Source organism: Chiloscyllium plagiosum, unplaced genomic scaffold (genome assembly GCF_037043375.1).
Source record: "Chiloscyllium plagiosum isolate Xiang-an unplaced genomic scaffold, Cpla_swu_hap1 HiC_scaffold_15, whole genome shotgun sequence".
Taxonomy (NCBI): domain Eukaryota; kingdom Metazoa; phylum Chordata; class Chondrichthyes; order Orectolobiformes; family Hemiscylliidae; genus Chiloscyllium; species Chiloscyllium plagiosum.
Window position 1 is genome coordinate 24732829 of NW_028270153.1, and position 72089 is coordinate 24804917.

Here is a 72089-nt window from a genome sequence, read left to right on the forward strand (position 1 = left end):
ACCTGATCCAATCTATGAGCTGGGTGCATGCAAGTATCCTTGCTGCTATTTGTCAATGGTAGTTACCAGTGTGCCTTGCAATGCAAGTCTGTGCTTGCTAAGCAGCTTGCAAGTAGATTGGAGATGGTTTGGCAGGTGTTGGATTTCATTGTGCCTGGTGCCCATGGATTGTGCCTAAGATGCTAGTTGGTGCTGAGCAACATGGAGGCTGGTTGCAGCCAGTGACAAGCTGAAGTCGCCAGGAAGTTGCTGTGACTTTGTCGAGAATTTGCAATGTCTCGCTTGTTTGGCACATTTAGTAAGATAGGAGGTTGAATATTAATGAGGCAAGTTGTGACATTAATAAGGCATTAAACAAGGGATAATCCCTCTACATTTGCAACACACTGATGACTAGTGAAAAAACCTCACCTGTCCACTTGTCAAATGCATAAGAAGTGCAACCATTTGCTCCCAATGTTGAAATAGGCCGTGCCAGATTTCTTGCACAGTTCGACCACAGGTATCGATTCTGCCTGATATAAATACTAGTCTTTTGTTCCATTTTTAGTCATGCATTTAGGAGCGAGGAAGGCATGATATTGATCAGAGTGTGGACTGAGGAGCAAATGAGATGTTATCTCCAGAGCTAGGTGACGGTTTTTCCTTAAAGTTGGAAAACCAGCTTGTCACAGGGTGATGTGAATTGTCGTGGAGGTGGGGATGGAGGTTGTGTGGGGAAGGGGGATATTGGAACTTAACTATGTTAGGGAGGAGATTTGTCCTCTGAGGTCCACAGAAACAACTGCTTAAATGTGAAGCCCACCTCAAGCAATTACAAGCAGCTTCCAGCAACCCATTTTGAGGTCACTAGCTTGTCTTCACTACATCAGTTTCCTCCAGCCTGAGATTGTAAGTTTGCTCACCGAGCTTGGAGGTTTGTTCCAGTAGAAAGACTGACAGAGTAAAGGTGCCAGGATTCATCAGAAAAGCCCCGAAGCAACTGTAACTTCACACATTAAAGTGTCATAAAACTGGAAACTATTTTACAACTCAATGTTGCATTAACATTGAGTTGATCCCATTATCTTCAACAATTAGTGAGGTTGTCCATAGTTTCAGGTGGAATTCCAGGATGCTTATTTTCCAGTCTGCTCCAAAATCATAGTAAATATAAAAGTGACAGCATAAGTACTGCAATGAGACTTCAGTACTGAGCTCAAAATTAACATCACTATTTTATAAGGTAATTATGTAATGCATGATATATTATTCTCTTGTAAAGGTCTCTTAAAATCAGAAACATTTGTGTCTCCTTTGAATGGAAAACATGTATTTTAAGATTTTGAAATATCATAGGGGGTGAACTTTCACTTTTCACAAAAATTAATGGTCTGCAAAATTGACATCTAACTGATAATGCTTTTTCTGTCCAGCAGTTAAAGTGACCCCCATGGACATATTCATAAAAAGCTAAAATGAAAAGACTATATCAAGAGGTGAACTGAGTGCTCTTTTTACATGTTTAACCTTGCTTTTATTTTCATTGTTTTAGCATTTAAAGAGTAGAAAGGCTAAGGTTGTACGTTTGCTCACCGAGCTGGAAGGTTTGTTCCAGTAGAACGGCTGACAGAATAAAGGTGCCAGGATTCATCAGAAAAGCCCCACAGCAAGTGTAACTTCACAAACCATTTCTGCACACATTAAAGTGTCATAAAACTGGAAACTATTTTACAACTCAATATTTGTGCTTGCACGCAAGTCTCTTCATGGTAATTGTTCAGCAACACTTTACAACAGTAAGATAAGACAAATACAGTTGAGACAAAACCATAATGGGAGCCCTAAATATTGAATGTGCAGATTCCTGGATTTTATATTTTTATGGCTAAGTTTTCTAAATGTATGTGCAAGAGTTTCCTGATTGGTTTGCTTCTTTCCTCTGCAAGATCATATTTACCTTTCCTGCTCCAAATTGGTAGCTTGAAAAATATTCCAAAAGTGAAATCTGGCTTTTGAAAAAAAATACTTGGAGGAAATAAAAACGTGTCTGTGCTTGCCAACCCTTTAAATTTTTTTTTAATAAGATCTCCAGTAATTTATACTCTGACCCAATTTTTCAAGGCTCGAAACAAAACTTCCAGATTTTTAAATATATTTTCAACTGCAGGAAGGAAAGATTTGGTTAGTGTTTTTTTTTAATGATGCCAGTCCATCTGCTCACAGTTGCAAATCATAAATCTACGACAACATGGATGAAAAAAATAAAGCTGGACATTGAACTGAAGGATTATGAATCACTTTGTTTTTGGCCTTGATAAAAGGCTTTCAGAATCATCTGTCTTTATGTGGTCAGATCCTCAGAAAAGAAGAAAAATGCAATGAAATGAGTGTTTCCGTAGGAACACATGTTGCACAGAATTAGCAGGAAACACAATTAGGTTAAAAAGTTAAAATGCAAAACAGTTCCGTTTAGAATAAATGGACTTAAATTTCTAAACTTTTAATTTGTTTCTCGGATTTTGCGGCTAGAAAGGAGAAATGAAGTTTTTCATATATAAACATACGTAAAGAGCATTCTCCCAACCATTCGGAAATCCCAAAGTGTTTTAAAGTCAACAAAGTACAATTTGAATACAGCAAACTGCCACAAACTAAAATGTGATAATGACTTGATCAAATAAAAAGAGGAAGTTTTGGAGTACTCAGTAGATCTAGCAGCGCAAACAGCTAGATTTTCCTAAGCCCAAAACAATATGAGCAGTGGTGAGGTAGCTGGAAAGTTATGGCAAGATCATGAAAATGAGATTCTCAACATTGAGAAATCAAAATCTGATTAGCAACCAAGTTTTGAATGGCACACTAATAACTGCTCAGAAAGAGGCCTATTTTTGTACACTAATATCTCATTCATCTATAAGACCATAAGATCATAAGAAATAGGGGTGGGGGTAGGATATTGGGCCCCTTCAGCCTATTCCACTATTCAATAGGATCATGGCTGATCCAACTTTTCCAGCACCGCACTCTTGACCCCCAGCACTCCTCATGTTCACTTTCCTACATTTCCCCCATAACCCTTGACTCACCTACTGATCAAGAATCTATTTCAACCTTAAATATACACTGGACTGTGCTCCCACAGCTCTGTTTGCCAAACGTTAAAGAAATCAGATATGATCATATGGCATGATATATTGTTTTTAAGACCATAACATTGCTCACTGTCTTACCTCCACTTATGGCATTTTCTGGAATATTTTCATTGATTTTAAGTTGATAGATCTTTAACTTTGTAAAACAAAATTAGGGCTTCATCATTGGAAATAAATGATTATAAAATGTTAAGGCATCTGTGAATGGCAATATTTCCTTAATTTCCTGAAAAGCATTCTTTTGATGAGGATACTAACACCATACTCATTTTTTTTGTGAAGTTGGCTGTATTAGGGTCAGCAGACCCAAAATATTAAATCTTACTTCTGTCCATAAACACCACCTGACCTGCTAATTTTTTCCAGCAATTTCTGATTTTATTTTTGTATTGGTCACTAGGTTAGGCAAAAATTGTGCCAACTGATTTTCTGTACCCAAAGATCTTTGAAAATCCTTGGAATTGGGAATTCTGAGATGGCTTTAGTTTTCTGAGGATCCACCATGGTGTCTTCATAGTGGCTCAGTGGTTATCATTGCTGCCTCACAGTGCTGGGACCTAGGTTTGATTCCACCCTTGCATGACTGTGTGTGGAATTTGCATATTCTCCCAACATCTGTGTGGATTTCCTCTGGGTTCTATGGTCTCCTCCCACAGTCCAAAGATGTGCAGGATAGGTGGATTAGCCATGCCAAATGCAAGGTTATAGGATAGAGGGGTGGGTCTGGTTGGGATGCTCTTTGGAGGGTTGATATGGACTAAATGGCCTGCTTTCACACTGTAGGGATTCTATGATTCACTATTCACAATGTATCCCAAGAAACAAATGGATTCTTTGGAGAATTCACACTGATCATTAAGTGTGAGGCATTACTCTTATAAACATTTTAATATTATGTCCTCTCTTTAGTCATGCTGTCATCTGTTTCCCCATCTAGTACATGATTCCAAGAAGAACTGGTCAGTGTGCAGGAGACTTCAGTAGAGTGAGACAAAGGCCAAGTGAATAGACTGTTGAAAATTTGGCTGAAAATGGGAATTTAGTGCAAAGGAAGACAAATGTGCTGAAATTAAGGTTTGCTGCTTGTTGTAAACTCTCCAGAGAGGATAAAACATGTGCATTGAGAGGTTACCAGCAGCAGACTGATGTCACAAATTATAGTGTGAAACAAGTGCAAAAATATTATTACAGTAAAGTGTAAAGAACAAGGAATATAAAGTTAATTAATTTATAAATTAAATCAAAGATGACAGTGTTGTCAAGATGGATAAAACTGTGGATGCTGTCATTCAGAAATGGACAAGATGGATGATGTGTTGCTGCTGCAATATGTGGAAGCTGCTGGATACCAATATGATCAAGAGCAAACACATGAAGTGTTTGTAGTTCGAGGAGTGTTGAATCCATAGTTCCCTTTATTCAACTGAAATATTGTCACTGCCGATTGTACCCTCTCCCTTTCAAATTGCAGATTGAAGCTTATTGTATTATGGTTACTACCTCCTAATGGCTCCTTCACTGGGTGCGAATGCATACCAGCGAGTGACCACCCTCCTCAATACGGAGACTCAGGACCTGCGCAGTGACCCAGTGCATCTTTTTGTCCCAGAAGAAGTAAACGTTCTCTGGATGTCAGCGACACAACCCGGAGGAGGGACCAAAGGGACCAGCCGGTACCACAGGATGGCAGCTACCAGCTGGTTTATGACCAGCACTTGACTCCTGTAAGACAGCACTCAGAGCATCCTGTCCAGCAGCTGAGACTTTGGCCTCCAGCTCCTGCTAATCTGCCAGCCAGGATTCCTCAGCCGGGCTGAGGTAGACCCCCAGGTAGAGGAGATGGGTGGTACTCCAGCTGAACCACCGTAACTCCTCCGGCAGAGAGTCCACCTGCCACGGACTGACCAGTAGTCTGGAACATTTGGTCCAGTTGATCCTGGTGGACGACGCTGCCGAGTACACGGCCTGGCACTCTCGCATCCTCACCAGGTCAGCCGGATCGGCGAAAGTGAGGAGCTCATCGTCAGCGTAAGCTGAGTACCACCCCCATGCCACGCAGAACCAGCCCCGACAACCTCCTTCGCAAGAGGCACAGGAAAGGCTCCACGCACAGGGAATACAGCTGACCAGACAGGGAGTAGCTTTGATGTATTCCTCTCCTGAAGTGAAGGGGCGCCCTCAGGGACCCGTTAACTTTTGCCAGACACTCTGCGGCGGCGTACAAAAGTCGAATCCAGGCAACGAACTGCACCCGAACCCAAATGCCCACAGAAAGCCGAGCAGATACTTGTGATCGACCGTGTCGAACGCCCTCTCCTGATCGAGAGACAGGAAGGCGCTGGGCAGACCAGCCCCTCGACAAAAATGGATCAGGTCCTGGAACAGGTGGATGTTGTCATGTATCCTCTGGCCCGGGATCGTGTAGGACTGGTCCGGGTGAATCATGTGGGCCAGCACGGAAGCCAGACAAGAAGCCAACACCCTGGCGAAGATTTTGTAATCTGTCTGAGGAGGGAGACCAGACGCCAGTACTTCAAGGAACAAAGGACGATGACCGCCCTGCACCAAGAAAGGGGCAGCTCTCCGGCATTTAAATACTCCCCCAGGACCTGTGCATAGTCGATCCCCAGAACGTCCCAGAATGCCCTGATGAACTCCACAGTCAGCCCATCCAGTCCCGGGGACTTGCACCTCATACACCGGTAGAGGGCGCTGGTCAGCTCCTCTAAGGTGACGGGAGCGTCGAGCCTTCCGGCATCCTCCGGGCTGAGCTGCGGCGTCCTCCCACAGAACTCTGCGAGCATCCTTGCTGGATGGATCTGGAAAGAATAGGGCCATGTAATAGGAGTGAATTTGGGCCCTGATACCCTCCGGATCTGAGGCAAGGGACCCATCGTCGGCCAGCAGCACAAGGAACTGCTGATGGGTGCCCCGACTTTTTCTAGTGAGAAGAAGGGGGAGCCGCGGTCCAGGTCCTGGAGGAGCTGGATCTGCGACCTCACGTATGCACCTCCCGGACCTGACAAGCTGCAGGTCTCGGGGAGTGGCCTTCTTAGCTTCGTACAACCCCCGCAAGTCCAGGTCCACATCAGGCTGACAGAGACGTGACTCCAGATCAAACACCGCCTTCTCCAACTCCTCGATCCTGGATTACGCCTCTTTGTTGACCCCCTCGCGTACTCCTGACAGAAAACACGGAGTGTTGCCCATGTCCCACCATAGCCTCAGGGAGGGGAAGCTTCCCTCTTCCTTCTTCAGCCAGCCCAGAACCGGCAAAACGAGTCCCGGAACTACTCGCCCCCCAACAGCAGGTTGTTAAAGTGCCAGACATGGACCTGAGCCAGACGCCGAGGGGAAGGAGTTCCGCCCACACCAGGTGATGGACCCTGCATAACACCTGCCTCATGGAGGCCATCGGAAAACAGGAGGCGTACGCCCGTGAAATGTACAGGCGGTCGATTCTGGACGGTCTGACCTCAGGCCTCACAAAGGTGAAGGCGATGGAGATTCCACCAGACGTCCACCAGATCGAAGGACTTGACCAAGTCCTCCAACCTCCTCCTTGATGCCCAACCAGTCCGGGCACAGCCGTGGTCCCTGTCCTTGAGGATGCAGTTAAAATCTCCCCCAAGGACAATGCACTGGCCTTCATCGATGGTGGCAAGATGAGCGGACACTTCACCATAGAAGCGTGTTTGCCTCGGTCTGACTACAGGAGCGTAAACGTTCACAAATTGAAGCATTACGCCCCCTCCAGTTGAACCGTCAGATGAAGCAAACAGCCTGGCACAGGCTCCCTGACCCCCAAGATCTCTGGCTGAAAATGCAGAAACAACAAGATGGCCACCCTGCCAGATTATGGGCGGCACGGTGGCACAATGGTTAGCACTGCTACCTCACAGCGCCAGAGACCCGGGTTCAATTCCCGCCTCAGGCAACTGACTGTGTGGATTTTGCACATTCTCCCCGTGTCTGCGTGGGTTTCCTCTGAGTGCTCCGGTTTCCTCCCACAGTCCAAAAATGGCAGGTTGACAGGTTAGATGAATTGGCCATGCTAAATTTCCCGTAGTGTTAGGTGAAGGGGTAACTGTAGGGGAATGGGTCTGGGTGGGTGCGCTTCGGCGGGTTGGTGTGGACTTGTTGGGCTGAAGGGCCTGTTTCCACACTGTAAGTAATCTAATCTGTGGGTGAAGTGACTCATGTAGATCCCACCTTGTCACTCCAGGAGCCAGGTGGTTTCATCTTCCGGGGTGGTGTGGGTTTCTTGCAGGAAACACACCACATACTTCCTGTCCCACAGGGCTTAGAAGGTCTGGAATCTGCACTATGATTCCCTGCTGCCATTGATGTTGAGGCTGGGGTTCTTCGTACGTGGGGGTCAGGGGATTGGGACTCATGGTTCCCGTGCTAGGGTAACGCAGGTGTGACCATCAGGGCATTTCCACGCCGGGGTGGTGGAGGCAGAGGACCTGATTCCTGGGGGGGGGATGGGGTTACTTCTACGGGGCGGGCTCAGTATGTTTGGCCTTTTCTCGCGTCTTCTGTCCAGCTATACGCTCACCTCCCTCCCTGCCAGGGGCTGGGACACTAGTAGCCCCACTGATGGGCCTTTTCGTGGTATCTTGGGCAGAGGGGAAGGGGGAGTGGGTGCGGAAGTGCGACCCACAGCTGCTAGTATGGGCTGGGCAGCCTTCTGGGTGGGGCAGTTCATCTGTATGTGCCCCACCTTGTGGCACAAGTGGTACTGCACGCCGTTTGCCGTCCAGAAGACGCGCTAGGCTGTGCCCTCGTGGAGGAGGGTAAAGGAGCCCTCTGTGACTTCCTCCTAGGCCAGGCAAATAAACACCAGGTGCCAGAAGGAGTACACATGTCTGAGAGCAGGGTCCTTCAGACCGAGCAGGAGCGGTTGGACACCCAACCGGATCTCCTCCAGTGTTTGAAGGTGGGGGAGAGGGAGCTCGCTGGCAATAGAGGGAGGGACATCAGAGATTATGACCCTCTGGGTTGTGATCTCCAATGAGTCGATGGGTAGGAATGTCCTGCCCATAGTAAGCCCCTTCTCCACGGTCAGTTGGACCACCTACTCAGTCTTTCGGAAAAACATGGCCTTCCTATACCTGTGGGTTGCAACGACGATGGCCAGTGGGCCAGCACGGCTTTACTGCAGGCCTCAATGGTCATGCTCAGATGGGAATAGGCCTTAACCCCCAGGGCGTTTAGTGAGGTGCCTGAAGGTGGTTGGGGTTGTAGCTTGGCCCGGAGCAGCCGAGCCTAAGGCAGCGGCTACCCTGGCATAGGTGTGGCTGAGGCCTGCTGCTTTTGGGGTCGCCATAGTGTGCTGCTGGGCGAGCCTGGTATTCCTCCTCCTGTGTGGGCCTCAGGTGATGGTGGTCACAGCAAAGAGGCTGGGGCTGTAGCAGCAACAGTGCTCTGGGTGACCTGGCAACAGCAGAAGGGTTAGGCCCAGCAGCAACCGTCCCAGGTGTTGGCAGGACTCAGGCAGCTGCCGTGGAGGCAGGCCCAGGGGCAGCAATCCTGAGTGCAGGTGGGGTCCAGGCAGTTGCAGTAGAGGCAGGCCTCAGGCAGCAGCGACAGTCTTCAGTAGCTCTCAGCAAGTCCCAGGCAGCAACGGTAGAGGCCGGCCCCAGGCAACAGCAGCAGCAGCAGCAGTAGTCCCAGGTGTCGATGGGACCTAAGCAGCAGCAGTTGAGGTAAGCCCCAGGCACCAGCAACAGTGTTCTGTTGTAGGCACGTCCCAGGCTGCAGTGATAGGAGCAGGCCCAGGCAGCAGCAGCAGCAATAGTGGTGGTGGTGGTGGTGGCTGCCTGTGCAGCTGAGCACAACTCAAAATAAAGAAAGAAAACAAACATGAGAAACAATAAAGAAACCCATAAAAGAAACAAATATCTTCCCTAAACAAGGGGGAAAAGAAAAAGAAACTCTCCTCCTCGGTACTAGCAGGAACATGCTGACTGTGGCCCCAGCCGGAACAGAATCAGTCCCCTAAATTAAGGAGACTCTTAATCTTCTGGTTAAAATGGTTTTTTTTTTACTTTTTTTTCTCTGAGCAGACTGTGAATCTCCTGGTTGTATTTTTTTTATTTATTACCCCACACTACCGACTAACTGCAGTAGTGCTTATATTTTCCCCTGCACATGATGTTTGTGTGCAGGTGTGAAACACAGTGAAAAACAAAACAGGTGTATAAGTCTTTATTCATTTTCCACCACCAGGAAGAAAGGAAACACCAGAGTGGCCAGTGTCTCCTGGTTAGTTCTTTTCCCCCAGTCTGAGGGGATTCTAAGTCTTGTATCCCCTGCCTCAATCACTGCATTTCGAGACTAATATAAATTAATTCATTGCACAAATGCAGGATAATGGGTATGATCTTAAGGCTACAGGGAAATCAAAGCTGGGAATTTAATACTCAGAGCAATGTGACTTGTCAAAAGTACAGCCAAAGATGGATCGAATACTCTCTTGCTCCATTTGAGTACAGTAATCCTGCATTTATCTGTCAAGATCCTGAATACAGGTCACATAGGAAGCCTGAGCCTTTCTCTGAGGTAAAGGTAATATGTATATAAATAAAGGTGGCACGTTGGCTCAGTGGCTAGCACTGGTGCCTCACAGTGCTAGGGACCTGGGTTTGATTCCAGCCTCGGGTGACTGTCTGTGCAGAGTTTTCACAACCTCCCCCTCTTTGCGTGGGTTCCCTCTAGGTGCTTTGGTTTCCTTTTGCGGTCCAAAGGTGTGCAGGTCATGTGGATTGGCCAGGGGAAATTGCCTTAGTATTCAGGGATGTTTAGGTTAAGTGCATTCGTAAGGGGTAAAGATAGGGTAATAGGGTTATCGAATGGGTCTGGGTGGGTTACTCTTTGGGGGGTCAGTATGGCTTTGTTTGGCCAAAGGGCCTGCTTCCACACTGTAGGGATTCTCAAAAAAGAGCAAAAATAGGAAGAATTATTGGCTAATGCATTGAGTATAGGAGTTGGGAAAACATGTTGCAGCTATACAGGACATTGGTTAGAATACTGCATGCAATTCTGGTCTCCCTGCTATAGGAAGGATGTTGTGAAACTTGAAAGGGTGCAGAAAAGATTTACCAGGATGTAGCCAGGGTTGGAGGGTCTAAGCTGTAGGGAGAGGCTAATTAGGCTGGGGCTTTTTTCCCTAGAGGTGATCTTATAAGCTCATGAGGGCATGGATAGGGTAAATAGACAAGGTCTTATCCCTGGGTTGTGAGGAATCCAAAACTAGAGGGCATAGGTTTAAGATGAGAGGGGGAAAATTTAAAAGGGATCTAAGGGGCAACTTTTCCATGCAGAGGGTGGTGTGTGTATGAAATGATTTGCCAGGAGAAGTGCTCGAGGCCAGTACAATTACAACATTTAAAATGCATTTGGATGGGTATATGAATAGGACAGTTTTAGAGGGATATGAGCCAAGTGCTGGCAAATGGAACTAGATTTACTTAGGATATCTGGTCAGCGTGGACAGGTTGGACTGAAGAGTCTGTATCTGTGCTGTAGATCTCTTTCACTATATGACTCTGAAAATCTGAGGGCTTAGGCATTTATATACCATCTTTCACAACCATAAAACATTTCAAAGTAATTTACAACTGATGAATACCTTCTTGAAGTGTCGTCATTTTTGCAAAGTGAGGAGCACAACAGCCAATTTGTATGCAGCAAACTCACACAAGCAGTAAGTAGGTGATGAACAGATAGTCTGTTTTAGTGTGGCACATTGAGGGATGAATGACACCACAATAACTCCCCTTCTCTTCAACACAATAATTCCCCTTCTCTGCAAAACTTTGCCATACTGTTCGGGTGGAGGGGCCTCTGTTTAACATCTCATCTGAAAGATGCTACCCACTTCTCATTAGTGCATCACTGTGTTCGAGTGTCAGGTTCATTCATGCAGAATTCTCTGGAGTGAGACTTGACCCCATGACATCCTAATAGGGGTAAAAGCACCACCAACTGAATCACAGAAGACTCAGGCCACACTCTTGATTTAGACAGTTACTTTTTAACGTATAGGCTGTAGAGTAGACAAAAACAAGTGATAATAGATCACACAGTGAATACTTGCTTATTAAAAGCATACAGCATTCTAAGTGTAAATAGTCTTATTGTGCAATCATATTGCCAATTACAACAATGAGATGTTTATGAGTCTCAGTGAAGTAACCCTATCAAACTAATTAGGTTTCTGTATACATTTATATGAAAGTCTAGGCATACATTGAATAGGTTAATTAAGAGGTTTTGTGATTTGATTCACCAGTTGTATAGAAATGCCACAAAGTGAAACTAAGAAAGAAGGATCTTTGTTCGTAAAGCACTTATTCTTAATCTGAACAGTATAATTTAGGCAGTCAGACTCGACATTAATTCATTCATGCATTAGTCTCAATAGCAAGTAAGTTGTAATAAGGGGATTTTTGTTTTGCATTATTTGTTATTTTAATATTATCACAACTTCTGAATTCTGCGTTTCCAAGCAACCAGCATCTGAAACAAATCACGGGAAAAGCATGTGCCCCCACACAAAACCCTGCAAACAGATTGCAAACAAGAATGCACCTCGTACAACCAAGCATAAAAGGAATCAGTCTTTCACAAAAGTAATTCTTAAATCCTTTAAGTAGTGCTTTTTGGCATTTTGGCTTGCTCAGCTGGTATGGTTTAGATGCAAGCCAATGTGCTAATTGTTCAATCTAAATTGCAAACATATTTTGTTCCAGTTGTTCTTTGATTTTTTTTCTTTCAAATTGGCCATCTCTGTTGGAACAATGACTGTAGCCAATTGTGCACAAAACTGTTTTCGACTTCCTTTTGTTTAATTTACAGACCAACTAGGTCATGCAAGTAAAAAATATAAGCTTCGAGTGAAGAAACAGCTTAGCCAACTTTAATATCACCAAATTAGCTGGTTAGATTTTAATGAAGATCTTTACATCAGTAACACTTCAAAGAATTAATTTAATGACTAATGACTTTGTATTTTACTAAACTTTAATGTAATAGCAATTAAATCCCAACATTTTTCAGAAGCTCTAACAAAAGGTAAACCACATTACAGTCGTGGTCAAATGTCAACCTCCCTACTGTTCTGCATAGTCAAACATGTAGTCAATCATGTTTCCATTCAACCAGTCGTTCAAGGCAGTCTGTCATCCATCAAGAACCCTTTCTTTCACCCACTGATCACTCATCAACGTAGTGATGTGTATGCTAATAGACAGAGTGAAGTGCCAGCGTTTGAAGTAGAATTTATATGTATAGATTTAGAAAGAATAGACCTTTTATACTGACCTCTTCCGCTCAAACATCTGCAAGACAGTACCACAATGTATGATCCTCACATACTGGCTAATAATAAACATATTTTGAAAGGTAGCATTGATCTTTGGAATGAAGTGAGTTAAAATAAAGGATCCTTCCAAATGAAAAAAAAATTCTGCATGGTTTTATGGAAGCAACATACGAATTCAGCCAGTAGGAATCTAGCTATGAAAGCCCTGTCTTGTAAAATTGGACCCTCACCAAAGGTTTGGTGATCCTCAGGTTAAATTCACTGCTAGTCAACTCCCTCTCACAAGAGAGCAATCTGGGGCACTCTTTATCTTCACTAATAAATCCCCATCTTAAAATTTCATTTTTTCTTTCAGTCCATAATATTTATTAAGGTACAACCTCCAGATAAGCAAGTTCACATAAAACCTGCTTCCCCTGCTTGTGACATTCCTGAATATACAATCTTCCTGCAGAGGTGTATCCAATTAAAACATTTTCTGTATGATCCTTACACTTAGATGTCAAAAGTTTAATTGATTTAACCTCGTTCAATAATAGAACATGATCACTTTAAATGCAGTAAAATAAAACAGAGTGTCAGATATCCTGTTCACTCTGAGAGCTGGCTAAAAAAAGAAGAAATGCAAAGAACAGTGAATAGTTGTGGGAGAGGCAGGCAGGTCATGATTCAGGATATTAGGCAGGCAGGTGGTTAGAGACATGGCCTGCCCCTTTCAGGGAAGGTGGTGCTGAGCCATTCGCCAACAATGACAAAGCCACTGGCCACAGCTGTTCTGTATGCCGCGTACAGTGACAGACTCATTTGCATTTGGGGTAATCTCAGCAGTGGGGGCTGGGGCCCTTAATTGGTCTTTAATTCGACACTTCAGGGCTTCAATTAGTGGTCAGGCCGGAACGCTGACCTTGGGCCACCCTACCTGGAACCTGGCAAAAGTGGATAGGTGACAGCATGCAGGTACACCACTGCACTTCTTAATTAAGTGTCCTTCCCAAACTCTGGCAAATAAGTCACATTTAAGCAACTGTCTGTAAAATATCCCCAAACACTTCCCTTACTCCTGTACTGACAACGTTAAATTGATGATCATTTATGACTGATTCTTGAATCAGTATGAACAAGTTTTCCTACTCACTCCGTAAAACACTTTATAATGTTAAAAATTTCTAATAAATCTTTTATCCTTCTCTACTCCAAAGGAAATAAGCTCAGTATTTAAAATATTTCATCGCTGGCATCATGCTGGTTAACCCAGGCAATACGCCTGCTAAAACCTTTATGATCCCTTTAATATGGAAAGTCCAAAACTGGACATTGTATTCAAACTATGATCCAATTAATTTCTTGTTCAAATTTTGCATTTTGTCGATACTCCTTTCTCTATTTAAATCCTTAGATATCATCTTGTAGTATCTTGCCATTGAATGTATCATCCAATTATTCTCATCTGTTGCAAATATATTACCATCATAAATTCCCTATTAAGGAGTCTACCTATTCTGCTAACCTGTCGACAGAACTCTCAGCTGTGAAAAAAAGCACTTTGTGGCATCCTCAAATATATATATTTGACAGCAAAAGATGACATGGTGCTAATAACTGGAATGCACCACTTCAAACATTCCTGCACTCTAATGAACACTCATCAAGTCATATTTCCCAACATTCTTTCTCTGCTTGCTATTGTATTAATTTAATCTGAGACCATATTTGCTACAGGGTCCCAAGTGACTGGGTTTATATGAAGAAAAATAAATACTTGTATGCACACAGTCTCTTTTCCAACATCAGAATGTCTGAGAGTGCATACAGACAATAGATGGTTTCACATGCAGTATAGGAAACATTGCGTAGTGATTGGAACCAGGTGGATCTCATGGACTATGCAATTCTTGATTAGGTTTGTTAACTTGGACCAATCAGGGAGCTCTGGATAACAAACACTGCTTGTCACTGGCCACTTGGGTGCTTCCTTTCTTCGTCATGGTGGAAACTGAATATAGATTTGTGCACCTGTTGTCTTTCACTGTGTCTCACACTTGCACAAACACAACACAGATGCTGGGGAAAATATAAGCACTACTGCAGTTAGGAGGTAGTGTGGGGGTAAAGAAAAAAGAAAAAAAAGAGAAAAAATAAACAGGGGATTCAGAGAGTCTTCCGACTTCAGGGATTAACTCCAAACTGGCCTGGTCACAGCTAATACATGGTGCACTTGTAAATAAATGGTGACTTATGATGGGATATTGGCCTCTGTGCAGTTATTTCACAGTGCGAACAAATTGCTGACAGCAATCTCTCACAATTAGCAAAGAGTTAATGACAAGATAATATACTTTTGTGATATTTGTTGTGGAATAATCAGTAGCTAGGATGACATGGAGAACTAGGTGAAAATGAGGACTGCAGATGCTGGAGATTAGAGTCAAGGGTATGGTGCTGGAAAAGTACAGCAGGTCAGGCAGCATCTGAGCAGCAGGAAAATCGACATTTCAGGCAAATACCCTTCATCAGGAATGAGGCTGGGAGCCTCATGGATGGAGAGATAAATGGGAGGGGTGGAGATGGGGACAAATTAACCGAGAGTGCACTAGATGGATGGAAGTGGAGGTAAAGGTGATAGGTCAGATGGGAGGATGGAGTGGATAGGTGGGAAGGAAGATGGACAGGTGGGACAGATCATGAGGGCGGTGCTGAGCTGGAAGGTTGATACTGGGATAAGATTGGGGGGAGGGGAAATGAGGAAACTGGTGAAATCCACATTGATGCCATGGGGTTGGAGGGTCCGAAGGCAGAAGGTGAGGTGTTCTTCCTCCAGGCTTCGGGTGGAAAGGGAGTGGCGATAGAGGAGGCCCAGGACCTGCATGTCCTCAGTGAAGCGGGAGGGGGAATTGAAAATTTCAGCCACAGGGCGGTGGGGTCGGTTGGTGTTGGTGTCCCGGAGGATGTTCTCTGAAGTGCTCTGTGAGTAGGTATCCTGTCTCCCCAATGTAGAGGAGACAGTATCAGGAGCAAAGTATACAGATCCTGCAAAGAGAGGGAAAATGCCAGGAGGGCAGAGTGGGTTGTTGGGGAACATGGACCTGACGAGATTGTCGCAGAGGGAATGGTTTTTATGGAAAGCGGATACGTGTGGGGAGGGAAATGTATCTTTGGTGGTGGGTTCTGTGTGTAGGTGGCGGAAATGGCGCAGGATGCTGTGATGTATACGGAGATTGGTGGGGTGGGAAGTGAGGACTGGAGAGGTTCTGTCCTTGTTATGGTTGGAGGGGTGGGGTTCGAGTGCGGAGGTGCGGAAAGTGGATGTGATGTGCTGGAGGGCACCATCAACCATGTGGGAGGGGAAACTGCAATCTTTAAAGAAGGTGGCCATCTGGTGTACTCTGTGGTGGAACCGGTCCTCCTGGGAACAGATGCAGCGGAGGCAGAGGAATTAGGACTAAGAGATAGCAAGAGAACTCCCTTGTTCTTCATTCAAATAGTGTTATGGAATATTAAACATTCATTTGATGAGACCAGACCGGGACTCAGTTTAATGTCTCGTGTGAAAGACAGATCCTCTGCTAATGCAGAGTCAAAGAGGGTGGAGATGGAAAAGCACAGCAGATCCAGCAGCATCCAAGGAACAAGAGAGTTGCTGAAGGGCTTATGCCCTAAATGTTGACTCTCCTGCTCCTCGGATGCTGCCTGACCTGCTGTGCTTTTCCATCTCCACTCTTTTTGGCTCTGACTCTCCAGCATCTGCAGTCCTCACTTTCTTCTCTGCTAATGAACAGCACTGCACTGGAATTTTGGTCTGGATCATGCAGACAATGGTACATGTATGGAATGAGCTGCCAAAGGAAGTGGTGGAGGCAGGTACAATTGCAACATTTAAAAGGCATCTAGATGGGTATATGTACAGGAAGGGTTTAGAGGAATATGGGCCTGGTGCTGGTAAGTAGTACTAGATTAGGTTGGGATATCTGGTCGGCATGGATGAGTTGGACTGAAGGGTCTATTTCCATGCTGTACATCTCTATGACTCTATGACTCCATGGATCTTGTGCTTAAGTCTCTGGAGCAAGACTAAGCGCATCAGTGTAATACATATTAAAGAATAAGTTGGCATCTTTCCAAATCTGGTGGCTTTTTCATTATTTTGTCATGTACTACTGCTGTTATCAAGGCTTACAGACTTTGGATGCTGATACCGAGTTCAAGGATTAGCTTATCCACTTTTTCAAGACGTTGTCTCTATCACCACTGCAAATATTCAACTGTTGAAAATGATAAGGTAACTTAACCACTGCCTGACATTCAGAGTTGACCAGTCACTGGTAGTACTCTCTGCTATGATTATGATTATCTAACACCTGCCCTGAAACTAATTTATATTATAATTACATGATTTGGGTTGAAGCATCATTGTCTCATCTGTATGTCACAATAGTTTAGCAAAAATAGCAGCTGGAGAAAAGGAGAAAAAATATTTCTGTCCACATTGAAAACATAAGTTAGTTTGTGTTAACCCTTAGGTTTTTTTGACAAAAGGTAAAACAACTTTACATTTTGTGGCTTAACAAGCTGAAGGATGGCACTGCTGGGAAATTCAGTCAACTACTATTACTTGAACCACTCACAGACCAGCTGAAGCACAGACACTGCAGTGTACATTTTTGTCCACTCTGTCTCTTATTACAGTTTCAACTTTTACTGCTTCATGTGGCATTTTCTTATTTCCTGACACCAATCAACCCAAGGTTCATCTGTCAGACATCACCAATTACCGCAAATTGGGAAAGGTTCTGTGCTGTGGGCTGCTACTCAGTAAAACAAAACTGGAAGGCGACTTCCCAAATTTAATCCATATAGATCTCATGCAGCTGAAACCACAATAAGTCAGTCTGGGCTGAATTTGAACACAGGTCCCAGAGATGGAAGGGCCTTCTGGATGATTTCTTTTCCAACAAAATAGGCTGTTGATACATATTTTTTGAGGAAGAAATTATTTTGCCACATGGATTTTGATCTTGTTCTAGGAATTGCAAACATAATTATCTTCAAAACATTTTTTGGCATTATCTCCTTCATTTTGACTAGCACACGCCATCAAAAATATAAAACTAGATGTATTCCAATGTTTCTGTAAGAACTTCAACCACTTGAAGAAAATCTTCAGAAATACAACTATGTACAATGAGATTCTTATTATAAATTATAAACTGCCTTAGACTTGGTTGAGGTCTTATTATGAAGTCCATGATACATTTGAAAACCCTGATTTTAGAACTGGTCTTTACAGCTTGCCAAACACATGTTGTGACTCGCACAACCTTATGGTGTAATATCTGTCACATATGGTACTTTTAATAAACTTTTACAAATAACAAATAAATGCCTAGAATGAATCTTTTCAATGTTGTTTGTAATACTTGATGGAACAGGGTGGATTGTTGCTTTTGAAGTAACAGAACACCATTCCATCATCTCGTCAGTTATACTCAATGGAATGTTGGATAACCGCCACATATGGATATGTTAAGCAGCTCAGTCACTTATTTGAACTACACTGCATGTATCTACACAATCTGTCCATTTTCACATTTATAAACAAGTCTGGAGACCATCATTTTATGACACAGTAACTTATAGTCACCTCCTTGCCCTCTCACACAAATAGATACACTGTTAACCATCAGCCTCTCATAATGAATTGCTCACTATACAGAAACTGGAATTTGGTAACATTTTTTCCACAAAAAATAAATAAATAAAAATCACACATGGAGCTCCCATGGCCTCAAAACATTCTTTCCTGTGCATGCTTCTCCCCAGGTTATTTATCTTAAATTATGGTCATTGCAGTATAATGTGAAAATCAAGCAAATGTTTGGAGCCAACTGTTCCGATTTGAACAGCTAACTGAGTTTCAGCAGTGGTTGGTTAGCCAATATGAGTTAGCCATTTGGATTTACATTTCAAACATGTCTCTGTGGTTCACAGCTGTCCCCCTAACCCAGCTGGAAAACAAAAAATAAACTTCTCACAGTGTAAATGTCAAACTTCTCACAGTGTAAATGTCAAACTTCTAACAGGATGGGGAAAAAGTTGCCAAACAAACTATTTCCCTTTAACTTGAAACGTAGTTTGTGTACAAAAAAAAAATTGAAGTAGAAAGAAAAGCGAGAAGGTGAAAGTAGAATTTCATAAAATCTGACCTTTTTGAATTGTGTAAACACACATAGCATTCTTTCCTTCCAATAAGGGCCATAGAAATTTGAAAATCAAGTGTTTTCTGGAACAAAGTGCCAAATGGAAAAAGAAATAGCAATGTTGGCAATTGTCATAGCTTCTAGAAAGGGTGTACCTATTGTTAATGGTAAAGGTCAAAGTAATTGAGATCAGTAACTAGCTTTCCATTTGTCTCCAGTGCAGCCAATGCTGCTAAACAGTGCCATAGGTCTTGATATATATCATCTACAGATTGTCATTTTCCTGTAATTCTTGAACATGGTGGCAAACTCTGTGCAGCTGTGTATGATAGTCTGTTTGCTATTGCATTTGTAACATATTGCAGCAAGCCACATGTGTTAGTGGTAAATGCTTTCAAGTTAACATTGCTTGGGGCATAAAATATTGTTTACAGTGTAGTTTACAGTCTAATCTTTATGTGCGTGTTCCCACAGTGCATTACAGAAGAATGGAATGCGATAACTTCAAGTTGCTGGCCAATATTTTCCTCTGCTTTTGTTGCTGGGTGCATATGCCCATGAGTCAAGGCAGGCCAGAGGAGGTGGTCATAATACCAGCTGCTATAAAGCTGGAGTAGGGTGAGTCTATGCGGATGGTAAGTCAGATTCAAGCCTAGATTTTGGTTACAGCAACAGCTGCAGTTACAGAATGGCCAATATCTTGGGTACACAGACAAACAGGGGCTATTACATTAATTTTATGACAACATAAAACTGATTATGTGGTTGTTTGTTATATTTGGAAGGAATGCTAGTTGACGAGCTCCATGAAATGTTCATATTTTCTTACCTCAAGAAGTATCAGTCCTTGAATAGTGTTTACAAAACAATGTTGATCACAATATTAAGATTAACTGTGATTACTCATAATCAACATTTCCAGCATATTTGAAAGCAGTTAATTCATTTTTGTTAAAAATAACTGGTATTCAGACATTTTATCAATTAAAGTTGTGGAGTAGTTCATAAAGCAAGAATAAAGCATTATTAATTTGCTTAAAGTGCATTTTCTTTAACTAATCTGTTATCAGGATAAGTTGTTCATTGTTTTCAATTAGAGTGGATTTAACACACAATGTATGAATTACACTTTAAATGTCTGACTAAAATCTGACAATTAAATGGTAAGTTAATGTAGACTAATGAAATAATTTGTATATTGTGAGATGTTTGAAAAGTTTATTACAAAACATAAATTGTAGATTGATCACCAAAGTTGTAATCTTCTTCATTCTTTGAATAGTGGACAATCTTCACAGGCAAATAAGAGAAAACCATCTAACATTGGCAGAAAGAAAAGGTCATGCAAGGACATCATTCATTGAAGAAGTTCATTCACAATTTGCAAATTCTCACTACTCGACCCAGTAAGCAATTGTTGTATGAATTACAGTCCTGATGTGAAACATTGCATGTCAGGAACCCAAGTCAGGAATTCAGGTACACGTTATTAGTTTAATATTACTTTTAATAAACAAATAATACTGTTGGGGTTAACTGATCTTTATGCCAGAAATACCAACACATGCTTTCAGCAAACAAAGCTCCAGATCAGGAGTGCAAATTTATCGAATTTACTTCATAGTCTCAATTTGAACACTGTCAGCACCTTCAGTCAGAGCTGAGAAAGCTCTTCACACTACAAATAAAAACACACTTTCCTCATTCCTGAAGAAGGGTTTATGCCCGAAACGTCGATTCTCCTGTTCCTTGGTTGCTGCCTGACCTGCTGCGCTTTTCCAGCAACACATTTTCAGCTCTGATCTCCAGCATCTGCAGCCCTCACTTTCTCCTCCTACAAATAAAAATAGTCAATTTATAAATTGTTCAAACAATTACATCCAGATTCAGTTGGTAATAAACATCGAGGCAGAGAATGAAGTTCTGTACATTTTTTGAGAACTACATTGATGAAGTGAGGAACAACAAATTTACACTGAGAAATCTACATTATCTTTCATCCCTCAATCTCTATATACAAATAGGCATTCATTAATGAAGTATTAAAGGTGGTTTCCCTAATTCCTAGCTGGTCTAAAATAGAGATGTCATAGATAATTAAATAGGAAGTAAACAAAAATCTCATCCTGATCATTTCTTTTTTTAAGGAAAATTAAACTGAACATCTCCCCTCTATCCAGGAAATAAGAAACAAAGGTACAGATTAAAAACTGGAATACAGTAGATACGTATCTCTACATCGAAACAATCTGTAAAATTCTTAAAATGTCTGGAAAGTCTGTTCTGCAATACTTTCCATACCCAAGCTACTTGGTGGCATGATAAAAAGAGCGCACTAGGTAAAATGACTCCTGTGTGAACACAATCCACATTAAGAGTTATGTCCCAGTATGTTTTCAGATGGAGTGAGAAAATTCAGGAACATTTCCCTTATATCTTCCCTGACATTCTCATTGCTTAGCTCCCCTGATTGAGGAACAAATTCCCTCTCAGTTGAGAGAGATATTGTTTTGGCATGTTAGGCCCTTTGTGAAAGGTATGTTGAGCTTTCTGGACTAGGTCATCAGTTGTCACATTAGGAGTGACAAGTAAATTCTCCCCATAGTCTTTACGGGTGTACTTTGTTTGCATATACACTTGCAGGATGTAGACATTGCTTACTGGGCCAGCATCTGTTACCTGTCCCTAGTTGCCCTTGAGAAGGTCGTGGTGACCTGCCTTCTTGAACTGCTATAGTTCATGTGCTAGAGATAGACCCAGAATGTCATTAGGAAGAGAATTCAGGACTTTGACCCAGCAACAATGAAAGAACGATGATGTATTTCCAAAGTAGGATGGCAAGTGACTTGGAGGGAGATTTGCAGGTGGTGTTCCCAAGTATCTGCTTCCCTTGTCTTTCTAGATGGTAGCAGTTGTGGGATGGAAGGTGCTGTTTAAGGGTCTTTGGCAAATTTCTGCAGTCCATCTTGTAGAAAGTACACACTGTTGCTATTAAGCGTCGATGGTGGAGGGAGTGAATGTTTGTGGATCTGGTGCCAGTCATTGAGCTGCTTTGTCCTGGATAGTGTCAAGCTTCTTGAATGTTTTTGGAGATACATTCATTTAGGTAAGTGGGAAGTATTCCATTACACTCCTGACTTGAGGTTTGTAGATGGTTTAAAAATATACTTTATTCATGAAAAATGTTTATATACATACATAGTCAATAAAACAGTTTAGTTCTGTACAGTCTTAGCATAAGGAGAACAAACATTGGTGTTTGACTTGCCCTACAGTTCCAATAAATAAATCCAAGACATTTCTTTATTTACATATATTTGAGGCACCAGGAGGGGCTGAGAACTGAATGGATCCCCATTTTACTTTACCAGAAAGACCTTAGATGGTGATCTTTCCCCACTGCTCCTTGGTGGCAGCTGCCCCAAGCTATAACTCAGCACATAGTCCTGGAACTTAGAATGTGCCAGTCTTCAACACTCAGGTGAGGTCAACCCCTTGCACTGGTGGACCAATAAGTTTTGGGAAGACCAAAGAGCATCTTTCGCAAAGTTGATGTTTTAGATTAGATTAGATTACTTACAGTGTGGAAACAGGCCCTTCGGCCCAACAAGTCCACACCGCCTCGCTGAAGCGCAACCCACCCATACCCCCTACATTTACCCTTTACCTAACACTACGGGCAATTTAGCATGGCCAATTCACCTGACCTGCACATCTTTGGACTGTGGGAGGAAACCAGAGCACCCGGAGGAAACCCACACAGACACGGGAAGAATGTGCAAACTCCACACAGTCAGTCGCCTGAGGTGGGAATTGAACCCAGGTCTCTGGAGCTGTGAGGCAGCAGTGTTAACCACTGTGCCACCGTGCCGCCCATACTCTGGCAGGGTGGCCATCTTGTTGGTTCTGCATTTTCAGCCAGAGATCTTGGGGGTCAGGGAGCCTGATGTTTATCGCGGCGTGCTTCCCAGGGAACAGCCAATAGAGCACAAAACCCTGTGTCACAGAGCTGCTCTGAAGGAACCACAACAAAAACTATTGCATTTCTCTCCAGACTTCCTTTGCGAAGGCATATTCCGGCAGGAGATGTGTGACAGTATCATCTCTTCCCCAGCTGCTTCAAGGGCAATATGTGATGAATTTGGTTATACATGAACGATCTCACAGCTAGTGCCCTTCTCACCAGCAGCCAAGCTCTGTCTTGGTGCTTGTTGGAAAATTCAGGCATGAAGGCATTTTGACAAATGACTTTGATGATCTGTTCAGGGAACCATTTGACAGAATCCACCTTTTTTTTCCCTCAGGGTCTCAAGGATGCTTTGTGCTGACCATTGTTTGATGACCTGTGGTCAAAGGTGTATTTCTTCACCAATTTCTCCTTGTAGGACAGGTGGTATGGAATAGTCTAGCTACTTGGAGCTTTCACCAGCACCAAGGCCTGGCCTATCTTTCACAACACTGGGGACAGATGAAACCTCAGTACACAGTGATACTTGATGTTTGAGTACTCAGAATCTACATACATTTTGATGCAGCAACACACAAAGGTGGCCATCAGGATGAGGGCAGCATTAGGTACATACCTCCTCCTCCGCCTTATTCCTGGGGACACGGTCCATCTTGGACCTCCAGCCCAAGTGGAAGATGGCTCAGGTGACTGCTGAGGCACAGGCTCGGGGATTAGGCCAGATCTGCACCATATACAACAACAGAGAGAACTCCTCACACCTGATGAGCAGGTTTTTACCTGCAATGGAGAGGGAGCTGTGTTAATAAAACCCCAGTTTCTGCCTCACCTTCCTCCCAAGTTGTTTGCAAATTCTGGCCCCTTCAAACTCTACTCCTAGCACCTTCAGGTAACCTGAGCTAACGGTGAAAGGGATAAAGGGTCAGTCAGCCAAGTTCCCAAGGAACGTGGCCTCGCTCTTGACTTGATTTACCTTGGCTCCCAAGGCCAGTTTGAGCTGATTGCAGCTGCTCAGTCGCCTGCTCTCTGACAGTGGATCCAAGCAGAAAATGGCAACATCATCCATGTATAGGGAGGGATTGAGCTGCTGCCTGGAATAGTCACCCTTCCGAGGCTCACATCCTTCCTGGTGGATTCAGCAAAAGGCTCTATACTACGCACAAACAGGATAGAAGAAAGCATGCAGGCCTGCCTGACTCCAGATCTGTTTGGGAAGCTTTCTGATTCCAACCCACTGATTGAGATTACAATACTGATATTGGTGTAGAGTAGTCGGATCCAATTGTGGGTTCCCTCCCCAAAGCCCATTTTGGACATCATGTCCCACACGTAGGTATGTGATATCCTGTCAAAGGCCTTCTTCTCGTCCAGGCTGATGAGGCAGGTTCCACCGCCCACCATGTCCTGCACATAGGTGTTTGTATCCTTGAGGAGCATGAGGCTCGCAGAGATTGTCCTGCCCGGTACAGCACAGGTTTGGTTGGGGTGAATCACCAAACCAAACCTGTGCTGTTGACGATGTTGGGTATTTTATTCAAAATATATTTTATTCATAGAAATATCTTTATGTCACAAACGCAGTTCAGATATGTACAGCAGCGTACCAAGGAAAGAAACGAACATTGGAGTCTGACTCTATCCAAACAAACCAATGACATCTCTTACTTGAAAAATACTATATTTACACGTATTAGAGGCACCAGGACGGTCTGATAACTGAGCACATTCCCACTTAACTCCTATTATCTTTATTTCAAAAATATACTTTGTTCATAAAAAAAATCTTTTTACACATAGTCACAAAAGATTGGTGATGATGGTGGACCGGCTTTGTGGAGTCAGGAGGTGAATTACTTGCCACAGTATTCCTAGCCTCTGACCTGCTCTTGTAGCCACTGTATTTAAATGGTGCTTAATAATGAATTGGAAATAGTTCGCCAGATAATTTTGTGTCTCTCCAAATATGCACGCAGCAATTACTTGAACTGTTGGTCTGGCTTCTCCATCCAGGACAATCATAGCAACCCAAATATTATTTTCTGAAAGAAAGCTACCCATTTAAATGTTAATCAATCATGCATTTTAATTTAGAGAAAGGCAGTGTCATCAGCAGAGATGAAGTCTGAAAACAAACATTTTTAGTAATCAATTGCCTGTAGTAACTGATCTCTTTAATGCGATATCGTATATGTTAATTTTCTGGAACATACAGGAATTGTATATCACGACATTCTAAACCTATAGTCAGCATTAATTTGCTAAATCAGTAGTGCTTTTATAAAGAGCTGAAAATGTGTTGCTGGAAAAGCGCAGCAGGTCAGGCAGCATCCAAAGAGCAGGAGAATCGACGTTTCGGGCATGACCCCTTCTTCGGGCTCATGCCCGAAACGTTGATTCTCCTGTTCCTTGGATAGTGCCTGACCTGCTGCGCTTTTCCAGCAACACATTTTCAGCTCTGATCTCCAGCATCTGCAGTCCTCACTTTCTCTTAGTGCTTTTATAATGTCTTATATTAATCACTATGCTCAGTTATCAATTACACTGAGGAAAATTTAATTAGAGTCATAGAGATGTACAGCACAGAAATAAACCTTTTGGTCCAATTCGTCTACGTCGACCAGATATCCTAAACTGATCTAGTCCCATTTGTCAGCATTTGGCCTGTATTCCTCCAAACCCTTCCTATTCGTATACCCAGCCTTTGAAATGGTGTAATTACATCATTGTTGATGTAGCTCATTCCGTACACACACCACCCTCTGTGTGAAAAAATTGCCCCTTAGGTCCCTTTTAAATCTTTCCCTCTCAACTTAAACCTATATCCTCTAGTTATGGAGTCCTCCACCCAAGGGCAAAGACTTTGTCTATTTACTTTATTCATGCCCCTCATGATTTTATAAATCTCTATAATGCCACCCCTCAGCCTCCGACACCACAGGGAAAATAGCCCCAGCCTATTCAGCCTCTCCCTTTAGCTCAAACTCTCCAACCCTGGTAACATCCTTGTAAATCTTTTCTGAACCCTTTCATGTTTCACAACATCCTTCGTATCGCAGACAGACCAGAATTGCATGCAATGTTCTAAAAGTGGCCTAACCAATTTCTTGTCCAGTCACACATAAGACCCCCCCCCCCCGCCAACTCCTATATTCAATGCACTGATCAATAAAGGCAAGCAGACCACATGCCTTCTTCACCACCCTGTCTACCTGCAACACCACTTGAAAAGGAATGCAATATTAAAACAATTTTTGTTGTTAATATTGTCTCGTGCCAAATGTCTTAACTCAAATATTATCATGTTGCAAGAGATCCAGATGAAAAATGTTTGAATATTTCCAACCATAAATAAACCCAACTGCCTGGCCCTTTTGTGATATGTTTTGGGCGGGACTAACAGCATCTTCATCATTGGAACATCTAAGCTTCTCATGAGAAAATAACACTTGCATTTATAATTTACACAAAACCTTATCTCGAATTATTCTAAAATATGAAAATACAGTCATATTCTTTATTGTTGGTATAATGTATTAAATTGTAATCAATAATTAAATCAAAGCTAGGTTTTGAGAATAATTGATTAAGAATGTATGACAAGTTTAATTTGCTGGTAATCTGTTGCTTAAATTTGTCATTTTAAATTTTAAACCAATACTGCTAAAGTTAAGTCACCAACATATTGTTCACCTGAAACTGTTCCTTTTCAGACTTCATTGTGACACTTGCCCTTCTCTACATTAAGAAATAAATTGTGCACGATTCATTGAAGTGTATGTTTTTTTTCACAATATATGACTTTGATTAATTAATGTTAAGATAGACAAAGACACCATGTGGCATACGGAGTGGAATTTAATCCCCTCCCCAAGGTAGGTGTGGCAGTGGCCATTTAATTCGCGTGGTAAATGGCAGATGAGTGCCACCCCAAGCGGGGTCATAAAAGGTCTTCCTGCTCAGCCATCAATTGAGGCCTTTAACTAAGCAACTAATGTCCACTTAAAGGTCCCACCTGTCAATGTGACTATTCACCCAGGTCGTACAATATGGGAAACCTAAAAAGCAAAACCTCTAAATGTTTGGTTTCCGGAAGTCCCTTGATCAAGGGTGCACCCTTGATTGCTTCATAAATGCCACCACTGTGCCTTGACAGCCATCACCAGCACACGCCTTCCCCCACCCAAGTGGCCCTAATCTTGCCATCAGTAATTGTGGCCTGGCTCCCTTCCTCATCCTGGGCATTGGCTGGGTACATTGTCAGCACCTACCACTGCCCCCGTTGGCACGACTGAGCAATGCTGCAAGTCCGATTCAGTTTTTTTGTTCCAGATTTCAAGAATCAGCAGTACCCTGCTTTTCAGTGTGGTTACGTAAATAATCCCAATATCTGCCTCCACTCGGAAAGTTAATCAGGGTGAATGGAAGCTATTGTCAGGTACTGTATTTGATTACTGCAACTTATATATTAGCATTCACTCTAAAGTGAAACCAGTTTGCTTTTTCATCAAATGGCATGCAGCAGCATAAGGTTGAATGCTCACTGTTTATTTTTAAACCTCCAAAGCAGCTTGGAACATTTTTCCTATATTTAGAGCTTATAGAAATCACAGTTATTACAGTAAAAGCTGGAACTAAGTAAGAATACTTGTATTTAACTTGTAGTTTAACTGCACCATACAAAACCATAAGACCATAAGATATGGGAGCATGAAATTTCTAAATATGATGCTTACAGAGACTCGGGTGTACTTATACATGGCATACAGGAGTTAGCAAGCAGATACAATGAGCAATCAAGAAAGCAAAAAGTATGTTAGCCTTTATTGTAAAAAGATTGAAGTACAAGAATTCGGAAATCTTGCTACAACTGGCATTTGATTTGGTGAGGCAGCTAGTATTATATGTAAATCTAAGGAAGGATGTACTTGCATTGGAGACAGCATAGCAAAAAAATCACTAGATTACTGGGGATTAAAGGATTAAAGGCTGGGACACTGAGTGAATTGGGTCTGTATTCTCTGACATTTAGAAGAGCGAGAGGTGATCTGTTTGAAACATTCAAGATTCTGTAATACCTTGTCAGAGTGGATACAGTACGGAGACTGCTTCTCCTAGCTGATGTGTGTTTTAACACAAGGGTACAGTCTCAAGATAAGAAAAGAAGAGAAATTTCAATACTTAGAACTTTGTGGATTAGAAATTTGTATCCCAGTGCGACTGGAGATGCTCAATGATTTTGTCTATTTAAGACTGAAGCAAACAGATTGTAGGTCTGTCAGGGAGTCAAGTGACATAGGGACCAGGCAGAAAAGCAGAATTGAGGTAAAATATCAGTCATGAATGAATTGAGTGGCAGAACAGGCAGGAGGGCTATCTGGTCTACTCTTGTGTGCATTGATCTACACCACATGAATCACCATTACTTCTTGCAGCAATTCAAGAAGGAAGATCAACTTCACCTTCTCAGGAGCAATAGGAATGAGCAACAAATACCAGTGACACTCAGATTGCATAAGCAAACCAACAAAAAAAGTTCCCTTTGAAATTTTCCCTTGACTCCATTTCTGCCACGCTTTCAAGGCAACATATTCAAAAATATTCTTTGTATCATCATTAGTTCTTTTGCTAGTCTCCTTAATTGTGTGCCATTAGGTTACTGCTCCTGCCACTAGAAGTATTTTCTCTTTATTTACTTTATCAAAACTATTCACAATTTGCAATATCATCATTAAATCTTCACTGTCCTTCATTTACTTTAAGGAAAATAACTCAGTTTCTCTGCTTTTTTTCCACATAATTGAAACCCCTCATCCTAGGTACGATACTAATAAATCTCTTTCCTAAGGTTAATATTTGTCCTAATGTGACCAGATTAAATACAATAGTGCATGCAGCTGAGGGATTAGCCAATGCTTTTTAAATGTTGAACACAACTGCATTCCTATTGTGTTCTGTGGGCTGAATATTCACATGTTTTGGCAAAGTTTCTTGGAATGAGATTCTTGGTAGCCGATCCGCCACAAATCATGGTGACATTTTTTCACACAAGATTCTCTTCTTCCATCTCACTAATTATAGAAACGGCATCCTTTCATGGAATCATGCAACAGGAGAAAAGGAAATGCTCGTCGCTGGCAGGATTTTGCAACATTCATGTCACGGCTGAAAGTTGAGAGACATCCACTGAATTTCCACAAGAATCATTTTGCATCATTTACACTTGGTTGGTTACTCCTAGTAGGGTTTCCATTCACAGTGGATAATCCATTCCTAACCCCTGCACAAATGTTAATTCTAAATTAATTCCCTATCGAATGAATATTGCATTAATCAGCTTTGCCATTTTATTCAGTCTGTCAGTCCAACCTTAACAATTTGAATACAAATCTGGTCAATTTTCTTTGAGTGTCATTGCTCACAGACTCTGAGGTATTCTGGCTTAACAAGCTAGTCATTATGTTTGTTTATGATCCAACTTCCTGACTGGATTTTGATATGACTCTAGTCAAAAGTATTACATTCAATGCAGCAATATCAGAGCACAATAAATGATACGTGTAACATAAACAGCTCTGCCTCACAGCTGAATGTGGCTTCTGTTCTCAATTACATTTATAGATTAGTTATCAGAGAAAATTATGAGTTGCCTTTTCAATTTAGGAAGGAGAATGTTATTCTCCGGCCCAAAAATAAAGCACATCTAACTTCATGTTTTACTATTTGCCTGTCAATAGATAGAAACTCAAACAAGATTCTGATATGCCACTGTGGTGTCATTAGACTGTGGGAACTGCTAAATAAAGGGTTGTCATATTTGAAGAATATTTTGTCATGACAGTGAATCTTATTTCCTCTGCTATTACACTGACAGGAGCTCATTGTACTCCTAGATCATTAATGAAATACAGACTGCCCTGACTTCCATCTCATTGTTAACATCATAGCTGATGCAAAATTGTATGTGTGCTTAATCTGTCTAAGCAGATTAATCTGAATGAATAAACATTGGTTTAAGTTAACAAAGAGCAGATACTATTTTTATATCGATACTCAACGTGTCCTCTCAATACCTATCATGACCAAATACAGTGGGTGAATATTTGCCACTCTTTTCGCTCCTGACATTGGTATAATGTTTGGTCATGTTTAAAACATGTTTTTGTTTTCTCAGTCCAATATGAAAAAGACCAGGGGTACAGCTGTGAAGGACCAAAGCACTCACTCAATAATGTACAAAATTATTTGAATGATTAAAACCCCTCCTGAACTCAACAAAGAGCATACATGTATACACACACACACACACACACACACACAGCCACAAACGGTAGAAATTATGATGGGGAGGTGGAATTTTTTGTAAAAATTAATATTCATAACTGAAGGAATTGCAATGATTTGGAGATGCCGGTGTTGGACTGGGGTGTACAAAGTTAAAAATCACACAACACCAAGTTATAGTCCAACAGGTTTAATTGGAAGCACACTAGCTTTCGGGGCGTCGCTCCTTCATCAGATGGTAGTGGAGGCTCAATCCTAACACACAGAATTTATAGCAAAAATTTACAGTGTGATGTAACTGAAATTATACATTGAAAAATTGATTGTCTGTTAAGCCTTTCGTCTGTTAGAATACCATGATAGTTTCACTTCTTTCATGTGTAAATCACAAAACCTTTTTTTTAAAAAAGTTGCATTCTCAGGTTAGCTGTTAACAATGGTGATAGCTAAACAATATGTTGAAGGTGTTAGCCCCCCGTGTTCTCTGTCAATGCCATGATGTTTAGATTGATTCTAATCTAAAAAGTGAGATAACGGAGTTTTACGTGAATTCATGTAAATGTACATTCTGATGTCAAGATCTTGAAGCTTCTGTGAGGGTTGTTGCTGAGTTCACTGTTCTGGAGAAAATCTTCTAAATTGCAATCAGTCCTTCTCCTCTAGGAAACAATATTAAAGATGAAGTAATGTTCCTTGGGACATTTCTTGTTGGAGAAAGCTGTATTCAGGTTGAAATACTATAATGTGCATTTTTGGCTAAAATAATGTGTATATAAAAGAAAGCACCAAATATACCAGAAATACAAATTTACTTGAAAACATTATTTGTAACAGAATAGTTCTCTTTTCCTTCTCCCATTGGATGTCTCTGAAATAGTTAATGCTATCATTAATTATTCTGTTAACTTTATTACGGCATCCTTTGTTTGAGTTCAACCGCATGAAAATTATTGCAATTGCTTCAGTCTTTACTTTTACGCTGATGGGCTGCGTTCCCCCAGCTTTGAGGATAGGGATATCTGTGGAACCTTCTCCTCCTCCAATGAGTTGTTTAACATGAGTTGAATGGTGACCATTCACAATTGAACATGGGACGGCTGCAAAACTAAGATCTGTTTGTACATAACTGTGTCATACAATTGAGTGACTTGCCAGGCCATTTCAGAAAGCATTTAAGAGTCAACCACATTACTTTTGGTCTGGGGATAGTGTGGATCAGGTAAGACTGCAGATTTCCTTCTTTAAAGGACATCAGTGAACCAGAGTAGGAGTTGACTACAATCAGCAATGTTTGCTTAGCGTTTGTTAGACTTTCAGTTCCAGATTTTTAAAAATTTGATTTCAGATTTCACCATCTGCGTTGATGGCATTCGATCTGTAGCTCCAGACTATTACATTGGTCTCTGAATTACTTATCCAGTGATGTTACCTCTCTGCCACTAACTCCCCATTCTACCCTATGCCTCTCTGCGCAGTATGTTTGGCCTTTCTTAGCCCATATGATAATTCAAAGCCTATTTATGTCACCCCATAGTAGCACTCACACTCATTCCCCCTTGACCCACCATGTCGTCTCATCTAGTATGAAATATAACCCATGCACACAGGTGACATAACGTTCTGTAATTTAAAGTTTTATATTGTAGACTATAGAGCAAAGCACTCTCATTCACAAAAAAAAAACATTTTGAATTTCTTGTCAGGTTAAACATCTCTTTGATAGCTTGACACTTCTTGACAAGTTTGACACATTTTGGTCACTCGGCTGTTCCCCCAAGAATCTTGAGCAGACCTCCATAGATACCTTCTTATGATTTCACAGAAGGTGCATGTCGCTGGAGTGGAAATCTAGTAGTGGATTCGTACTCCTGTTGATCTGCGGCTGCTTGGATAAATGTAGTCCATGATGCCCTGCACATGTGGGAAATCAGTAAGGATGCAACATTGAATGTCTGCTCATTCCACCTGGCATTGTCACAGATGACTTTGACGTAATTGTAGGTCCTGACAAACAACACCTCTCTTATGCATTTGTGAGTTGTGATCTTACAGATAACTGTGGCCAATAGCTAGCAGAATTGAATCTCAACAAGCATGATGGGACATTATCTTAACTTTACAAAAACACCAGATCAGCTTGCTGTGAAAGGAGAGAAGAAAAACTAGGGTGCTGATTATGCAAATGGCTGATGCTAAAATGTATTCAAATCCCTGTGATTGCAAAAAGGGATAGCATAAGACATCTCCTGTTTACACAACACTTGGACAGATGAGCTCAGAACTATGAGACATCGACAGTGACACCTTGAGTGCCAATTTGAGACCAACCATTGTGAAGAGAAAAACCTAAGTTAGGAATTCAGAACACTATGACACTTCAGAGTGGATCTGGCAGTTGATCACACATGGGTAGTGTCTCGATTCTGGTCAATAGTTAGATAATGTGTTGCTTGTGTGGTTCCTAAGAACTAAAGAGTTGATAATAAAGAGTTAGTTGCATTAGATTCTAATCTGATTGTCAGTCCTTTATCTGTCATGAAAGTCAAGATCCTTATGGAATAAGAGGTAAACGGAGCCATAAGCTGCAGGTACCTGGATATCTCCCTGGCAGAGCCTTGGAAGAATACATGGATGAACTATTCAGGATAATAGGAATATTGACAGCTCTTGATAATGCACTGCCACCAGGTCCAGTAAGAAACAAATCTTCCATGAGGCTGCTTGTCACCACCTGACATGGCAACCAGAGCCTCCTGAGATACTGCTATTCCAATATGTCCAGTAAACTCAATTTCTGTCTGTATCACCTGGGTCACAGTTAGTGTCTCCTGTAAGCTGTACTGTGCTGCTTCCCTCTGCAGTGTGCTGTTAGACATTTCAGAAAAGCAGACTGTCAAAATGTCATCAATCTGCCCTGATTCAGATAATCTCCGAAGTTTAGAAAGTAATCTCTGGCCAAAATTATTGGGAACAAATCCCTTTCGACTCCCAAATGTGAGCAATTATTTCACTATTTCCATGAATTTTACTCAGCCCTCTGAATTGCTGATGTTCCTTTCACTGATCAGTTCTAGAAATCTCCAGAAAATTCATGGATCAACTGTTAAGTTTAACTATTTTCCTTCCTACCTCCAACATGTGTTCTGCCTCTCTTTGAGAAACAGAAGTCTGCAAGCTTCCTTTTGAATCAACAACACTATACTTACAATATCACTGTTTGCTGTCTCATTGCCTCATGATCACATATTGGTTGATGCTATGTACATGTGAATAGAAAGGTGATGACTGAGTGTGTACAACAGATGTTTTTTCTGCTGTTACAACAAACCAATTGGTCCTAAACACTGTGAATTAGTCTCCGCTTAATTATTATCTTCCTTTTTCAAGCTACTGATGTCTTACACATCAAGACTTTTCCATGTGTATCCTGTGGAATAATTGGCATCTTGTTTGAATCATGTTGGGAGTAAGATAGGTTTTAGGACATAGAGTTGGTTTAACTTAACTTTTCAGCACAGTGGCAGAGTTCCTGCCTCTGAGCCAGAAGCCTTGAGTTTAACTCTCAGCTGCTCCAGATGTGTGTCATAGCATGACTGAACAGATTGATAAGAGAAAACACATGTCTATATTTCCTAAGAATCTTGTGGTGAAGTGGTAGTACCTCTTCCTCTCGGCTAGGAGATCTGATTTCAAGTTACACCTACTCTAGAAGTATATAATAACATATAATGACCAGGTTGATAAAAAAATATCTCAATAGGAAACTATCTACAGCAAGTGGAAACACCACACTGAGTCACTAACGGCGACACTTCTACATTTAAGGATCAGTTGCACTGCTGAAACTTTGCATCGAAACCATTTGAAAACACAGTATTAAAGTGCTTGACTAGTAAAATAATTTGGTGAAATAAAAGGCTGATAAGATATTCCAATATCCAGTATTAGGGTAGAGCATAAAGATCACTAAACACCTATAATCACAATTTCACACTCATATAGTGTAATGGATTCCTTAAGTATACAGTACATAATCTTCAATGACTCTTCATTATTTCAAACAAGAGTACATTACAGTCATTTCCTCATGCTACATATTTTGCCCTGATATCTAAACAATTCAGGATTTAGTTACCCTGTTTTAGTGCATTTTTACTTTTGAAAATGTTACTTCTCAAAAACCGAGTGGTTTAACTGCAAAAATGATGTGAGCTGAGAAAGCAGTGGCAAAGGTGCGAGCAATTCAACATGAAGATTCTCAAGGCTATGATGAACCCAGACAGAACAAGTTCCCATAGGGATATTTGAACGTGTTGATTTTTAACCTGAATGTTTGGCTAAGTAACTGAATTGAAATGGGGCACTTTTTTTCCACATACCATTCTTTCCCAGTTGGCAAAATCCTTTGTATCTCAGTGAACTGGCCATCCTTTGTATTAAGACTGTGATTAGAGTCATAGAGTTGTACAGCACAGAAACAGACCCTTCGGTCCAATTTGTCCATGCCAACCAGATATCCGAAATAAATCTAGTCCCATTTGCCAGGATTTGGCCCATATGCCTCTAAATACTTCCTATTCATCCAGATACCTTTGAAAAGTTGTAATTGTACCAGCCTCCACCACCGCTTCTGGCAGCTCATTCCTTATGTGCACCAACTTCTTCTGCATGAAAAAGTTGCCCTTTAGTCACTTGTAATTTTTTTCCCCACTCACCTCAAACCTATGCCCTCTACTTTTGTACTGCACCACTCTGGGAAAAAAAACCTTGGCTATTCACCCTATCTATGCCCCATAATGATTTTATAAACTTCTATAATGAAACCTTGTGTGAGATTTTCGATTAACTGATCTTAAAACCATCCTTACCTGATAATCAATCACACTATGCAGCAAAAGTCAATCACGTGTGCAACCTCTGACCATTTATATCATACCATCACTGTCTTAGGTAACAACTGCCAACTAAACAAAGAACAGGGATTCAGTATGGAATCATTGTCCATTTGACTTGCACGTACCAGTGGAGCCAAAAGGTGAGTGACAATGAAGCAATACTTTCATAGGAACATAGAAACGTAGAGATAGAGTAGGCCATTGAGCTTTTTGGGCCTGTGTGCCATTCATTATGATCATGGCTGAACAAATTCTTCAGTGCTTTTTAACCAGGTCATTCCTATAACCCTGTACACTACTGATAATTGGAAATCTATCAACCTCTGTCTTAAAGGCACTCAAAGACTGAACTTCCTCTGCACTCTGTGACAGAGAATTCAAAAGATTCGCAACCCTCTGAGTAAGAAAAATCTCCTCCTCTTGGACTAAGTGGCATCCCTCTTTTATTTAACCTACAGAGGTTTTCCATTCTGAGTGAGAAAAACAAAAAAAAACACAGTCCAGAGAAGGGACATTAGCTGGTATTGGGTGTGGAAGGACTTTCTTTTGAAGAAAGGTTGAATTGGTTGGGGCTGTATGCATTGAAATTTACAGGAATTCGAGGTAAACTCATTGAAACACAATATTCTGAGGAGACTTGACAGGATAGATGTTTCCACCAGAGTGTCTTAGACCTGCAAGGTGTAACTTTAGATTAAAAGGGTGCACATTTAACACAGAGTGGGGAAGGAATTTCTTCTCTCAGAGGTTAGTGAATCTGTGGAATTGTTCACTGTAGAGGGCTGTCACTGCACTTTCCTGCCTAACTGGTGTTGAGGATTATCAGATCAGCCATGATCTTATTGAATGCTGGAGCAGGCTCAGTGGGCTGAATGGCCTATTTCTGCTCCCACATCTTATGGCCTGATGATTTTAAACAATAGATTTAATACTTTTCTAATCAACGCATGATATTACTCACAAATCTATAAGGCTTATCTTTGCCAAAAGACACAAAAAGGGCAGTAGATAGTGCAGCGTGCTAGAAGAATTACATGTTTGAAAGTCCAGATTTAGCATGCAATTTTACTCTGATTTGCTGGTTACCATGATTTGAATTCATCTGACGGTGTTACACAGAGACTCACACTCAAGTGCTGATTAAATAGAATTTTTACAGAGGCACCTTTTGAATTATAAAGATAGCTGGTACGTTTTTCACTGGAGCGTAGGAGGTTGAGGGGGCTGCCCTTATAGTGGTTTATAAAATCATAAGAGGCACAAATACAGTGAATAGCAAAAGTCTTTTCCCAAGGTTGGGGGAGTTCAAACTTAAAGGTCATATTTTTAAGGTGCAAAGAGAAAGATTTAAAAGGGACCTGAGAGCCAGTGTTTTGACATGGAGGATGGTTTGTATGTGGAATAATCTGCCAGAGGAAGCGGTAGATGCATGTATAGTTGCAACATTTAAAAGACATTTGGACAGGTACATGAACAGGAAAGGTTGAGAGGAATATGGGCCAAAAGCAGGCAAGTGGGACCAGTTTAGTTTGAGAACATGGTCAGAATGGATGACTTGGAGTAAAGGTTCTGTTTCCAGGCTGTGTGACGCTATAACTATTATTCTATGAAGGTATGTGAAGTGTCTGGCTAGCACACGGCGACAAGTTATAGGATGGCTGAGTGACCCAGGGTGATGGCACACAGGTTCTATGATATGACATGGAAAAGCCTGGTGGAGAGGGTGCATAAGAGGTGGGGTACCTTCTATCCTTAGAGGGAAAGTCACCACTTCTGCTCTGCCTGATTTCACATCCTCTTCCCATTCCTCATCCAGACCAAGGAGGACTCTAGAAAGTTGTCAATGAGCATGTTTCAGTGAATGATCACCGCATGAATTAACCATAGAAAGGACATATGATCTATCAAGCTAGATTTCAATGTGGGATCTGACATATTCAGTAGTATGGTTGGCTGGGATCATAACACTCTAAAAGGTGCTTGAAATTGGCATAAATGTGATGTTGATTCCCAAATAACTAGAAAATGTTCTCAAATTCCTTTTGTTGAATTTCTAGCCACCAAAATGCAATGTAACACATTAATTAGTGCAAGGGGGCATTTTAAGTAGTAAATGGCTGTTTAACAAGTTGCCAGTTGGATATTCAAAATTTCTTTACAAAAATGGAATTGGACTAGACTTGAGCTAAATTGGTGTACTGGCAGACAATGCTAATTTGCCCAAATCTGAAGCATCGAATTTATTTTGCAAACGTCAGTCCCTTTGACTTGAGTATTTTGTCTAACAGACAAGAGTTATGAGAAGGATAGAATTCAAAAAGTATTTGGCAAAGAATAAAGTCTGAGGCCCACTCTTAACCAGAGATATGAATGAAAAATGACCCCTAAATCCAATGAGATTATTATAATTAATACATCCTGCGCCATTGCCAATTCTTCAGTACTGCAGTCTCAGTCCTTTGTGTATACAACACCATGATTAACAGTACAGACATTCAACATTATAACATTCACAGTACAGGTGGGTACAAGACATCCTCAATTCATTAGATCCACATTCACACTTTTTTAAAATTGACGACACTCCATTCCTCAGTGTTGATAAATACTTTAACACCGCAGCTCTCTGTAATGCATAAACCCTCTGAATAAAAGTGTACAATTCAACCAGATTAGTAGTACTTATATGTTGTACATACATACTAAAATCAAAATCTCTAAATGAGCAACTCAAATTGATGAAGCATTTCTTTCAAATGTTTTAGGAGGAGGAAAACTCTGTATTAATCTGTTGTCTTAGCCTTTCTGATCTTTAGCTGAAAATGTGTTGCTGGAAAAGCACAGCAGGTCAGGCAGCATCCATTCCTGAAGAAGGGCTTATGCCCGAAACGTCGATTCTCCTGTTCTGATCTCCAGCATCTGCAGCCCTCACTTTCTCTTTCTGATCTTTAGGCATTGCAAAATCTTATCCTCAGTTTTGGAAAATGGGTAGGCAAAAGACCCTAATTATGCATGGAGCTAAAAAAAAACAGACTCCTGATGATGGGATAAAATTAACATATTAAGTTCTTCAAGTTTGAAGGTAGGTCAAACTAAGGTCTTTTACCTGCGTCTATATATGCATGCTCATTAAAAAAAAAATCTCCCCAGAGTTAAGTGTGCCTTTCCAATTATATTCTCTATCAGCAAGAAGGATAAGGTTTCAGTTGCACAACAGCTTGTCAGTGACATGTAGCAGGGGAGATAGGCAATATGTTGGAGGTATGTTTTAATGACAGTCCATGATTAGGATCAGCTGGTGACAGGCAAAAGGCAATATGTGAGGGTAACAAGGAAGATGGGAGGCCACAGTTTAATGGACACCGAGTAGAGTTTCCTGAGACAGGGAGAAAAGATGCAAGAGAAGGATGGAGGCTTCTGACCCAGGGTGGGAGGAAGACCATGGCAAGAGGGATTCAGAAAGCGATGAGACATGAGACAAGGAGAGAAGGGGAAAGTGCAGTGATGTGTGGACAAGAGAACAGGCCCAGCATAATTGATGTGGTGGTCCTGTTGTTGGTGGAGAAGAGGTTTCCAGGCAAGGATGGTTGGAGAGATATGGTCCTAAGGGATGGGGCCAGTGCTGTCAATGGCAGGGTGCAAAGTTTAAGATAAGGGTATAGACATAGAATAGACATTGAAGCCCTACAGTGTAGAAACAGACCCTTCGGCCCCACAAGTCCACACCAACACTCTGAAGTGTAACCCACCCAGACCCAATCCTACCACCTTATATTTACCTCTGACTAATGCACCTAATCTACACACCCTGAACCCTGTGGGCATTTTTAGCATGGCAAATCTACCTAACCTGCACATCTTTGGATTGTGGGAAAAAACCGGACCACCCAGAGAAAACCCTTACAAATACGGGGAGAATGTGCAAACTCCACACAGACAGTTGCCCAAGGCTGGAATCAAACCCAGATCCCTGGCTCTGTGAGGCAGCAGTGCTACCCACTGAGTCACTGCTTCACTCCAGTAGTGGGCATTGAAGGAAACAGTCACAGAGAGAGAGACTGTCAGAGGAGGAAGCTTCTGGTCAAGAATGGAGAGGGGTCATGGACTCAAACAGAACAAGTGGCATAGATAACAGGAGGGGTCAGAATCATAGTGGGAATGCAGACAGTAATAGGTGTAGACTCAGAGGGGAGATAAGCCACATGGAGTGTGATAGTTATAGGGTCAAGGATAACATGAGGAGGTTCTAGGGTAACAGAGGGAAGGGGAATAGTTATATTGAGTTGGTCAAGGGAGATGAAGAGATGTCAGTGGGTAACTGGGGAAAACTAGGTGGTGGAATGGGTTCAGAATGTGATATGCTGCATTTTTTAAATGCCTTCTTGAATTCCTTCCCTTTGGGAGGAGGACTTTTTTAAGTGGAGTTAATAGTGAGTTTAAGGGACACCTAAAAATCCTGACTTACATAGATAAGACTCATAATTAGATATTTCTCATTTCTATAGTTACCCTCTGAATACAGGGCTGTTGCTGCCTGACCCCACTGGTTTAATTAACTGACATCCCAGCAAGGGTAGGCGAAAGAGAAGAGGATGTGTGAAATGACAGGTCTTGCTGATGAAGAGATGGAAGTAGCAGCCTCATGATCTCTCAAGAGAGATAAAGGGAGAATACTGGACCATTCAAAGAATTTTGAAGTTGGAAGACCAATAGGTCCAGAATGATGTAGAAAGAGCAAAGGTCATGCCAGGAAGGTTATTCCCAAAGTCCTGAAACTCATGGGTAACTGTAAAGGGGTCAAGAATGATAGAGAAAGTGTAAGAGGACGGTGGATGGCAGGTTGAGTGTTATCGGGGCAGGGAGAAGATGCCTTGATGTCAGGTGGTGAAGATGTACCACAGTGCTAGGGAATAGCTTCAGTGTCCCTGATAGATAGTCATGGCTGCGAACAGGACAGATGAAACTTCCCAGAAGAAAAATGAGGAAAACTTGTGAATAACGCACACTGATCCTTCTTCTCTTGTATACTTTGGAATGGAGCTCCAGTATGTTCATTGTGTTCATTTCCAAGTATAACTGCATTTCCTTTACTGTTTCTTCTTTCTGGAATCTGACAGCAATGTAACAATCATGGGCTGAGTCTCAAAACCGATGGAGTGAGTTCAGCAATGAATGTCATAGAATACACAGTCATGACTGCATAACAAGGCTGCATAGAAACAGAAAGTAAGGATCAGAGTAGGTCAGTCAGCCCTTTGAGATTGCTCCGCCATTCATGGCTGATCATCCAACTCTGTACCTTGTTCCTGCTTTCCCTCCATACCCTTTCATCCCTTTAGCCCCAAGCAATATATCTAATTCCTTTTTGAAAACATTCAATGTTTTAGCTCAATGACTTTCTATAACAGAGAATTCAACAGGGATTTCACTCTCTGAGTAAATAAATTTCTCCCCATCTCAGCCATAAACGACCTATGCCATATTCTTAAACTTACACTCCTGGTTCTGGATGCCCTGGTTATTGAGAACACCCATTTGTTTTTTTTTTATCCTTTCTATTCCTGTTCGAATGTTATATGCTTCTATGAAATACCCTCTAATTCTTCTCAACCTTACTGAATATAGTCCTATCCAATCCAGTCTCTCTTCACATGTCATGCCATCTCAGAAATCAATCTAGTTAACCTTTGCTGTACTCCTTCCATAGCCAGAACATCTTTCCTCAGATAAAGAGACCAAAACTGCACATAATACCATAGATGTGGTCTCGCCAAGGCCCCATAAGATTGCATCAACAAGAAGGGATCTCAGTAGTGATACACAAAGATGATATTGATCGTGGGTGGATGTAGGTCAGAGTGCACTTGGTGCTCAGTATGGGGCATTAGAAAAAGGTATTTGAGGCAGGAAGTGGAACCTCAAAGAATGTGCTGACCAGGTTGTTTTCTGTAATTTACTCACAGGTCAACTCAGGCAAACATGATGCTGGGTCAAGTCAACCCAGTGCCTCTGTTAGTTGTTGGCAGCAATGGAGGAACTATTAAAAAAAAATCCTGGGGCCAGGCCTAAGCAGTGATATGGAGTGGAAACAGATGGTCAGGAAGTACAGAATGAGCATTGACACATCATTGAATATGCAGGAGATGCAGCCATCAGCAAATGTTGGTAAGGCAATGTCGTAGGTAGTTAAGGATGGCAAAAGCCAATGACACTCACATTTGCCAGCTCCTCCAGGCAGACCTGAAACCCTGAGGATTATAATGAGATGAAAACACACGATTACAAAGGCTAATCCACCCTGAACCATGCAGAAATGATGACACGCAACACGCTCAGTGCCATTCTTTAACTTCAGGATGGAAATTTCCAGCTATTGGATCAGAGGTCCAAAAGTGATCAAAGAGGGTTGGTTTTAAGCAGTGTCTTAAAGGAGGAAAGTGAGGTAGACAGGTGGAGATGATAGTGAGGAAATTCCTGAGCTTAGAGTCTAGGGAACTAAAGGCCTGGCAATCACTTCTGGATCAAACTAATCAGGAATGCTTTCCAACCAGACTTAAATGAGCTCAAATATTTCATTTGTCTCTGTGGCAAGAGATTACAAACAGATAGCAAGAGGCAAGGTTGTGTGGAAATTTGAAATCAAGGATAAGATAGGTATCAAGACATTGTTTGAATAGGAGTCAATGTAGGTCAGTGAGTAGAGTCGTAATTAATATATTCGATTTAATGTGAGTCAGAATGAAGTGCTACAGCCATGTGAGGAGGGGGTTTGGCTTCCTTGCTTTTCTACCATGCAGCTATTACACTTCAGTTAAAACCTAGTTAACTATATCAAAATTCAGAAGCCAATTCCAAGGTTTACTTGAATGAAATAAAGAGGAATTTTATTGTCTACTGGCCAGCCATAAATAAAATGTGACATCAAACACATACACACTAACGCAGGTAAGAACTTTAAAAAAGGGGAGGGGTCTAATATGAAAATGAAGATAAAAGCAATTCAGTCCAAAGTTCTTCGAGTACTTGAATTGTAAAGGTGAAACCTAATTCCATCACTTCATAGCCACTGCCTTGTTTCTTCAGTTTTCAGTGAATGGTTCTTTTCTCAATTTGTTTTTTGGCTTTGCACGGGGAAGAGTGGGGTGCAGGGATGAGTGGGGAGAGGGGACTCAAATACATGATTGAGATCCAGCTTTTATCCCAGATATATTTTCTTTCTCTTTTTTCTTTGCTACTCAAAGCCACTGTTTATTCCCCAGTCTGTTCCATTGTCCTTTCAAATTGCCCTTTGATGCACAATATGTAGAACCTATTATAAGAGTGTGAATTAAACAGTGTGAATTTTCTGCATGCTTATTCAATTGGCTGGTTTCAGTCTTTAGATAACATGGTACAGGTCATTCTGCTATAACACGTATTTCATTATTGCGAATTCTCTATAACGCGATTGATGATTTGAGACACTGTTTCTATACCATGAACTTTTAAAGCATGTATTGGTTATAATGCAATTCCAGCTCCATTAGTTTAAATGGTGCTTCTATTACACAATTTGCTTATACACGGGATTACACGAGAATGAAATTACCATGTTATAGCAGAACCGACTGTACCTCAATGCAGCTAGATTTTGTTTATTTGATATGGCTTTCATGAACTTGTGACAATGTGTGGTCAGATGATGGCAGCAGCTACCTTAGATCAGTATTCGTCCTTTCTTCACAAAAACATTTTGAATCCATGAAGGCCTCAGGAATTAAAATCAGCTGATGAAAGCTGAATATCAATAGCCCATGTTTCCAGTTTTCATAACTAAGCATATTTGGATTGGATGATCTCAAGTTTACAAAGGTAAGAAAGTGAGAGACCAATCTGCAGTACAACACAATAGATAAGTCAGGAAATACTGAAAGCATGAATGACAGTTTCAGCAGCAAATGACCTGAGCTCGGGAGGAGCTGGCCAATATTAGAGATAGGTGGTTTCAGTAATGGCAAAAATATGTCATCAGAAGCTCATCTTGAGGTCAAATATGACTAAGGATGTGAAACATCTGATTTAGTTTCCAACAGTTGTGAGAAAGAGGGATTGAGTTGGAGGAGATTAGTGTGGTTAACCATGGCACAGGCTGCTGACAGGTAATGAAGATTGAGGAGGGATAGTCTACACTTGTCACAGTTGCAGAAGGAAACCATTTTCTGTTTGTGATAATAGCTGTTTCAGTAATGCAGCAGTGCCAGTGGCTAATTGGAGGGATTCAAAAATCAAAGTTCAGGACAGAGGAGGATGGCTTTTAGAAATGTCAACAAGAACTTTAAAGAGGAAGTTGGAGGTGGGCAGAATTTGCAAGGTTGATGAGGAGAAGGATTTTATTTGTTTGAAAGATTTCTATGTGAGCACTTCTATGCAAACCAACAAATGTAATCTTAAGCACCTCACAGGCTTGTGATCAAGTGTGACGAGAAGACGTTCACAATGATGATTAGTTCAGACTGGGGGAAATAGTCAGCTTTGTGGGCAGGGTGTAGGTCCAACATGGTAAGATTTAAGAAGGACCTGAGGGGCAACTTCTTCATGCAGACAGTGGTGCGTACATGGAATGGGCTACCAAAGAAAGGTACAGGTACAATAGCAGCATTTTAAAAAACATTTGGATAGGCACATGGATGAGAAGGGTTTAGAGGGATATAGATCAATGCAGGCAATTGGAAATAGCTGAGTGGGTACTATGGTCAGCATGGACCAGTTTGGGCTGAATGGACTGTTTCAATGCTGTATTACTCCATAACTCTATAATATGATTGTCCTTAAATATCGCAAAATATCGTGGAAACTCAATTTGTATTGAAGCAACCTGTCCAACTGAGTGGAAACTTTTAGATTGGAAATTGGCTTTATGGCTTAATTGCACACAATTCTGGGAATTTCACTGCAAAAACCTCAATGATCCTATGGGGAAAGTATAATTAGCCCAAATATCTTTTTTATGTACCCTCATAGATCTTTGATAAAAGGATCAATTTTTTTTCATGTACCGTAATCATTTTCAAATTTAATATAAGCTATATTCAGGATGAACAAATTAGTGCATTGCACAGGGGAGCTTCGTTGACCAAAAAACACATTGAAAAGGAGTTCTTTGTCTCATTGAAAACTATTCCAAAGGAATTTCTATCCATTAGAAAGTAAATTCCATAATATGAGTTTACAGAATTTTGTAAGCGTGCCAGAAATAAATTTGATAACTAAAAGTTGATAGCTACAGCAAGTTTACATAAACTGAATGTTTCACTTGGCTTAACTGCAAGGTCACATTTAGGACAACATTTATTACAATGGTGGTGGAATCAGGACAATTACATGGTGAAAACCAGATCAGCTGAATATCATGCTGACTGATCAGAAAAAGCTTCATTCTGAAATGAATGTGATTTCACCACTCAAATGCTTTGATTCGATTAGATTCCCTACAGGGTGGAAACAGGCCCTTCGGCCCAACAAGTTCACACTGACCTTCCGAAGAGCAACCCACCCAAACCCATTTCCCTCTGACTAATGCACCAATCCTACGGGCAATTTAGCATGGCCAATTCACCTAACCTGCACATCTTTGGACTGTGGGAGGAAACCGGAGTACATGGAGGAAATCTACGCAGACACAGGGAGAATGTGCAAACTCCAAACAGACAGTTACCCAATGCTGGAATCGAACCTGGGACCTTGGTGCTGTGAAGCAGCAGTGCTAACCACTGAGCCACCGTGCTGCCCTCTTTGAGTAACAAATCAACCATTTTTTAGATGGTATGTTTCTTCCTAAAATCCATTCATTGTTTCCAATTCAGGTGAAGTACGCAAGTTACAAACCATCAGTAATTGATTTATCGATGTCATTGATAATGTTTGGTGGTCTGTAAGAGGAAAACAAAGACTACATGTGGGCAATGCTTACTGTATATTCCTAGTGAATGTACAGCAAACTTTGTTTTAATCAGCACCTTATCAACGGGCACTCTTGATAATCCAACAAAATTATATCTCAAATATCATGATCTACCACAATATATTTATGCTGTAAATAAAATATAACAACAGTGATGAGTATACCCATGCATTACATTTCTATTAATTACTGCATGCTTTCACCATTGATTTTAGAAGGAATATTGATGTTTTTACACTGATAGTTTGAGGGATGTTGATATCTCGAAGCTTCACTTAATCAGAGTTTACTGTGAGTATGTGTTTCTTCTGATTATCTGCAATATTTGATCAGGTGGCAAATTCCTAGTCCCATAGATGCTGGTTAATAAAAAATTGCCTTACAAATCAATTCTAGTTGAAAGAAATGTTCTAGCTCAGCTACATATAGTTAAGGTTCTTTTTGAACAATTGTAGGTTTGTTATAAGAATTCTCTGATAAGTTCATGGCAAATCTCAGGATATTGACTAATTCTGGAATTTCCTACCATCTGGTGTTTGCGTGAAGCCAGAAACTCTAATGACTCCCGTCTGCCACAGTCTAATGATCATGCACCGTTATCCAGGATTCATCAACACCATGTAAACAGGAGCAGCTTGTTTATGTTGACAAATCTCAACAACTAATCTATTGGCCAGTTTCTGAATTTGTTGACAAAATCCAGAACAAATAACAATAAAGCCACTTTCTGTTTTTACTATTCAAGGGACCACTGATTGAAACAAGATGCCTCTTCAACAACAAATTTGTCACTGCATAATAGGTTAAATTTTGACTACCAGTTGTCCACCCAGTCTTGACGGTCAGAGACCCATTTCTGTTTTGAGCACCGGGTCTCATTAACACAAGGCGAGCATATAGCAGATATTCAGGTACTTACTTTCATTGCTGTAGCAGAATGATAATCCTCTTCACTACTGTAATGCTGTCAGAATTATTCCACCTAATAGTAATAGCCTCCATCAGAATGCCGATCTCAATATTTTGTCTGACAGCTGTAGATACAGTACAAAGAATATGTGAAGGAGAGTCACAGCCTCAAAAATATTGTCTTGACTGCCAATATTTTTCATTTCCATCATAAATAAGAGATTTTATTGACACAAATGACCCTATTAAATTTGGAAGAGGACTTCAGTCATGGCTTTCTTAATAATAATATAAAACAACATGTTTGAGTAATAATTGAAACTACATGGTACAAACCTTACTGGAACAGAAAAGACTATAGTGCAGTAATGCATTAAAATGAACTGCAAGTGTTAAGCAGGTCTGAACAGAGAAAGCAAAAGCCACATTATAGTGAAGACATTAAGGAGGTAGTATAGTTATGATGTCACTAGACTGGTAATCCAGAGATCCAGATGAAGCAATGGAGAGATGGGTTCAACTCTCACAATGCAATCTGGTAGTATTTAAATTTCATTAATACATCTGGAATGTAATTCCAGTCTCAGTAATGATGCCATGAAATGACCAACAATTATATCCTTTAGAGAAGGAAATCTAGCCTGTATGTGACTTGGGAACTATAGTAATGGAGTTGACTCTCAGTAACCCTTTGAAATGGTTTTGCAGGCCACTCGTCATGAAGGAAATTAGGGGTACACAGCAAAGTCATGTATGTGAGAAAATAAAGAAGGGATTGAGGTGACAGTGATTATTCAGATAACGAAAATTATTAATGTGCATTGAGTACAGTTAATGTAATGCAGTTGTACATGAAATTAAGTAAGATAAAATGTAACTTCTGATTTATATGTCAATCACACGAGCTTAGACCACCCTTTGATCATGGTACAATTTAAAGTATGCATTATCACTGCAAGATTGCATAAATGTGAATGTAATATTTCAAGTTGTCCACTTGCATGGGCTTCAAAATGGTTAGAACATGCAGGAATTGAAATTCAAATTCCAGGATAGATGAGCAAATGTCACATTGTTTGGAATGAATTGTTCCAACGTTTAAATCTCACATCATTCAACGCAACTGAAACAAAAGCAAAGTATCTGTATCCTTTTTGAATAAAAATCTCTCCGGGGTTCCACTCAAAGATTGCGGATAAGCTTAGATTTCACATTTACCTTTTGTGGCATCCCAAGATAATATTCTGATCGTAGACAAAAGAAGAAATATATATTATTCATCATAATATTAAACGGGCATTGTCCTTTTTGATACTCAAGATTCGCTGCATTTCTAATAAATAGTGCGTTCTCATTTTTCTTGATGGTCAGAGATATGATAATGTTTCTCACGTAAAAGAATGATGAGACAGATATTTACTTGCAATAATATTCTTTAGAGGAAAGTGTGTTTCTTCAATTCAAGTGGAAGAAAACCTAGAATGAGGAAAATCAATCCATGTAACCTGCAATGAGGCTAACAGGTACCATCAACAAATATATATATTTTATTCCTCATATTTAATCTATTTTTAATTAATTCCTGGGATGTGGACATCACTAGCTAAGCCAGCATTTATTGCCTGTCCCTAATTGCTAAAGATCAATCACATTGCTGTGGGTCTGGAGTCACATGTAGACCAGACCAAGAAGGATGGCAGATTTCCTTTCCTAAAGACCATAAGACCATAAGATATAGGAGTGGAAGTAAGGCCGTTTGGCCCATCAAATCCACTCCGCCATTTAATTATGGCTGATAGTCATTCAACTGCACTTACCCGCATTCTCCCTGTAGCCCTTAATTCCTTACGAGATCAAGAATCTATCAATCTCTGCCTTGAAGACCTTTAACCTCCCGGCCTCCACTGCACTCCGTGATAATAGATTTCACAGGCCCACCACTCTCTGGCTGAAGAAATGTGTCCTCATTCCCGTTATAAATTTACCCACTCTACTTCTATGGTAGTGCCCACAGGTCCTAGTCTCCGTGTCTAATGGAAACAAATTCCCAGCATCCACCCTTTCTAAGCCATGTATTACCTTGTAAGTTTCTATTAGATCTCCCCTCAACCTTCTAAACTCTAATGAATACAATTCCAGGATCCTCAGCTGTTCATCTTATGTTAGGCCTACCATTCCACCCATGTGAATCTCCGCTGGACACACTCCAGTGCCAGTATGTCCTTCCTGAGATGTGGGGCCCAAAACTGGACACAGTATTCTAAATGGGGCATAACTAGAGCTTTATAAAGTCTCAGAAGCACATCGCTGCTTTTATATTCCAACCCACTAAAGTGCATTAGTGAATCAGAAGGGTTTTTTCCCACAGCCAACAATGGTTTTATGGTCTTAATTTGACTCACTGGATTCTCAATTTCAGATTTTCTTTTCCTTTAAATTGAATTGAAATTCCACCATCTGACATGGCAGGATTTGAACTTAGGTCACCAGAACATCCCTTCAGTCTTTGGATTAACAGAATTGAAAAGTGTGACATTGGAAATGCACAGCCGGTCAGGCAGCATCCAAGGAACAGGAAAGTTTGTGTTTTGGGCATAAGCCCTTCATCAGGAATGTGGAGGGAGAAGGGGACTGAGAGATAAACAGGAGGGTTGGAGGTGGGGTTGGGGGAAGGCAGCTAGGAAAGATGACCTGGGGAGGTCTGTGTTTTGTCTATCTCTTGGATATTATGAGATCCAGACTGTGCTTCCACAACTAATGGCTATCACAAAGAGATAGCTCATAGATCTCTGGATAATTATTACAGCTTTTATTGGAGGCACACTTCCCAATTTGTAAGGGGGAAAACCTTCCCATTAAAAGTCACTTTTAGTTAAGGAGGGGCTTTGGTGTTCCTAAATTTCTTGCTAGCTCCTGAAGTGAAGCAAGCGGTGCAGAGCAGTACTGAAAGGACGCATTTGCCTTTTTCACTTCAGCTATAATACCCCACCATACAAACCAAAGGTTTCCAAGACTCAACTTCCCAGTTTGTGTTGAATCAGCAGAACCATGGAAACCACTAGAGAGAACAATTGTGGGGATTTTATTGAGCTTCTGCCTGATAAAAAATCGAGAAAATCTCACATGCTATCAGGGTTCCCATTCTCCATTGCTACCCAGTGATCAGATTTTTCTGGCAGAGTTAATAGGTCTTCTTTGTAAATGTTTCTTTGATTATTTTACGTTAGCTGTTTTTAGATGAATCAACATCAAATTATTTAATTAGTGTGTACAGCAATGTACTATAGACATTATGTTGTTTCCAAGTATGAAACATTTATCTTATATCACTAAATCTTGTAAAAAAAACTAAAAACAAGGCCTGCTCAGTGCCATCAGCCTTTGATTTGGCACCAATAAACCTACAGATAGTATCTTGAGATTTGTGGGTTACAAAGTATTACTGCCGTGACTTCATACAGCCACCAAAACTATATATATTTTAATTCCTGTTGATGGTACTCAGCTCAAAAAGGCAGGCTCATACATAAAAAAAGTTGGAAAATGTACTGGAATGTATTTATTCTGGGAATACTTCTTATAGAAAATGACCTCTTAAACACCTCATACACTCTGCTTTTTTTCCTCAACTTATTTTTAATGAATGCTGCGGAATGAAAGGGACTCTTGAAAAGAATATTTTCAAAGAGCAGAGAGCTCATTCAACAAAAGTCAAAAAATTAGATCAAAAGCTGTGAATGATGAGGATTGTTTACAGTATCACTTTTATTTTCCCTGGTGTGAAAGATTAATTCCAGGAACAGTGACAATTCTAACCAGATCGACAAAGTGAATGTAAATTGCTTCCTAAGATTCAGATTTTTCTGCAGAGTTAATAGGTCTTCTTTGTAAATGTTTCTTTGATTATTTTGTATTAGCTGTTTTTAGATGAATCAACATCAAATTATTTAATTAATGTGTATAGCAATGTACTATAGACATTATGTTGTTTCTTAAATATGAACATCAGGAAATCTGGACAAAAAAGTGTCATGCATCGTTGTTTCAGCTGGATGGTTGGAGAAGCAGATGCAGGCAATGGAAAGCACTGTTATTAAGCCCATGCAGTGCTCTGTGATTTAAAAACCTCGTGTCAGGTTTTGTTTGAGGTGAAGGACCCCACTTAATGGCCATAAGCTGACAGGTCTGTGTTTTGTCTATCTCTTGGATATTATGAGCTCCAGACTGTGCTTCCAGCACTAATGGCTATCACATAGAGATAGCTCATAGATCTCTGGACAATTATTACTGCTTTTATTGGAGGCCTGCTTCCCACAGTAGAACTCAGTGAGTAACAGAAAGCCTGTTGTAATTTTCTGTGGTCTGATGTGTTTGAGAATCTTTCTCCAGTTGTATTTCTACACATATATGATATTACAGTGGGATAGGTTTAATGCAGCCCATTAGGACAAGAAACATGGTGAGCAGGTCTGCTGAGTCACAGAAGAGGCTGCATATCTGTACCCTGGCAGTGTAAAACTCTTCTTTTCTTACACTGGAGACAGGGACAAATCTATGGGTGCAACTCATCCATTCATGGCAGTCAATAATTAGACACATTGTTGAGCCAATTGATATCCATTATCCCTGAACCCACCAGAAATTAATGTTGGCTGAAGGATTAAGAGGGACTCACTGAAATCCTTGTGAAGGATTAAGAGCAAATGGGGCAGCAGCTGATGGGGAAACCAATAAGACACCATGCAGAACAAATCTGCCTGCTCAATTGGCATGACTGCAACAAACATTCAGTCCGTCCACCAACGATGTTCACTAGTAACAGTAAACATCTTCTACAAGATGCACTGCAGAAATTCACCAAGGTTCCTTAGACAGCACCTTACTAACCTATGACTACTACCGTATCAACAAGCAGGTACATGGATACTAACCACCTGCAAGTTTCCCTCCAACCCATTCACCATCGTGGCTAGGCTCCTTCAGTGTCACTGGGTCAAAATCAGGGAACTCACTTTCCAATGGCATTGGGGGTCTCAAACAATAAATATACAAAGTTAAAAATCACACAACACCAGATTATAGTCCAACAGGATTATTTGGAAGCACTAGGTTTCGGAGTGCTGCACTTGCATCAGGTAGCTGTGGAGAAGTACCACAAGACAGAATCTGAGCTGAGATGTCACCTTTTCTTAAGTTATCTCAAGAATGTGACTTAAAAGAAGTCCTGGGATTTACATATTAATGAACCAAAACCTGCAACCCATTCTAAAAGATGAAAGACTTAATAGCAATCTAGGTTTGTTCAATATATCATTTCAGTTGCATGACACTATAATCCTTTGCTATAAATTCAGTGTTTTATGGTCCTGCTCTGCAGCTACCTGATGAAGGAGCAGCACTCCAAAAGCTAGTGCTTCCAAATAAACCTGTTGGACTATATAACCTGGTGTTGTGTGATTTAAGTTTGTCCACCCCTGTCCAACGACGGCTCCTCCATATAATAAATATACAGTAACACTACAGGAGGTCCTGTCAGACATTTGACTGTGTCACATGCTTTCTTAGAACTAAAGCACTTCAGTCACTATTCCAAAAATACTTTCTGACATGCTTAAAAAGAAATACCTCCACAAAAGTAACCCACATCAATTTGTCTGTGATTAGTGGTTTTATTCGCTGAAAATGTGTTGCTGGAAAAGCACAGCAGGTCAGGCAGTATCCAAGGAGCAGGAGAATCGACATTTCGGGCATGAGCTCTTCTTCAGGAGGGCTGAAGAAGGGCTCATGCCCAAAATGTCAATTCTCCTGCTCCTTGCATGCTGCCTGACCTGCTGCATTTTTCCAGCAACACATTTTCAGTTCTGATCTCCAGCATCTGCAGTCCTCACCTTTTTCCTTAGTGGTTTTATTGTCAGGCATTGTATATTAAGAGCAATTCATTTAGCTTGATCCCTCCTGTGAGACCATTGAACTTTTTCCAGGAGTCCTTTTTTATAATTAATTCATGGATATGGGTATTTCTGGCTAGACCCGAAGTTATTGCCCACTCCTAGTTGGCCTTGAGTGGTGGAAAGCTAGCTTTTTAAAGTGCTGCAATCCATTTGGTGCAGGTAGACCCAAAATGCCATTAAGGAGGGAGTTCCAGGACTTCTACCCAACAACACTGAAGGAATGATGGTATAATTCTTCTACCCAACAACACTGAAGGAACGATAGTATAATTCTAAGTCAAGATGGTGAGTGAGTTGAAGGGGAATTTGCAGGGGTGGTGTTTCCGTGTATCTGTTACTCTTGTTCCTCTGTGAGTTTGAAAGGTACATTCTAAGAAGCCTTGATGAATTTCTTCACAGCATCTTGTAGATGCTAAGCACTGTTGCTACTAAGCAGAAGTAGGAAGGAATCAATTTTCATGGATGTGGTACCAAACATGCAGGCTGCTTTGTCTGCTTTGTCCTGGATCGTGTCAAGCTTCTCAAGTATTGTTGGAGCTCCAGTCATTAGGGTAAGTAGGAATCATTCCATCACACTCCTGACTTGTGCCTTGCGTTATTCACTCCGAGCCATTCCGAGCCTCTGACTTGCTTTTTTAGCCATTGTATTTATAGTGTTAAGTCAGTTCTGTTTCTGGCCAATGATAACTCCAAGGGTATTGATAGTGAAAGATTCTGTGATGGTAATATCATCACAGCTTATGCCCGAAACGTCGATTCTCCTGTTCCCTGGATGCTGCCTGACCTGCTGCGCTTTTCCAGCAACACATTTTCAGCTCTGATCTCCAGCATCTGCAGACCTCACTTTCTCCCCTAATATCATTAAATGTCAAGGGATGATTGTTAAATTTTCTCTTGTTGGAAATGATCATTGCCTGGCACAGAAGTTACTTGCTACTTGTCAGCCCAAACATGGATATCTTCCAAGCCTCATGCATTTGGACATGAGTTGCTTCTGGGCAGTTGCAAATGCCGCTGAAGATTGAACATTTTCTGGCTTATCAGACTTTCCATGGGGTTTTGCTCCCATTGCCTTTGCTTGTGCGGAGGGCCTCTAGTTCCACACAAAGAGATGTCTATTTTCTTTGCTTCTACTTCCTGCATTAAGGTTACAGATCTATACTGAGAAGATGGGGGTCCATTCTTCAGCCTTCTGCCCCATTGCTCTCATTTCATCTCCCTATTCAGATTCAGCTCCAGCTACAGCTGGAGTTTTCCTCCACAGTCTGTCTTTAAGAAGTACAGGTGTTATCCTCAAACAAATCAAAACCACCACTGTTGTGCATTCAGCCACTCAGCAGAGTGAACAGCAAAGGGATGCATCCCACCATCATAGAGATGAACAGGCAGCAAGAACACTGTCTGCATCACTTTCATCTGGCCCAGGATAATCACAAGCCCCAAGTTTGTACAAAGCTCTTGCCACTTTTTGATCCCTTGGCTTTTATATTCGCTATATTTTAGCAGAAAATGTAATAAGCATTAGCTTGGCTCACTGATAGAATGACTCCCCATGAGTGAAGGGGTTGAAGTCCCTCTGGAGATTTGATTAAAGTCACATAAAGCCTTAGTGAATTATGGTGCCACGGCTCAGAAGAGCTGCCTTTCAGCTGAGATAACAATCTGAGGCCCCACTTACAAGCTCTACTAGATGTAGCAGGTCCAATTACATTATTTGAACAGCAGAAGTATTTTTCCAGTGTCCGAATCAGCATGTATCCCTTAACCAATAATTTCTATCAGGCATAGGGAGTTAAAATGTGTCTTGGAAACATGCAGGTTTACCATAGAAATCTTGGATTGGAAAAGGGCAAGTTGTCTTTTATAAATTTAGTTTAACTTCTTTAAAGAATTTGGACTGTGTAGTTTACAAGAATATATGTTCATTAAAAGGTATTTGATGAAGTATCATGAGAAACATGCTGTGAAAGATAAAATACATCTCATTGAAGTGAATGTTGCCAGTGCATAGACAGAAAGCCAAGAGAAAGAAAGTGATGGCAATTGAAATTTTTCAGTCATCTGTGCAGTAATGTGTCTCAGAGACCTAGGCTTATTTTCCATTTTAAAAGATTTGGACATAGCCATGGAGGGATTATATCACAATTCAAGACTGGAGATGTACAGTAAAGTTCAGCAAGCCATTTGTAAATTGTGCGCTATTCCTATCCTTGGGCTTAATACTGGAACTCCCATCAGTTGTACTTGTCATGGAATTAACCTGGGACACAATTTTCTCATTCAGATTAAGTATGTGCTGGAGGAATCATCAATGGAAATGCCCTTTTCATAGTGTGGGGCAATTTCATTCATTGTTGCACTTCTGTCCAAAAAATATAAGTATGCTTTTGAAAGATGGAGCCAGACTTGATACATGAATCCAGTTGATCTACTGTACTGACAAGCACCAACAATTTTCTAAATCAGCACCAACTCACATCCATAAGGAAAATCTACACCATGAATCTAATCAATAGGTCTGAATTTGAAACAGGAATAATTAGATTGGATATAATATTTTCCCTATTTTGCCAATTAAATCAATTACTAAATCCCTGGAATTATTGAACAGCATGTTCTATGTGAAGAAAGAAAGATGAGGGAAAGAAATTAAAAGAGGAAATTGAAAGAACAGGAGAAAGAAAATAAAGGATCAAAGAACAGATGGAGTTTAATTCAGATAAATGCGAGGTGCTGCATTTTTGGAAAGCAAATCAGAGCAGGACTTATACACTTAATGGTAAGGTCCTAGGGAGTGCAGGTTCATAGCTCCTTGAAAGTGGAGTCGCAGGTAGATAGGATAGTGAAGAAGGCGTTTGGTATGCTTTCCTTTATAGGTCAGAATATTGAGTACAAGAGTAGGGAGGTCATGTTGCAGCTGTACAGGACATTGGTTAGGCCACTGTTGGAATATTGCGTGCAATTCTGGTCTCCTTCCTATCGGAAAGATGCTGTGAAACTTGAAAGGGTTCAGAAAAGATTTACAAGGATGTTGACAGAGCTGGAGGATTTGAGCTACTGGGAGAGGCTGAACAGGCTGCGGCTGTTTTCCCTGGAGCGTCGGAGGCTGAGGGGTGACCTTATAGAGGTTTACAAAATTATGAGGGGCATGGATAGGATAAATAGACAAAGTCTTTTCCCTGGGAACGGGGAGTCCAGAACTAGAGGGCATAGGTTTAGGGTGAGAGGGGAAAGATATAAAAGAGACCTAAGGGGCAACTTTTTCACGCAGATGGTGGTACATTTATGGAATGAGCTGCCAGAGGATGTGGTGGAGGCTGGTACAATTGCAACATTTAAGAGGCATTTAGATGGGTATATGATTAGGAAGGGTTTGGAGGGATATAGGTCGGGTGCTGGCAGGTGGGACTAGATTGGGTTGGGATATCGGCGTAGACAGGTTGGACTGAACATCTCTAAGACTCTATGAGAACAGAGAGGAGCAAGGAAGATGGAGGAGTGAAAGTATGAGAAATAGAAAATGGAGTGCACGAAAGAGAAAGAAATGTTGTTTTATAAATCTGTGGCTGTTCATTTCTGAATTTATTCAAGGTTAAAATCAGTGAGAAAAATGACTCGTAGACTTTTGTTGGAAGTTGATGCATTATTATCTATGATTATCAGTGGCCTTGGACTTCCCCAGACTCTACTTTTGATTTATTTTTCTTCAAAATACAACATGGAACTTAAAAAGGGAGTGAAGAAAAGCAATGTGTGAGCAAGGGTGTGGAAGGATAATGATTGAATTAAACTAAAATGCATTCAAAATATTTCACTTATACAAACATACAAATTAGAAACAGGAGAGGGCCATTTGGCCCCTCAAGACTCCAGTGCAATACAATAACATCATGGCTGATCTAATTACTCCACATTCCCAGCTACCCAATGACATTTCATCCTCTTGCTTCTGAAAATTCTATCCACCTCTGTCTTAAAATTATTCAAATAATCTGGTACCACTGCCTTTTTAGGAAAATAGTTCCAAAGTCTCACAACTCTCTGTGAGAAAACAATCTCCTCGCTGCTGTCTTAAATGAGTGATAGCTTATTTTTAATTAGTGACCCCTAGTTCTAGATTCTCCCACAAAGTTTATATCCTTTCTGCATCCACCGTGTCAACACCCATCAGGATCATATATGTTTCAAACAAGTCAACTTTTATTCTTCAAACCTCCACAGGACACAAGCCTAGCCTATCTAACCTTTCATCAGAAGGTAACTCACCATTCCAGATATTAAAACTTATATGAACTGCTTCAAATGCATTTCTATCATTCTTTAAATATGATTACTTACTTACAGTGTGGAGACAGGCCCTTCGGCCCAACAAGTCCACACCGACCCGCAATCCACCCAGACCCATTCCCCTGCATTTACCCCTTCACCTAACACTACGGGCAATTTAGCATGGCCAATTCACCTAACCTGCACATTTTTGGACAGTGGGAGGAAACTGGAGCACCCAGTGGAAACCCACGCAGACACAGGGAGAATATGCAAACTCCACACAATCAGTCGCCTGAGACGGGAATTGAACCCAGGTCTCTGGCGCTGTGAGGCAGCAGTGCTAACCACTGTGCCACTGTGCCACCCATAAGGAGACTAATACTGGGCACAGGACTCCAGATGTGGTCTCATTCATGTCCTGTGTCACTGAAGGATATCCTCCCAACTTTTTATGAACTTTCCTAATTACTTGCCACATCTGCATGCCATCATTTTGTGATTAATGCACGAGGGCATTAATCCTTCTGCATCTTGAAGCTCTTAAAATCACTCACCATTTAGATAGTCCTGTTCTATTCTTTCTACCAACATTGGCATTCCACATTTTTCCACATTATAATCCATTTGCCAGGTTTTTGACCACTCAGTCAATCTATCAATGTGTAGCTAATATTCCTTACGTTCTCCTCACAATGTATTTTTCTATGTCATCAGCGAATTTAGTGAACATACCTTCGCTCACTTCATCCAAATCATTGATATAAATTATAAATACTTGAGATGCCAACACTGATCCTGTTGTACACCATTCATTATATTTTATCAACTAGAAAATGACTGCTCTCTGTTTCCTGTTAACTATCCAATCTTCTATCCAAGCAGTATGTTAGTCCTTATACCCTGAGTTTTTGTCTTATTCAATAACATTTGATAGTGTATTTTATTGCATGCCTTCTGGACGTCCACGTACAATACATCTACTCATTCCCCTTTATCCACATCATGTCACTACCTCAAGTATCCAATAAATTAGTTAAACATGATTTTGTCTTCCTAGAACCAGGTTGAGTCTGCCTTTAATTTTTCTAAGTGCCATTGTTATAATATCTTTAATAATTTCTATAAACTTCCCTATGATAGCTGGAACATTATGCAATCAGCAACCTTGTACAGTACAGTAGCAAGACTTTCAAAACAACCTCCACATCCTTCCTGTAATGTGGCGACTGGAATTGAATGCAATATTCTAAGTGTGGCCTAAGTAAAGTCTCATAGAAGTCCAGCATTACATCCTGACACTTGCACTCGATTCCCTGACCAATAAAGGCAAGCATGCCATTTGGCTTCTTTACCACCCCATCTTCTTGCACTGCCACTTTCAGGGAGCTATGGACTTGAACCCCAAGATCCCTCTGTACATCAAAGCTGTTCAGGATCCTGCCATTAACTGAATAATTTTCCTTAACATTTGATCTCCCAAAGTGCAACACCTCACACTTACCCAGATTAATCTGTCATTTCTCCACCCAGATTTGCAACTGACCTATATGCCACAGTATCCTTTGACAACCTTCTACACTATCCACAACTCCACAAATCTTTGTATCATCTGCAAATTTATTATCCACCCATCTACATTTTCATCCAAGTCTTTTATATGTATCACAAATAGCAATAGAGCTCCAAATGCAGATCCCTGTGGAACACTACTAGTCACAAACCTCCAGACTGAAAAACACCCTCCCACCACTACACTCTATGGGCAAACCAATTCTGAATCCATGCAGCCAAGTCACCATGGATCCCATGCATCTTAATCTTCTGGATGAGTCTACCATGAGGGACCTCATCGAAAACCTTATTAAAGTCCATGTCGACAACATCCACTGCTCTATCCTTATCAATCACCTTTGTCACCTCCTTGAAAACTTCAATCAAGTCAGTAAGACATGACCTGTCCTGCACAACGCCATGCTGACTATCCCTAATTAGACCATACTTTTCCAAATGCATGTAAATCTTATCCCTAGGAATTCTCTCGATTAGCTTCCCAACCACCAATGTGAGACTTTACTGGATCATCCCTAATTCCCTTCTTGAACAGAGGAACAACATTAGCTAGTTGCCAGTCCTCCGGGACCTCTCCAGTGGCTAATGAGGATACAAAGATCTCGTCAAGGCTTCAGCAAGGCTTTCTTGCCTGTCTTGATAACCTGAGGTAGATCCCACGGGGAGGAGAAAGTGAGGACTGCAGATGCTGAAGATCAGAGTCAAGAGTATGGCACTGGAAAAGCACAGCAGATCAGGCTGGATCTGAGGAGCAGGAGAATCAACATTTCAGGCAGAAGCCCTTCATCAGAGCTTCATGATTCCTAATGAAGGGCTTATGCCTGATACATTGATTCTCCTGCTCCTCAGATACTGCCTGACCTGCTGTGCTTTTCCATCGGTCCCTGGGGACGTATCCACCTTAATGCTCTTCAAGAATCCCAACACACTTTCTTTCTTGATCTCAAAATTCCATAGCATATTAGCATGCTCCACACAAATCTCACTATCCTCCATATCCTTCTCAGGTGAAGTACTCATTTCAGATCTCACCCACATCCTCTGCCTCAAAGCACAAGTTCCCTCCTTTATCCTTTATCCTTTCTTCTAGAGTGCTGTCAAGAAGGATTACAGTAAATTTGGCAGTCGCAACTAATAGCTGCCACACACCTCAGAAACTGAAGTCAAAGCCTGCACAAAAGTATAGTCCTCCAGGAGTATTTGTTTTTCAGTCTAGGTCCCAACCTCTGAAGACATTGACAGCCTTTCATTAGCCTTAACTAACAAAATGACAGATCATTAAGCATACCTCACTAATCCATCGCCCTCCTTCTCTCTGATTATCAGTACCATTACTATCACTCTGTAATTTCCCATGATGAAGCTATTTGAGCTGGTGAGGATATACACGCTTCAGCTGATCTGCTCGAAGTAATTCTATTACAGAAATGTAAGACATGCATGGAACTGTGTAGTTACTTGTCCTTATCACTTCAATTAACCGTCAGAAGTTTATTTCCTGCTGCTTACCTCATTCCTTTACATTACCATAGCCTTCCTTCTCCTTTGTCCCTCTTATGTTGGTTAATTGAAAAGGAAGACAGAAGCAAATTTGGGTGAACATTAAGTGAGCGGAGGTTTACATCCACATGAAGCTTCATAGGGATACCAAGCCAGCTGTGTGGATGTTCAGCTACAATGCTGTCAATATGCCAACTCCCTCGTCATCCCAACAGAACATGCACAGTACCTCCCCACAAGTTGCTTTGCCTTCTGTTCATTTTTGCCTGAAGGAAAGAGAGAAGTTACAAGATAGTCTCCCTAACAAGCAGCCATAAAAGGATAGAATTAATGGGCAGTTTCTGAGTATGTGCCAAGTGGTATAAGGTAGCTAAAGTAAGAAACATGCCAGGTTTGTGCCTATTACATTTTGAAAGGTGTCATTGTGCAACTCAGTCAATTCTGTAGGGCACATTCAGAATTAATGCAGAATTCAAAGTTGAATGTGAAAATTTATCTTTGCAAATGAGAGGGTGAACAAAGTGTGTTACATTGTTGACTTGATGAATTTCTTTCTGTAATAGCCTGCCTGTCTGGAAGCTGGAGGTTTGGCCATCAGTGCACGTGCCATCTTTTGCCAAATGGTATAAGAAATATTTTTGGTTGGCTGCTGGACTGAGACTTGGACTTCAGTTATCCCCAGGGGTGTTGGAGGTCTGAGTCACTTCCTTTTATTCATTCACCCAGTGCCTCATTTGGTTCCTTAATGTTGGCAGTCCTGATCAAGCACAGGTTTGAAAGACATAATGAAGATATTAATAAAAAATCAATATTTATCCAAAAGTTTAGAGGACTTAACTTATCCTGTGGTATCAACAGTCTGATTTTACACTTTCAGATAGAAGATCTCTAAATTCAACTAATCCAGCTATTCAAAGTATCCCCTTAGTGCATTTCTAATGAACCAGAAACCTACTTGTTGACAAAAACTTGCTTAATCCTTTTTTGAAACTCATTAAGATTACATGTTCATCATTCGTGTCAGCAATCTGCTACCACCCCATGCTGCCTTTCTAAAAGTTACAGTTCAGTTTCCATGCCCTCAAACTAATTAAACCCATTTTGCAGGGATTCATGTCAAGAACTATTCTATTGGATACATAAATGAGCTGACCAGGAAACCTTTGTGTGATGCTCCAAATCACTGACAGACACAATTCTTTTTTCATTGGTCTAATAACAGTGCAACTCACCACTTGTAACTACAAGTTTATCTGTGAAAACAAGTATATTTTCTGTTAGACACATTACACCAACAAACTCATTTCAGATAATAGTTTCACATTGTTATTTAATTAATTCGGACAGAATAATAAAAATGCATTGTGTTAACCAAAGGGTATGCTTCCATGTTGTTCGACTCTATGACTGTAACTAGTGAAAAACACTGTGAATGCATCACTTTATCTTTAGTGTAAAATACACTTCCGGCTTTTAAGTTGGTTGACGTATTAAAATAAAATACTAGAGTCTATTTGTCACCAGTCAGTACAAAGATGAAAGATAGGTTCTCGATCAGATAACCGGAAGTATTTATTATACATCATGTTATGTGCAACCTAAAAATAATAACTTTCACAATCTTGCTTGGTGCAACTTTTGTGGCCCAGAAAAGTTTCACCACAACATAATTGTATCTAGTAACTGGTCAGTTTGGTAATCCTGCAGGCTTGAGGTGATATACTCTCTCCGACCCCATCCTGCTGCTGAGGAACATTAAGGGATAAAAAATTGTGAGAAAGGCTCCAGTCACCTCTTAAAAACATAGACAAAGGGCACAAGTTCAGCACGTTTTTGCACCTTAATTGCAACTCTCTTTATCCTGGTTGACAGAATAGAACACTGTGCAAGATGAAGACAGGGAGCTAATCTTCTAATTTTTGAGTATTTACAAAAGGCTTCTCTGTACAGTTAGCTCCAGAAATGAAAGGACCAACTATATAATTAAGTCACATATAAATCAGGAATGCCTGAAGTTTCTGAATATCATATGAGAATGTTGCAATTCTTAGCCTTGCAAGTACACTCATAGGACAGGAAAGTATATAAAAGGTTAAAATTTCATGCAAGTTCATTTCTTTTACATAAGTATTGGAAAGCTCATTTAACATAATAACATATCAAGTTAAAATAAAGCATATTTTCTAATGATCGCACAGTAATAATTATTCTTTGCAACCAGGCATCAAATCAACACTTGGTTGACTACCAAGAAACTGTGTAACCAAATAAGTGATAAAGAATGCAAAATATTTGTCCTAGAAGTAAGTTTACGTTTCCACTTGTACAATGCTGCCAAGGTTGAGATATTGCTTCCCAACAGTTGACATAGCACATGGTAACTTATGAGATTCTTGCATGTTTTAGGAATTCCTAAATGTTGAGGTTTCTTGACCAATTACAACTATATCTATTCAGTTCAGGAGAAGCATGTCTTCACTTGATACAAATTAAAATGCGCAGGCAAAACAAAAGTCTTGAAAACTCGGATGTGTTCCCTGGTCTTTTAACATGATACTTTTGGACAAATTGTTTTAAGAAGATATAAATTTGTGCAATGCATTTAATCTAGAAGAACATTGCAAACTGATCCACAGTAGTGTCAGTAAAAACAGATGGCAAACAGTAAAATGAAAAATTATGAAAATTTGGAGGGTGGATTCTAATGTTTTGTCAAAGAGTTGGTCTCATCAGATCCTAAAAAAGGAGAATTGGTGGGTAAAAAGATGATGGTTTAAAAAGGTAATTCCATAATGTAAGATCTAGATAACTAAAGGATGCACAAAGGACTAACATTAGGGCAACATAAGACTTGATTTTCATCCATGAATTGGGTGTGTGAAGTCAGGAGAAATCCCAACTCCAATAATCTGCCAAGATGTCAGATTTTTTGATCCAGGGTAGGTGCGCTTTTCTGGGAGTAAGGACGGAAGTAGTGATGAGGATGCTGATCTGTATTAGACTCAGTGGTAGGCCTGCCTCAGGGATCCAGCACAATGTCCAAACACTCTTTTAACTAAAATAATATGTTAAATAATCTCAGTCCTCACTCTTCAAGCCCCTCACATCCCCATGCCCATTCATACTAACTCATGCCTTTCTACACATCCCATAGTTCTTTACAGCACCTATGCCAATCCAGGCCCCTCACTTACCATCTTTCTACCCCTATTTTGCCAACTCACTGTGTCCAACATCGGCAGATCTTAAGCAACAGACAGAGATATGATAAATAAAGTTCTATAAAGTAAAATTCTGTGAAAAAGAGTTCTAAGACTTTACTATATTGAAAAATCTATGAATTCTTTAAAATGTTACTACATTTACATTCCATTAACTAAATAAAGTATTATAATAATAAATGCTTCATTCAAGTGAACAATCCCTAATAGCCACCATCTTTGGAATCTATCGACTCTATTACCACTTGTAGCTATGAAAACTATGAAATGGCAAGTACCACAAATGATCTTGGATGATTATGGAATCATGTATGTAGCAGTAATCCAGTTATGAAAATCCTTATGTCAATAGACAAAATGAAATAGCAAGTAATAAGTCTTTTTAGGTTGCAAATATGTTTGAAAAATTTAGTGGGGAGGACTTCTAGTTCTTTTTCCAACGTAACAGCAAACTTTGATGGTTATTTTTGACAGACCCTCTCAATACTTTTGATGGGTCTTTTTGACTAATCCTACTGAGAGGGCCTTCCTCAAAAGGCATCCCCCCAAGAGCATCTTTAACCCCACCAAAAATTTCTTAGGACCCCTATTCAAAAGAATATTTTAACTTTCCGAAGGGCTACCCTGGCTGTCCAAAAAACGGTTAGAAAGGTTAGACCTGCCGTTACCAAGTTCACTTTGCACACTTCACGTTTCCTGCATCGAGTTAGCAAAACCTAAACTGAGGGAAGGCAGCTGAAAACTTAAATGGCAAGCTGCCCCAATGAGTCACAAATCTGTAAACATGAAATGCTCTTATTCCTGCTTCTGCAAAAGAAAACAGGATTAGCATTACTAAATGGTGTGACTTATAATTTCCGGGCAGAGACTCAGTATGGTGCAAATTCAAGCCATTGGGAATAATGGTTTCAGCCATTGGATCTTCTGTCTTTGCTACCCGTAAAATTTCAACTATAATCCTGATTATTATTTGCAAATCATAGGACACAGTAATAATTAGAAAAACAATGCTTCAGGCATTAAAACTCTGATAAAGTTGAATAGTTGATAGAAAATTTTGAAGTGCAATTAGCCTGTGCCCATTGAATGAATTCCAAATAGCACACAAATGTCATGCTGTCTGTTCATGCCTTGCAATTGAGCACTAACCGTGCTATTAGCTGGCTATGTGTTCAGCATGGAATCATGGGTTAAAGCTAGCCTGCACTTCGTAAAACCATATATTCTCATCTCTTAAAAAACAGTTGCATTCAAGCTACAGCACCTCATTTAATTGACTGAGGAAAGCCTTAAGAATTGGAGGAAACTGAGTAATGCAACTGCAAGACAGAGAGGTGTTTCTTAGGTTCTCAGGTGCAATACTGGAGGTCATTATCCAGGATGGTGAAAAATAGAGACAAAAGTAGAAATTGCTAGAAAAGCTCAGCACATCTGGCAATATCCATGCAGAGAAATCAGAGTTAACGTTTCAGAACTGAGGAGAAATTCTGTTAAGAAGGCATATGGTGTGGTAGGTTTCATTGGTAGAGGGATTGAGTTCCAGAACTGCAATATCATGCTGCAACTATACAAAACGCTGGTGCGGTCACACTTGGAATATTGCGTACAGTTCTGGTTGCCCCACTACAAAAAGGATGCGCAAGCATTGGAAAAGGTGCAGAGGAGATTTACCAGGATGTTGCCTGGTCTGGAGGCAAGGTTTTATGAGGAAAGGCTGAGAGCCTTGGGCTTTTTCTCATTGGAAAGAAGAAGGCTAAGGGGGGATTTGATAGAGACATACAAGATGATCAGAGGATTAGATAGGGTAGACAGAGAAAGACTTTTTCCTAGGATGATGACATCAGCTTGTATGAGAGGGCATAACTACAAATTGAGAGGTGATAGATTTAAGACTGATGTCAGAGGCAAGTTCTTTACACAGAGAGTAAAGAACCTGCTAAGGTAGCCAACTCAGCCACATTAGCAAAAAATCCTTAGATAAGCTCATGGATGATTTTGGGTTGGTAGAGGGACGAGCTGAGAAAAGTCCACAGGTCGGCATAACATTGAGGGCCGAAGGGCCTGTTCCGCGCTGTATTGTTCTATGTTTTATGTTCTATGGAGTTGATCTCGTGGCAGCGTGGGGCTGTTGGTGAGGGGGTAGTCACTGTGAGATCAGATGACCATGGTCTGGCTCTGAGGACCTGTTTACATTGCTGGAAGAAATTCAATGATCTCAACATTTGATTGAGGCCAGTGAAAGCATCTTAAAAATAAAATGCACCATCAACTTCACATCACTGCTCTATATACTTACACGAGCATCAACCAGCCATTAGCAAGCTTTAACAATTATGGCTAATATTCAAATGTTCTGACTCACTGTCACACACTTTCCACTGCTGCAAGCCAAACTCCATGAATCTCACTGCTTCCGCATATTGCCAGCTATATCATTACGAGAGGCACACACCCCTTAACGATTCTTCATTTTAAATTCATTTGTGGGATGTACGTGTCGCTGATTCAGTTGGCATTTGTTTTCAATCCCGAGTTGCCCTTAAGAAGATTTTGGTGAACTGCCTTCATGAACCACTGCAATATTCTTGGCGTAGACACACTTAAAATGCTGTTTGGGAGGGAGTTTCAGGATTTTGATTGAGTCACTACAAAGGAATGACATTACAGTTCCAAACTAGGATGGTGGGTGGCCTGGAGGGAAATGTGCAGTTGTTGGTGTTCCCATTTATCTGCTGTCCTTGTCCTTCTAGGTGGTGGTGGCTATGGTTTAAAAAGTACATTTAGTGAATTTCTGCAGTGTATCTTGTAGATGTCGCATGCTGCTGTGACTGAGTATCAGTGGTGGGGGACTGAATGTCAATGGATGTGGTGTCAGTCAAGCAAATTGCTTTCTCCTGGATGGTGCCAAGCTTCTCAAGTGTTGTTGGAGCCACACTCATCCAGACAAGTGAGTGGGGAGTATTTCATCACACTCCTGACTTGTGCCTTGCAGATTGTGGATAGACATTGGGAAGTCAAGAGGTTAGACACTTGCTACAGGATTTCTAGCCTTTGAACTGTCTAGTCCAGTTCAGTTTCTGGAAAATGTTAACCTCAAGATGTTGAGAAGTGGAGGTTTTAATGATGATGATATAATTGAATATCAGGGAGTAATGGTTCGCTTCTCTCTTGTTGGAAATGCATTGGACCACTTGTATGGTGCAAATATTTCTTGTCATTTGTCAGCCTAAAACTGTATCCCTTCCAAATATGGAACTATGTTAAAAAGAGAAAGTTAAGGACACTCTACCTAAATGCACATAGCATTCACAACAAAACAGGTGGATGTGAAGACACAAAGGGAGGTAAATGGTTACAATATAATCACCATTACAGAAACATAACTGCATGATGACCAGGACTGGGAACTGAATAATCAACGATTTTTAACATTTAGGAAGGATGGAAAGAAGGAAAAGAAGGTGGAGATGTTTTAATAATATGCAATGGAATCAGTACATTAAAGAAAGAAGATTTCAGATTGGAAGAAAAATGAATAGAATGGATGGAGCTAAAAAATCGCAAAGGGCGGCAGGCATGGTTTGAGTTATTTATGGGACAGTAGTGGCAGTATGAGGCATGGTATAAATCAGGAGCTGGCAGTGTAGACAATGCCTTACTACCCACTTCACCTTCAATAACAAAACCTACAGATAAACTAACAGAGTGACTTCAATCTGCATATGGCTTGAGTAAACCAATTGATCATGAAAGCTGTGGAGGATGATTTTCTGGAGTGTGCCATGGATGGCTTTCTAGAGCAGCGTATTGAGGAGTCAACTAGAGATCAAACTATTTTGGATCTAGTATCATTTAATGTAAAAGGGCTAATTAAAAATATTGGAGAAGAGTGACCACAATATATAAAATTTTACATTATGTTTGAAAATTAGATATTCAATCTAAAGCAAGGGTGTTAAATTTGAATAAGGGGAATTATCGAAGTATGAGGCACAAATTGGTTGAGCTTAATTGGGAAAAGACCTTAAAAGGCATGATTCTGAATGTAAGTTAGCTCGCTGAGCTGAAGGGTTCGTTTTCAGATGTTTCATCCCTGTACTAGGTAATGTTATCAATATTTCCTGATGAAGGGCTTATGCCCAAAACATCAAGTCTCTTGCTTCTTGGATGCTGCCTTATCTGCTGTGCTTTTCCAGCACCACACTCTCAACCAACAACATCAGTGAGCCTCCGATGAAGCGCTGTTGCTATGTCCTGCTTTCTATTTATGTATTTAGGCTTCCTTGGGTTGGTGATGTCACTTCCTGTGTTGGTGGTGTCATTTCTTATTCTTTTTCTCAGAGAGTGGTAAATAGGATCCAAATCGATGTGTTTGTTGATAGAGTTCCAGTTGGAATACAATGCTTCCAAGGATTCTCGTGCATGTCTCAGTTTGGCTTGTCCTAGGATGGATGTGTTGTCCCAATAAAATTGGTGTCCTTCCTCACATGTATGTAAGGATTCTAGTGATAGTGGGTCATGTCCTTTTGTGGCTAGTTGATGCTCATGTATCCTGATAGGTAGTTTGCTGCCTGTTTGTCCAATGTAGTGTTTGTCACAGTTCTTGCAAGGTATTTTGTAAATGACATTGGTTTTGTTTGTATAGGACCTTTTGAGATATTTAGCTGCTGTTTTAATGTGTTGGTGAGTTTGTGGGCTACCATGATGTCAAGAGGTCTGAGTAGTCTGGCAGTCATTTCCAAGATGTCTTTGATGTAGGGGAAAATGGCTAGGGTTTCTGGACATGTTTGTCTGCTTGCTGGGGTTTGTTGCTGAGAGATCTGTGGACTGTGTTCATTGGGTACCCGTTCTTTTCGAATACGCTGTATAGGTGATTTTCCTCTGGTCTTCATAGCTCCTCTATGCTACAGTGCGTTGAAATAATGTTCTAATGCAGCTTCATTTGTGGGTGTTAGGATGATTGCTTCTGTAGTTAAGTATTTGGTCTGTACGTGTTGTTTTCCTGTAGAAGCTGGTTTGAAGTTCCCCATTGGCTGTTTGCTCTACTGTGACATCTAGGAATGGCAGTTTGTTGTTGTTGTCCTCCTCTTTAGTGAATTTTATGCCAGTGAGGGTATTATTGATGGTCTTGAAGATTTCCTCTAATTTGTTTTATTTAGTGATGGCAAAGGTGCCATCCATGTAGCGGATCCAAAGTTTGAGTTGGATGGCTGGCAGAGCTGTTATTCGAGTCTCTGCATTACTGCCTCTGCTACGAATCCTGATATCAGAAATCCCATGGCTATTCTGTTAGTTTATCTGTAGGTTTTGTTATTGAAGGTGAAGTGGGTGGTAAGGCATAAGTCCACTAGTTTGACGATGTTGTCCTTGTTGATGAAGTTGGTGGGGTCTGGTGTATGTGTCTTTGGTTCTTCTAATAGTGTAGTCAGTGTTTCTTTGGCCAGGTTGATGTTGATGGATGTGAACACAACTGTTAAATCAAAGGAGACAATTATTTCATCCTGTTCTAGCTTGGTGTCTTTGATAGTGTTCAGGAATTATTGGGTGGAGTGAATGGAATGGCATGAGTCTTCTACTAAGTGTTTTTGTCTATGGTTTAGTTCCTTGGCTAATCTGTAAATTGATGTTCCAGGTAGTGAGACTATGTGTCTGAGGGGGGGCTCCTGGTTTGTGAGTTTTGGGTAATCTGTAGGAGCATGGTGCGTTGGATCCGTCTGGTTTCATTTTCTGGAAATCTGTCTTGTTTAATTCTCCTGATTTCTGAAGTATTTTGAGTAAGGCTGTGATTCAGTTCTCTAGTTGTGGGGTCAGGACTATCACCACCTGTTGGGAAGTGTCGGTATCTGCAAGCAGTGCATTCACTTTCTAAATGTAGTCTGTTTGGTTTAAAATGACTGTCTAGTGTCCTTTGTCTCCAGGTAGGGTAATAACGTTTTTATCTTTTTTGAATCCTTCTAATGCTTTCCTTTCTTGTGTATTGAGTATGTTTCCTTCCTTTTTCTGCTTAAGTTGGTGCGACTGTCTGTCTGATGGTTTGCTGGGTTTCCTCTGTGAGTTGGTTGTCTTTCAGTGTTGTTTCTAATGCCGCTAAGAAATCTTTCTTGTCCACATCCTGGAAGTTGTTATTTAATTCTGTTACAAAGATTGCTTTTACAGTGTCTGTTAAGGGTCAGTCAGGTAAGTTTTTTTATCCAAGCTACTGTGTTGTCTGTGTTATTATTTTCTGTGAGTTTGTCTAGTTTTTTTCTGCAGGTCCAGTTTATTTTTAATTTTTTGGGTTTGCTGTCTAATGTCTATGGCTTGTTGTATTGTGTCCATTCATGGTCTGCCACGTTAGTGAGTAAAGTGTTTGGTGCAAAATTTCCTGTTGTGTGTATCGTTAATCATTTCTCTAAGCATTCTGTGGCTGTTTTGCTCTGCTATTCTTTTGGCTGGTGGGGTGTTAAGGAGAGGTTTGTATTTAAGACATTTAGGTAGTACCAGTTTCCTTAGGTATTCATGCAGGAAGTACAGCTGTTCAGGGTGGTGTTCTGTCGGATGGCATTGGTTTCCCATCTTCGGGCCAGTTTTAGTGTATTACGTCCCATACATGTTAGTGAGTTTTGAGAAGATTTGTAGCTCAGGCATGATTCTACATAGGCAACGGACAGCCATTTAAGAATCATTACAAGTAAGCTATTCATGGCTAACAAAGGAAGTTAAGCATTGTGTAAGATTAAAGTAAGGACCCATAAAATGACTAGAAGTAGTAATAAATCTCAGGTTTGGGAAGGTTTTAGAAGAGAGCAAAACAGAACCATGAAACTAAAGAGAATGGCAAGAATAGAATATGAATGCAATCAACCAAAAAAAATCATAAAACCAAACTGCAAAAACTTCTAATGATGCGTAAAAAGGAAAAGTTTACCTAAGGTGAATGCGGTTCCATTAAAAACAGAGCCAGGAGAATTTATAATGAAAAAGAGAAATGGTAGCGATGCTAACTGATCACTTTATGGTTGTTTGCACTGAGGAATATGCAAAGGATCTCCCAGAGTTAGATATCTAAGTAACGAGGGATAATGAGGATTTGAAAGAAATTAGTATTAGTAAGAATTGCATTCAAAAAATTAGTGTGGCTAAAAGTTACTCAGTTTCTGGGATTTGATAGTATTTATTAAATGCTAGGAAAATGTGTGGCTGGAAAATGTAGATGTGCAAAGGGACTTAGGTTCCCTTGTCAGTAAGTCACTGAAGTTTAACACACTGGAGCAGCAAGCTTCAGAAGGCTATGCAATGTTAGGTTTTATCACAAGATTATTTGTGTACAGGAGTAGTAGAACATTCCTTCAATTGTATAGGAACTTCGTTAGACTGCTGCTGGAGTACTGTGTACAGTCTTGGTCTCCATATCTCAGGAAAGGTATTGTTCCCATATCATGTGTTCTCAGGATGGTGAGACTGTCTTACGAACAGAGATTGAGCAAACTGGGCCTGAATTCTCTGGAGTTTCGAAGAATGAGAGGCAATCTCAATGAAGCTGACAAAATACTTAAAGGACGAGACAGGCTAAATGCAAGTGAGATGTTTCTCCTGGTAGGGGATTGGAGCATTGGGAGTTGGAAGCTGAAAATATAAGGGTTGGGGCGGTGCCATTTAGGATTGAGGTTAGGAGGAATCTTTTGTTTAATATGAGGATAGTGCATCTTTGGAATTCTCTACCCCAGAGAATACTGTCAGTTTTTGAGTATATTTAAAGTAGAGATTGATATATTTTTGATTATCAATGAAGTAAAGGATTATGGGATAGTGTATTTAAAATGCATTGGAGTAGCTGATCATCCATGAATGTGTTAAATAACAAATAGACTTAAAGGGCTCAATGGCCTACTCCTGTTCCTAAGGCCTAAAGTTAAATAATGTGGGAAAATGTGAAATTTTCCACTTTAGAGGAAGGATGAAAAAAGAAGCAAATTACCTAAATGGGTAGAGACTACAGACCTCTAAGATGCAGAGAAATGTGGATGTCCTCATGCATGAATCGCAACAGACAAGCACTTTAAGAAATTAGGAAAGCAGATAAAATGTCATTTTTGTTTTGGAAGGAGGTTATGTTTCAGGTACACAGGGTATTGGCAAGACCATTTCTGGAGGATTCTGCAAAGAATTGATTTCCTTATTTAAAGAAGAATGTAAACGCTTTGGAAGCATTTCAGAGAAAGTTTATCAGACTAATAGCAGGAATAAGTAGGTTGTCTTATGAAGAAATATTAGCTAGATTAGGTTTGTATACACTGGGGTTAATAAGATTAAGAGTTGACTTAATTGAAATATATTAGATCCTGAGGGGTCTTGATAGTGTAGGTGAGGAGATGATTTTTCCTCTTATGGAAGAATCTAGCACTAGGGCTCATGATTTGAAATTAGTGGCTACTGATGAGGCAACGTTAAGACAAAATGTTTCTCACAGAGACTCATGAACCTTGGGAACTCTCTTGCTGAAATGACAGTGAAAGTACAGACTTTAAGGCGGATTTTGATGGATACTTGGTAAGCAAGTGGATGAAAGATTATTGTGAGTAGGAAGTGCTGTGCATTTGAGGTAACAATCAGATCAACCATAATTTGTTAAATGGCAGGGAAGGGTCAAGAGGCTTACTCCTACTCTTGTGTATATGACCATATGTTCTTGTGATTTGCTGTCAAATAGTGTCTGATAATACTCCTTTGAAGTACAATGGAATGTTTTCTTCCATTTGAGAAAATGTTGTTGATAATGGACTAAACCTATTTCTGGCATTTTCTCACTCAAATTTAAGGTCAAAATTAGGACTCGTGCAAACTGTTGGACAATATAAATCACAAAAGGCTGATGCGAACTGCATTGGTTTTAACTTTTGTCTTCAGTGACACAAGTGCCTCTTTCAGAAACAAAACAAATTAAATTAACACATTTTTCTACTTTCATTGCTTTTTGATGAAAAGCTATTTTTAGTTTTACTAAATATATCACATAAAATATTATTTGGTCAAGTATATTAGTGAACAAAAAACTTTCTCTTTACCAAGTGAAACACCAGGAATGACACAGGTGATGGATGGAGGGCAGTTTTTGTATTCTATCCAACTTAATCCACTGTTTTCAATAATCATGCTTGAATATAAATGCCTTCAAGTCTATCTCAAAGGATTCAGTTTCTCTGAGTCTCATTGGCAATTCTTGGACTGAGGTTGTAGAGCAATTGTCTGCAGCCTGCCAAAAATAATTACATTACGACAGAAACACTTGAGCCATCTGTTTTTAGTTTGAATCCACACGACACTAATTCATTGCACTGTGAATTAATAACTAGCATTCTCTATGTTGTGCCATAAGGATGTAGCAGTGCTGTGGTTTTATATTTCAGCTTGTCTCATCTGCTTTAAAATTAATGGAATCCAATAGGTTAATGTTTTCCAGGAGTAGAGCTGCATTAAATACCAAATTTCAGTCTGTCTTTTCCAGCCAATTCAAGACAGTAAATCAAGTTATATTATGTAGAATATAGCATCTTCTTTTATATTATTATAGACTTATCCTGGCTGTTACTAATCCTATCTATTTTCACATTTGTTTAAGTAATGCATTCAGTTGCAAAATCGAAAGATAAATGTGCATGAGGAAATAAATTATTTTCACAAGATTGAGTGCAGCTGCTAACTAGGTCTACAGGATTTTTGAACAATGCATTCATAGCCTGTGTTCTTCAAGATTTTATCAACACATTGACACATTGAAAGGTTTAATGCTTAAAGATTTTATTTGTCAAATTTGCATTTAATTGAGGTACACCAGCAAACTACAGAAGTAGCCAGTATATTTAATATGCTTTTTTAAATGACAAGAATACAGTTAAAGATTTATTCGGTTTATATCAGAAAAGTGTTCAAATTACTTTAAAATAGGGGA

At 40.6% G+C, this 72089-nt stretch overlaps 1 long non-coding RNA gene across 1 annotated transcript; it reads right to left on the bottom strand.

The window, feature by feature from the left end:
- Window positions 1-20167: 20167 nt before the first annotated feature.
- On the bottom strand, window positions 20168-59062 carry LOC148147632 (uncharacterized). The gene is made up of 3 exons (XR_015759476.1): window positions 58950-59062; window positions 45662-45776; window positions 20168-20493 (listed from the first exon to the last, which is right to left on the bottom strand). It is a non-coding gene; the product is annotated as an uncharacterized LOC148147632 (long non-coding RNA).
- Between the last annotated feature and the right edge of the window lie 13027 nt (window positions 59063-72089).